A 72,089-nucleotide genomic window follows, 5' to 3' on the forward strand; every position below is an offset into this window, starting at 1 on the left:
GGTCTCCTCACATGATGGGTGATATTGAGGCTTTGGAAAGGGTACAGGGGAGAGACATTCGACTAATTCCCAGTATAAGACATCTTGGTTATCAAGTTAGACTAAAAGAGTTGGGACCCTACACTTTCGAGAAACCTAGACTGAGGGGTGATCCGATTGAGGTTCATAAACAATGAAGGGTCCAATTTGGCATGGGAGAGGAGTCAAAACTTTATATTGGAAAAGGCCAAATGGCACCCGGATCACATTAAATTTCATTTTCAGTGGTGGGTTAATGTACCAGGATGGCCGAGTGGTTAAGGCGTTGGACTTAGTGTCTGCGTGGGTTCAAACCCCACTCCTGCTATCTGTGCTTACAAAATGTTACTTATTCTTTCCCTGACTTTTGATTTGCACCATCATCTCTTCTGTCATTTCATCACTCTTGCCTTCCAACTGATCACAGCTTCCTCTTATTTGATCTGCCTCAGCACCGTTCCTTGGCTCTGCACTTGCTTATAAACTGGTAAATCTTTAACTTAATCTCCTCTGTACCCTGACAATGACCTTCTCATCCTTCCTGGATTGTGGTTCCTCACAGGATCCGTTGCCTCTCCGACTCCCCTCCAGGTAACTGAAGGCCCTGAGCCTTGGTCTCGCTTTATACGCTAGCTGGTAGTTGATTCCTTGCAGGTCTGCCACCGCTCAGGAGAAGCTCAAGACCCCGATCAAGCAAAGTATCAAGAGGAATGTGAACAATGGCTCCCTGGTGCAGAGCAAGGGACAGGGAGCCTCCACCTCCTTCAAAATCAGCAAGAAGGAAAACCCAGGAAAAAGTGGGAAAGAAGGTGAAGAAACCAGCAGACAAGAAATCTTTAGTGAAGAAACCAGCAGACAAGAAATCTTTAGTGAAGAAACCAGCAGACAAGAAAGTGACAACAAAGAAAGTAACAGCCAAGAAAACGAGCAGCAAGGCGGCGGCAATGCCAAATAAGGCGGTGAAGAAAGCAACGCTTCAGAAAACGTCTCCTGCGAAGAAGGTCAAAAAAGGCAAGAATGCGGCGGGCGGAAAGGCGCTGAAGAAAGTGCAGACATGGAAGAGCAAGGTCAAGCCGAAAGCAGTGAAGGCTCAGAAAGCAGGGTCTGGAAAGAAGTGAAAGAGCGCGGGAAACTTGTAAACATCTGAACACAAAGGCTCTTCTCAGAGCCACCCACATCTCTCAGGAAAGAGCTGATCCCCTGATCAAATGATCCCTGTCCCGGCCCCGTCTGCAGATTCCACATGGAAATGATTTGGAGTAAATCGAGGATCCCTGGTGACTCCCTGACATCCCCTCCACCCAGCCCTTTCCCCACTCTCTGTAATAAAACAGAAGGATGTCCGGCCCTCACTCTAACTGGAGATGTGTTCGGTGCAGTCTCAGTTCACAAATTCAGGGGGTGAGTTTGTGAGACAGTAACACTGGCGGAGAAACTCCACCTCACAACTCAAACCCCAACACCTGAGTTTCTCCAATTCAGATGGAGTCGGGTGACAACAGGAGCTGGGATAGGCTGTGATCGGGAATGTTAGGAATGGATTTGTTCAGGGAGGAATGTACCTGGAATCTCCGAATATAATAGTTCCTTATTTCCCCAGATGACACATTCTGCAGTGAGAGTGAAAAGTCTCTTCACTGCTTCACATTTACTAATTGTTTGGTTCCTGATGAATAATGAGTCAGAGAGTAATGACAGGATCTGAAGCTTCTCTCACACCAGCCCTTGTGATGTGTGAAGTGTCCAATGTGTGAAGCTGCTGCCAGGGTTTGTCAATCTGAACAGTTTCAGCTCAGTTACTGGGAGCCTGGAATCCCCGCAGTTTGACTCTGTCTCTGATTGGTCATCCTGTTCTCAATCCAATTCTTAACCAATCGGAGTGTCACATAAATTAAATAGAAGTTCTCATTGGCTGAAATTTTCCAATTGGAAAAAGCCCGGCAATTCCAGAGCAGGAAGGAATTGAAGTGATGGAAAATTTCAATTTTCAGGCAACAATTTTGTGATCTCTCATTTTATGTTCTGTTTTACTGTATTTTCCATCATAAAATCCTGGTGCTATTTTAGGAATGATTTTCATTTGTCAATCTGTTAACTGTAAGCGGCGGGAGGAAGGTCCGGTTCAGCAATTTAAAACGGGACAAATATCAGCTTCCACTCTGTAAAAGGAACGAATACAGAGCGAAGTTGGGTGTGACAAGATCGCAGGAAAGTTGTGCCCTGAGACAAGGTGTGTGTTGACAGGAAAGCTGCTTTCTTTTGCACAAAATGTATTTTATTCATAAAATTTGTGCAATTACATTGCAAAGCAGTTCAAATTTAATATTACATAATGTACAATACTGATCAGTTTCATTCAATAATGTACATGAGGTATCTCACTATCCCTGCCTGCACAGGTTATATTTACAGTATTTACATTACACATCAAACATTCTCTGGTGCAAACAGCCTGAGGGGTTTTACACGGGTTCCAGCCCCTCACTGGACTATGGCCTGAGACTGTAGCCTTTCCCATTGAGACGCCATGGTGGCTTCCCCAAGCTTTAATGTGTCCCACAGCACACAGTCTTTTTTTTTCACTGAACTGGAGGCATTTGCGAGCAGCGGTGAAGAGCCAAGAGAGAGAAAAATTGACATAAAAACAAAATACTGCGGATGCTGGAAATCTGAAATAAAAACAAGAAATGCTGGAAATGCTCAGCAGGTCTAGTGGCATCTGTGGAGAGAGAAACAGATTTAATGTTTCTGGTCAGTGACCCTTGGACATAATCAAGAAGTTTGCAGATGACATGAAAATTGGCCGGTTGGTTGATAGTGAGGAGAATAACTGTATACTGCAAGAAGATATCAATAGACTGGTCGAGACTGGTCAGGTGGGCAGAAAAGTGGCAAATGGAATTCAAATTGGACACTTAAAAGGTTAAAAAAAGAAAAGGAACACATGATTAATGGGAGGACACTGAACGGTGTGGAGTAATTGAGGGACATTGGAGTGAATGTCCACAGATCTCTGAAGGTAGCAGGACAGGTCAATAAGGTGGATCAGCAGGTATATGGAATCCTTTCCTTTTATTAGCTGAGGTATAGAATATAAGGGTGACCTGGATGTCCTTTTCAATAAGTCACTGAAATCTAGCATGCAATTAAGAAGGCTAATAGTTTGTTAGCCTTTATCGCAAGAGGATTTGAGCACAGGAGCAGTGAATTCTTTCTTCAGTTTTATAGAACCGTGGTTAGACTGCACTTGCTTCCCTTACCTCAGGAAGAATATTATTGCCATAGAAGGAGTTCATCGAAGGTTCATCAGACTTGTTCCCAGCTTAGTGGAACTATCCGAGGAAGAGAGACTGGGGCTGTATTCTCTAGAGTTTCAGAGAATGAGAAGTGATCTCATTGAAACCAACAAAATACTTAAAGGATAGACAGGGTAGATGCAGCCAAGATGTTTCCCCTGGTTGGGGAGTCTAGATCCATGTGACACCATTTCAAAATAAGGGGGAAGCCACACTGGATAGAGGTGAGGAGAAATTTCTTTACTCAGAGATTGTGAATCTTTGGAATTCTCTATGCCAGAGGGCTGTGGAAGCTCAGTCATTAAGTATGTTTAAAGCAGAGACTGACAGATTTCTAAATACAAATGACATAAGGGAATATGAGGAAAGTGTGGGGAAAAGTATATTGAAGTGGATGATCAGCCATGATTACATTAAATGGCGGGGCAGGCTCAATGGGCTGAATGGCCGACTCCTGCTCCTATGTTGCTATGTTCCTAACTCCACATGATCAGCGAGGCACAGCCTCAGGAAGACTTGGCGTGTAGTGAAAACAGATATCACTGCTTCTGATCTTCACCAGAACACAGAGTGAGATGCAACATTGATCATCAAACAGACTGTGAGAGAATACAACAGAATAAAACACATGGAGAGACACTGTGGAATAACAGATAGATTTGATTGGAATGTTGAATTTTGATTGGAATGGATAAAGCACCAGAAACAGCAGATTAAATTGGGATTCTCATCATTATATTGATCTGGGACAGAAAAGAGAAACTGGAAGAAGGAAGAAAAGAACGGATGGAACTGTTCACTTTTTTTCAGCTTTTTCACTCGCCCATCAAAGCTGGATAAAAAAAGTTGCAAATAACAGAGAATTTCACCAAAAAGGGAGATTAAATGCTGTCGAAACCTTGGATCGAAGGAGACCCCAACAGATCACCTGTTTAACTGTCTCCTCACTGGGGGATTTCAATCAGTGAGCAATATTATTCTCTATTTCTTTTTGGTAAATGAAACTAGAACTGCCACTCAGAGTTAATATCTGTGTTCTGACTCCTGAATAATAAAATTGTGAGTTTCTCGATATGTTTTGCTGAAAGAACTAAGAACTCTTTTCTAATTTACACACTACTATATACACACTCATCAAGCCTCCTAAGCTGGCATCCTTGGTGCTGCTCTCTCTTCTCCCAAACCTCATCTCATGTTACATCATCACTCTGACAGTGGGAGGGGTTGATTCCCCCATCATAGTAATTAGTCCTTTACATCCTTATACTACACTGTCAGTCAAAAAAAATGGTTGGAGGGAACTTCATTTATCGAAATGCCAACAGCTGCCAGTTGTCAATCAACTCAACCCATCACAGAGAGAGAGAGACTGTCAGAGAACTTCCTGCTTACAGTCCTGAATCTGTCACACTCAGCAGCTGCTCACCCAGACCCCACTCTCATCAACACTGAACATTGTTACCGAGACCCTTCAAATACTGTTTCTAAAAGGCAGAAAAGGTCAAAGTTCATCACAGCTGTATTGAATAGAACAAAATTTAATATTGTCAGGCAAATCCCCCACCTGCCAAGAATGCGGCACACATTATTTTGTCATATGAACATTAAAAGTTTAAAAATTGCAATCTCTTACTGGAAATATATTTCCATGGTAACAGACAATGTTGAACTAATGGGGGATCCAGCAGTGGTCTTCCAATACACAAATGTTTTAGTCACATGGCTAGCTGGCTGGTGCAGAGAGATTTGAGCCTCCAACAAGGGATGCAAAGAGACTGTTCCATATAAGGTTCTGAATCTAATTCTGAACTATTTACTATGATGGGGGATCAGTTCTGAAGAAGGGTCATTGACCTGAAATGTTAACTCTGCTTCTCTCTCCACAGATGCTGCCAAAAGAGATGCAGCGGTTTTTGTCGAGATTCATGCCAAGCAGCTCTGTAACACAGGAGTCTGTGCTCTACGGGCTGTTCGCAGGGACGCACACCAAGACAAACATCAACTGCTGCTGGAGGACTATCAGTTTGGTGAAAGACGCCCTTTGGTCTGCCCGAAACATGCTGGTCTTCCAGCGCAAAGAGTTGTCCACGACCGAAAGTTGCAGACTGGCTCATTCCAAGGTCCAGGACTACGTGCTGAGGGACGCACTAAAGCTTGGGGCAGCCACAGCAAAGGCTCAATGGGGAAAGACCACTGTGTAAGGTCCCCCCACCAAGCTGAACTGAGGAGCTTGATCCATGGGAAACCCCTCTAACTGTATCGGGAAAATGTTGTCTGCTGTAAAATGTAAAAATGTATCTAGCACGACAAATATGAAACGGAAGGATTGTGAGGCAACTCATGATTGTACTGAAGCAAACGGACCTCCTTTGCACTGTTTGTAATTTTTGACATGGTGCTGTTTGAAACTGTTTTGTAATGTATTGTGGCTAAGATCAAGTGCAGTATCTGTTCTTATCAGTGCTTATTTGATTGAGAAGTGACCATGATCATTGCCTTTTGATCCTGGGGAAGCTTTGAGTAAAATGGCTATAACCAATGTTCGAGCTTCGGGCCAGGGAGTGCGGAACACCGTTCGGGTGGTCGTGAAGGACAAGGAAGGAGATGCACCGGTCGACCGCACCTTCTTCATCAAGAAAATTCTCTTCGATTGCTGCGGATTTCAAGCGACGGACGTCTTCTGCCTGCAGGATTTCCCCAGCAGTGGATACTTCGATGTGACGTTCCGGAACGTGGCGGGATGCATCAAGTTCCTGAAGGCGTTCAAGGAGAAAGGGGACCGGGCTCCACTGTCGATCCTCACAGCGGAGCCGCTCTTCACGCTTCCATCTCAACGGGACCGGGTGGTGACGATTCACCTCTACAACCCCCATGTTCCGGTGGTGGATGTACTCACCTTTCTCGCCAGGTACGTCGAGGTGGCCGGCAGCAGCACTGATGTCAAGGACCCCTTTGGGATCTGGACCAGCAAGCGGCAGGTCAAGGTGACCTTGAAGGTAGATCCCAGTGGAGCCATCATCCACCCTCCCTCCAGCTTCGCTATCGGGGGAAGTCGAGGCTTCTTGGTCTACGCTGGGCAGCTCAGAGTTTGCCGCACCTGTGGCAAATCTGGTCACATGGCAGCCAACTCCAGCACGGTTGTTTGCAAGAACTGCAAGGAGGAAGGCCATCAGAGCAAGGACTGTAAGCAGACTAAGCGTTGCAACTTGTGCGGTGCGGCAGGCCATCTCTACAAGACCTGCCCCAAACGTTGTCTCAGCTATGCTCAGGCGGCAAGGTCCAAGGAATGGCCGGGCGAAGGTTCGACGAAGGCGTCCGCTGTTCGAAAGGAGACGAGCAACCTTCTCCGCAGTGAGGCACTTCAACCTGAGAAGGAAGGGGAGGCGCCTACCCAGCGCCCGGAAACCCCTCCTCCACAGACAGAATCGATGGAGGAGGAGGCAGCAGATGGACAAACAGTTCAGTGGCAAGTGGTCCAGAGGAAAACCACAAAGAAAAAACATCCCAAAGCCACCACCCAAACCAGTGGCAAGAGGAGGCTCTCTTCTGAATCAGACTGCAACAACTCCTCTTCACTGGACGGGGAAATGCTGGAACGACAGCCCTTTCAAAAGAGGCGGCAGAACTCCGAGATGGATGATAAAGCATCCCAGCCCCCGGGCACTGGAAGCTGTGATGGGCCCGGCGTGCCCCAACCCCAATTCCCCTCACGTAACGACGTGGCCAACGCATCTCAGCTCCGGGACACCGGGAGCAAAGACACGTCTGGCGCACCTGAGCTCCGGGAGACCGGGAGCTGTGATGTTTTCGAGGAGGAACAGATGGAAGCAGCTGAGGACAACCCAATGCTCCCTGCCTACAAGACCCCCCAGATGTCACCCGAGCGGCACAAACCCTGCATGAAAAATCAGGAGGGGTTTCTGAGCCCAACCAACGTGAAACTGCTTGCGCACACGATGGGTATGCAGGAACATACCGAAGGACTGGGACTAGCGAGGACAAATGGTATGGGAAGCAACAACTAATTTTTAGTAAAAAATGGGTATAAGAATTGCTTCCATTAATGTGCGTAGCATTAAATCGACTACGTGATGTGTTTCAACCTTGGATTACCTTGCCAAGGTCAAAGCTGACAGACTGTTTCTGCAGGAGTGTGGAATACCACACCTCAGCACCTACAGGCAGTGGTCGCGATGGTGGTCCCACGGGCCATCGATCTGTTCGGGGGGTAATGACTGCCGTTCCTCCGGCCTGGGTATTCTGCTGCGGGGAGGTAACTTCACCATCTCCGAAGTTAAGGAGGTGGTGGGCGACCGCCTCCTCGTAGCAGACATGATGTACAACAGCGCTCCACTCCAGTTGATCAACGTGTATGCCCCGGTACAACGCAGCGAGCGGCTGACCGTCTTCCAGCAGCTCCCACTGCTGCTGGCGACGTCCAGGCCGGTCATCCTAGGCGGTGACTTCAACTGCATCATCGATGCGGCTGGACGATCCGGCAGTGACGACAGCAAACTGGACGCTACGTCCAGATTCCTAATAGAAACAGTTCAGGATGCCAAACTGCACGACGTCTTCAACAAACCTGCAGACGGAGCGCAGCGCAGATACACATGGTCAAGATCGAACGGGTCTGCCCGTTCCAGGATTGACTTCCTGTTTGTGTCCCGTGCTGTCACGGTCGGATCCACCGACGTCAAGCCGGCGTTCTTCTCCGACCACTGCCTCTTACTGGCCGACTGTCACTTACAGGACGACCAGCGGGTTGGCAGAGGGACGTGGAAGCTCAATGCGACACTGCTGACCCCAGAGAACGTTGAGGAATTCAAAAGGGATTACAATGGTTGGAGAACCGTGAAACCCCTCTTTGAGTCTCCAGTTCACTGGTGGGAAGCGATTAAGGAGAAGATCAAGAGGTTCTTCATCCACAAAGGTGTTCAGAAGGCGAGAGAGAGACAGAGGGAACTGTCCCGACTCCAGAAAATTATGCAAAATCTACTCCGGTTGCAGTCAATGGGGGTCGAGGTCAAGGAGGACCTCCAAGAGGTGAAGAGCCAGCAAGCCTCGCTCTTCGCCAAGGAGGCCTCCAAGATCATCTTCCGGTCCAGAGTCCGCTCCATCGAGCAGGATGAGACGTGCTCGCGTTACTTCTTCCAAAAGGTACACAGAGAGAGCTCTGTTATCAGCAGCCTGAAGGAAGAAGATGGCTCGGTAACATCTTCGCAGCCCGACATACTCAGGATCAGCAAATCCTTTTATGCTGGGCTGCATGACGCGAAGCCCACAGACAGCAGAGCCTCCCAGTCCTTCCTGTCATCTATCACAGAGGTCTTAGATGACAGCAGGAGGGAGGGACTGGACAAGCCGCTAACTCTGGACGAGCTGACAAAGGCCGTCGAGTCTTTCGAGACGAGTAAAACTCCCGGGAGCGACGGCTTACCGGTCGAGTTGTACTCGGCCCTGTGGGACTGGGTCAGCCCAGACCTGCTGGAAGTATACGAGAGTATGCTCCTGGCCGGCAGCAAGTCAGAATCCATGAGAAAAGGCATCATCACCCTCATTTACAAGCAGAAGGGGGAGAGGGCAGAAATCAGAAATTGGCGGCCCATCTCACTGCTTAATGTTGACTACAAGATTCTGTCCAAAGTCATAGCCAGTCGAGTCAAGTCTGCTCTGGAGTTGGTGATTCACCCCGATCAGACCTGTACTGTACACGGCAGGAAGATCTCTGATAGTCTCGCGCTACTCAGGGATACGATCGCCTACGTACGGGACAGGAGGGTGGACACCTGCCTCATCAGCCTGGACCAGGAGAAGGCTTTTGACAGGATATCGCACACCTACATGATGGACGTGCTTTCCAAAATAGGGTTTGGGGAGGGAATCTGCAATTGGATCCAACTGCTCTGCACAAACATCAGTAGCGCAGTGTCAATCAACGGGTGGGAATCTGAAAGTTTCCCGATCAAATCTGGAGTCAGACAGGGCTGTCCTCTGTCCCCGGTCTTGTTTGTTTGCTGTACTGAACCCTTTGCTGAGTCGATTAGGAAGGATGCGAGCATAAGAGGGGTGACAATCCCAGGCAGTGGAGGCACTCAGGTCAAAACCTCCCTGTACATGGATGACGTCGCCGTCTTCTGCTCGGATCCGCTGTCCGTGCGCAGACTGATGAGCATCTGCGACCAGTTCGAACTGGCCTCGGGAGCCAAAGTTAACCACGGCAAGAGCGAGGCCATGTTCTTTGGGAATTGGGCTGACCGATCCTTTGTCCCCTTCACCGTCAGGTCAGATTACCTGAAGGTGCTGGGGATATGGTTCGGAAGGGCCGGGGCGTGCACCAAAACATGGGAGGAGCGAGTAGCCAAGGTACGACAAACGTTGGGGATGTGGGGGCAGCGATCTCTCTCCATTGTGGGTAAGAACCTGGTCATCAGGTGCGAGGCGCTCACGTTGTTGCTCGACGTGGAGCAGGTCTGGCCCATACCCTACTCCTGCGCCGTGGCAGTCACCCGAGCCATTTTCCGCTTCGTCTGGGGATCTAAAATGGACCGGGTCCGGAGGGACACGATGTTCAAATCTCTGGACATGGGCGGGAAAAATGTACCCAACGTGGCCCTCATCCTGATGACCACCTTCGTGTGTGGCTGCATCAAGCTATGTGTAGATCCCCAGTACGCAAACTCCAAGTGTCACTACGTGCTGAGGTTCTATCTGTCCCCGGTGTTGCGAAGGATGGGCCTGGTCACATTGCCGCGGAAAGCACTATGCAGTTGGGCGGCGCCGTACCACCTATCCTTCGTGGAGCAGTTTCTGCGGAAAAACACCTTTGACCACCGGTCCATCAGGCAGTGGTCTGCACGGAATGTCCTCAATGCCCTACGGGAAAAGGAAACGGTGGATCCTGTCGGATGGTTCCCCGAGCAGACCGTCAAAGTCATTTGGCGGAATGCCTCATCACAAGAACTTTCAAACAAGCACCAAGACGTAGCTTGGCTGGTGGTGAGAAGGGCCCTCCCCGTCAGATCCTTCATGCACACCCGAAGTCTCGCCCCCTCCGCACAGTGCCCCCGCGTTGGCTGTGGTGGGGAAGAGACGGTCGCCCACCTCCTCCTGGAATGTGCCTTTGCAAAGCATGTGTGGAAAGAGATGCAGTGGTTTTTGTCAAGGTTCATCCCAAGCAGCTCTGTAACACAGGAGTCTGTGCTCTACGGGCTGTTCCCAGGGACGCACACCGAGACAAACATCAACTGCTGCTGGAGGACTATCAATTCGGTGAAAGACGCCCTTTGGTCTGCCCGAAACTTGCTGGTCTTCCAGCGCAATGAGTTGTCCACCACCGAATGTTGCAGACTGGCACGTTCCAAGGTCCAGGACTACGTGCTGAGGGACGCACTAAAGCTTGGGGCAGCCACAGCAAAGGCTCAATGGGGAAAGACCACAGTGTAAGGTTCCCCCACCAAGCTGGACTGAGGGGCTGGATCAATGGGAAACCCCTCGAACTGTATCGTTAATATTCTCAATTGCTGTAAATGTAAAACTGTAATTGACATGACAATTGTGAAACGGAAGGGTTGGGAAGAAACAGATGACAGTATTGAAGGAAACTGATCTCCCTTGCAATGTTTGTATTTTTTGGTGCTGTTTGGAAACTGTTTGGCAATGTAATTTTTAAAGATTTTTAAGAATACAGTATATTTTGGAAAAAAAAAGTAATGTATTTTTTACAGATTTTTATGAATAAAGTATATTTTGGAAAAAAAAATCTCCAGCATTTCTTGTGTTTATTTTTGTTCCATGTAAGGAACTAGTCACATGATTAACCTGCCGTGCACCCTGGGAGCTTTTTGACTTTGTGTAACCAAACGATACTTGGTTGAAATTGATGGAAAAGTGAGAAATGTCCATGTAGATCACATGATCTCAGCAAGGGCTGAACCAAAACATGAGCACGATCTGCTTGATCACGAGCTCATGCCAGGATTTGAACCAGTTCAGGCTCAGTGACTGAAATTTCGATTTCTGAGAAAGAAACAATGTCTTCTTTAAATACTGAACCAAAACCAAGCAATCCAAAACCTGACTCAACACCGAAACCCGTAAGATCAGAAAGACGTTGTAAACCAGTTATTAAACTTGATTTGTCGATAAAGTTCATTGAAGAGAAACAAAAAGAAAAATACTTTTCTTTTGAAGTGGGAAGTACTGTAATGTATTTATATATTATGTTGATGAGGTGATGATGCAAAGACATAAATAAACACTTGCTTGAACTGGCCATGCTTGGTGCCCATTTTCTCTGAGTGTGCCACCAGAATATATTACAACAAACAGCTTTCTGATCTGAAGTCTGATGTGCTCCTGCTGTGACACGAGATGATGGTCCTTCCTTGATCTGGAGTATTTGAGACACTGATTCAAAAATTCTAACTTGGTGACACATGAAGGTTTTCAACTCCCCCAAGTCTCACCCCCTCCACACCACCCCATGAGAGAGCTATGAGAAGCAGCATTCCCTGTCAGTGCCCAGATCACACTCACTTCTGCTTCCTGCTGCCAGTGATTTACAACAAACCCAATTACAGAGATCGGGCACAAAGAATCATCATGGAAAGAGACATGGGCTTCAAATCCAAAGCTGAAAGGACAGGATCAGAGGAACAGCTGTTGTTCTGCGATGTGGACTTTGGTCAGAGCTGGAAACAAGCAGTTCCACAAGAAAGGGGAGAACCAGTAAATTAGAGTTGGGCCTTTCAGGAATTCTGCCAGGAAACACTCTTTCCCGCAAAGGACAGTGTGAGTCTGGAACTCTCCCACTTAATAGCGGATAAACCTGAGGGTCAATTGACAACTTCAAACCTGAAATTGAGAGATTTTCAATGCAGAGAGGTTATGAGGGTTTGTGGAATCAGAGCAGAGAGCTGGAGTTAAGATACAGCTGAGTCAGGATCTACTTGAAAGGCGCAACAGGCTTGAGGAGCTGAATGGCCAAGCCCCATTTCAATGTTCCTGTGACTGCAACGGGACAGAAACAGAAAGAGCTGCAAACATACGTCGCATTTTACTCATATTTCACAGCAAACATATCTGCAGCCAGGAGCTGAAAGGGGAGAGATGACCCCTCGATGACCTGAGAATAAGTACAGAATGGCCTCCTTCAATACTGGTGATTTTATCAGGATAAGACGCTGAACATTAGAAATTAATCCAATGGGAATCGCCACTCTCCGCCTCCATGAATTGGCCATTCTAATGCTGGGATAGGGGATGTGGGTGTCTGGTTTGGGCAGAGGGTTGGCTGTGGTACCACGAACGCTCCCTCTCCACCTCCTCGCTCCATGACCCCACACCGTTTCCCATCCCCTTCCCCTCTGCACGGGCCCCCGGCAGCATCTGATCCACAGACGCTTTCCAGCAGACATCACAGAAGAGTGATCGGAATCTTGGTACTCTCTTTCCATTTTCCCTGTCCCACCCATGGCCAATGAGGCTCCTCTCCTCCCACCCACCCTGAGAGCAATTAACCCACCTTTTACATAAATTTAAACTGGAAAAGTGTCTTGTAAAGAGAAATAGCAGAGGGGATGCTGTACCCCATCAGAGAGGATTGTGTTCCTGAATCCCCAACTATTTTTGTCATGTTTCCATTCAATGTACACATCCTCTCCTTGGTCTGTCCCTGGAGACCTGTCATATCACATTTCTCTCCAGAAAATTTCTAAAGATGTTTTCCCCATCCCTCCAGGATAGGCCTGGAGTCCCCAGCACTCCCTCCATTCTAGTACTTTCTGAAATACTACCCATGCTATTTGATAGTTAAGAGAGACAGAGGGGAACGAGGCAAATCAAGCATGGCTGAGCCTTTAGTGTTGACAAACAGGGCTCCATTTCCTGAACCAGTGCCACAGCTTTCAGAATAGAAGGAGCCTATACAAACCTGATGGGTTCCACTTAAACAAAAGAGCTGGAGATGCTGACAGTCAGAACAGATAAAATGTGGAGGAGTGTTTGAAGCAGATGCTGTGTTGTTACTGTAGTTCTACTATGGAATTATTTGAAGGAGATGATTCTGAATGTAATGGATCAACGTGGACCCGTCCAAGGCAAAGGTTCCAAACTTCCTTGTGGTCCAGCCTGGTTGAATGAAACTGAAGAAAACAAATCACTCAGAAGTGGAAAAGAAATGTAAGGCCATGAAAGCACAGAATTCAGATGGATGCAATACCAGATGGTATGGCAAGAGTGTAAAACAGCAACAGACTGGTGAATAAAACTTTCCCATTGAATGAGACAAGAGAAGAGAAAGGTAATAATCGAGTCAGGTGAGTTGTGAAACTATTCACATTCCACCTTGATCTGAATAGGACTGTTGAAGGGAGTGATTGAGAAGAATAGAGGAGAAATGAAAAGAAAGGAGAAATAAACACAAGGTCTTTTTATTTTAGATTGACAGACTGTAAAGTACGGGTGTCGGAAGATATAGCGTGAAGTTGGTTGTGACAAGATCACAGGCAAGTTGTGCTTACAGCTGTGCCCTGAGACAAGGTGTGTGTTGACAGGAAAGCTGCTTTCTTTTGCACAAAATGTATTTTATTCATAAAATTTGTGGAAGTACATTGCAAAGCAGGCCAAATTTGACATTACATAAGATGCAATACAGATCAATTTCTTTCACTACAGTACATGAGGTATCTCACTATATCTGTCTGCACAGGTTATATTTACAGTAATTACATTATACATCAAACATTCTCTGGTGCATACAGCCCAAGGGGTTTTACATGGGTTCCAGTCCCTCACTGCACAATGGCCTTCTTTGGCCTCCTTGTCTCGAGAGGCAATCGGTAAGCGCCTGGAAGTGGTCAGTGGTTTTTGAAACAGCACCTGGAGTGGCTTTAAAGGCCAATTCTAGAGTGACAGACTCTTCCACAGGTGCTGCAGATAAAATTGGTTGTCGGGGCTGTTACACAGTTGGTTCGCTCCTTGCGCTTCTGTCTTTTTTCCTGCCAACAGCTAAGTCTCTTCAACTCACCAAACTTCAGCCCCGCCTTTATGGCTGTCCGTCAGCTCAGGCGAACACTGGTAACTGATTCCCACGACTTGTGGTCAATGTCACAGGACTTCATGTCGCGTTTGCAGACGTCTTTAAAGCAGAGACATGGACGGCCGGTGGGTCTGATACCAGTGGCGAGCTCATTGCACAATGTGTCCTTGGGGATCCTGCCATCTTCCATGCAGCTCACATGGCCAATCCATCTCAAGCGCCGTTGGCTCAGTAGGGTGTATATGCTGGGGATGTTGGCCTCCTTGAGGACTTCTGCAATGGAGATACAGTCCTGCCACATGATGCCAAGGATTCTCCGGAGGCAGCAAAGATGGAATGACTTGAGACGTCGCTCTTGGCTGACATACATTGTCTTAGACTTCAGCCTTTCCCCGTTGAGACTCCATGCTGGCTTCCCCAAGCTTTAATGCGTCCAGCACATAGTCTTGGATGTTGCAATGTGCCAGTCTGCAACACTCGGTCATGGACAGCTCTTTGCACTGGAATACCTGTCCCACGGCCGGGCTCGTTCTCAATAGAGATCATTTCAAATGAACATTTCCTAAATCCACACATTCTCTCTCACAATAAAGAGAACAGGATGTCTGGCAGATTCAGTGTGAGACGGTAACACTGCCAGGTAAAGGCCGCTTTCCAACTCCAATCTTAACACAGGAGATTCCCCAAACAGCTGCAATAAGATGTTTGTAAACTGCTGGAAGCGGATGTGTATGGAAATGGTGATGTTACTGAGGAGGTTTCTTGTTATAGAATGGACTGCCTTTAGGTGGGAATATTACTGAGTGTTAATTGTAGCAGGATCATATTTAAAAGCTCCGGCTTTCTGGAAAGCTTTGACTGTGAAGGCCGAGTCTGGAAGGGTTTGTGTGGAGAGCTGGGTTTCGGTTCTACTGTTAATAAAGGGTTTGAAATTGGCAGCCCGGAGCAAACTGGAGGTGGAGCTGAAAGATGAGGGGCCGTTCTCTCTCTGTCTGTCACTCTGGGTGTCTCCTCCCCTCCCGCTCTCTGTTTAATCTTCACTCTGTCTCCTCCCCTCACTGCACCTCTCAGCCAGGTCCGGGCGGCCACTATAAAAAGGAGCCTGAAGGATTCTGTTTCTCATATCCAGCAGTGAACTGAGTGAAGAATTATCATGTCAGGCAGAGGCTCGGATCCGCTGTCCGTGCGCAGACTGATGAGCATCTGCGACCAGTTCGAACTGGCCTCGGGAGCCAAAGTTAACCACGGCAAGAGCGAGGCCATGTTCTTTGGGAACTGGGCTGACCGATCCTTTGTCCCCTTCACCGTCTGGTCAGATTACCTGAAGGTGCTGGGGATATGGTTCGGAAGGGCAGTTCCGTGCACCAAAATCTGGGAGGAGTGAGTAGCCAAGGTACAACAAAAGTTGAGCATGTGGGGGCAGCGATCTCTCTCCATTGTGGGTAAGAATCTGGTTATCAGGTGCGAGGCGATCACGTTGTTTAGTTTTAGTTTAGTTTAGTTCAGACATACAGCACTGAAACAGGCCCTTTGGCCCACCGAGTCTGTGCCGACCATCAACCACCCATTTTATACTAATCCTACACTAATTCCATATTCCTACCACTTCCCCACCTGTCCCTATATTTCCCTTCCACCTACCTACACTTCTTCTCTTTTGGGCCTCCTTATCTCGAGAGACAATGGATACGCGCCTGGAGGTGGTCAGTGGTTTGTGAAGCAGCGCCTGGAGTGGCTATAAAGGCCAATTCTGGAGTGACAGGCTCTTCCACAGGTGCTGCAGAGAAATTTGTTTGTCGGGGCTGTTGCACAGTTGGCTCTCCCCTTGCGCCTCTGTCTTTTTTCCTGCCAACTACTAAGTCTCTTCGACTCGCCACAATTTAGCCCTGTCTTTATGGCTGCCCGCCAGCTCTGGCGAATGCTGGCAACTGACTCCCACGACTTGTGATCAATGTCACACGATTTCATGTCGCGTTTGCAGACGTCTTTATAGCGGAGACATGGACGGCCGGTGGGTCTGATACCAGTGGCAAGCTCGCTGTACAATGTGTCTTTGGGGATCCTGCCATCTTCCATGCGGCTCACATGGCCAAGCCATCTCAAGTGCCGCTGACTCAGTAGTGTGTATAAGCTGGGGGTGTTGGCCGCTTCAAGGACTTCTGTGTTGGAGATATAGTCCTGCCACCTGATGCCAAGTATTCTCCGAAGGCAGCGAAGATGGAATGAATTGAGACGTCGCTCTTGGCTGGCATACGTTGTCCAGGCCTCGCTGCCGTAGAGCAAGGTACTGAGGACACAGGCCTGATACATTCGGACTTTTGTGTTCCGTGTCAGTGCGCCATTTTCCCACACTCTCTTGGCCAGTCTGGACATAGCAGTGGAAGCTTGTTGATTTCTGCATCGAGAGACAGGTTACTGGTGATAGTTGAGCCTAGGTAGGTGAACTCTTGAACCACTTCCAGAGCGTGGTCGCCAATATTGATGGATGGAGCATTTCTGACGTCCTGCCCCATGATGTTCGTTTTCTTGAGGCTGATGGTTAGGCCAAATTCATTGCAGGCAGCCGCAAACCTGTCGATGAGACTCTGCAGGCACTCTTCAGTGTGAGATATTAATGCAGCATCGTCAGCAAAGAGGAGTTCTCAGATGAGGACTTTCCGTACTTTGGACTTCGCTCTTCGACGGGCAAGGTTGAACAACCTGCCCCCTGATCTTGTGTGGAGGAAAATTCCTGCTTCAGAGGATTTGAACGCATGTGAAAGCAGCAGGGAGAAGAAAATCCCAAAAAGTGTGGGTGCGAGAACACAGCCCTGTTTCACACCACTCAGGATAGGAAAGGACTCTTACCTACACTAGGGGCAATTTATAATGGCCAATTTACCTATCAACCTGCAAGTCTCTGGCATGTGGGAGGAAACCGGAGCACCCGGAGGAAACCCACGCAGACACAGCTAGAACTTGCAAACTCCACACAGGCAGTACCCTGAATTGAACCCGGGTTGCTGGAGTTGTGAAGCTGCAGTGCTAACCACTGCGCCACTGTGCCGCCCTGTGCTGCTCTACGTGGCGAAGGTCTGGCCCATACCCCAGTCCTGCGCTGTGGCAGTCACCCGAGCCATTTTCCGCTTCATCCGGGGATCGAAAATGTACCGGATCCGAAGGGACACGATGTTCAAATCTCTGGACAAGGGCGGGAAAAATGTACCCACCGTGGCCCTCATCCTGATGACCACCTTCGTGTGCGGCTGCATCAAGCTGTATGTAGATCTCCAGTACGCAAACTCCAAGTGTCACTACGTGCTGAGGTTCTATCTGTCCCTGGTGTTGCGAAGGATGGACCTGGTCACATTGCCGCAGAACGCTCCATCAAGTTGGACTGTGCCGTACCACCTATCCTTCGTGGAGCAGTTTCTGCGGGAAAACACCTTTGACCACCGATCCATCAGGCAGTGGTCTGCACGGAATGTCCTCAAGGCCCTACGGGAAAAGGAGACGGGGGATCCTGTCGGATGGTTCCCCGAGCAGACCGCCAAAGTCATTTGGCAGAATGCCTCATCACCAGAACTTTCAAACAAGCACCAAGACGTAACTTGGCTCGTGGTGAGAAGAGCCTTCCCCGTCAGATCCTTCATGCACACCCGAAGTCTCGCCCCCTCTGCACAATGCCCCCACGGTGGCTGTGGTGGGGAAGAGACGGTTGCCCACCTCCTCCTGGAATGTGTCTTTGCAAAGCAGATGTGGAAAGAGATGCAGTGGTTTTTGTCAAGGTTCATCCCAAGCAGCTCTGTAACACAGGGGTCTGTGCTCTCCGGGCTATTCCCAGGGACGCACACCGAGACAAACATCAACTGCTGCTGGAACACTATCAACTCGGTGAAAGACGTCCTTTGGTCTGCCCGAAACTTGCTGGTCTTCCAGCGCAAAGAGTTGTCCACGACCGAATGTTGCAGACTGGCACATTCCAAGGTCCAGGACTACGTGCTGAGGGACGCACTAAAGCTTGGGGCAGCCGCAGCAAAGGCTCAATGTGGAAAGACCACTGTGTAAGGTCCCCCCACCAAGCTGAACGGAGGGGCTGGATCCATGGGAAACCCCTCGAACTGTATCGGGAAAACTTTTTGTGCTGTAAATGTAAAAATGTATATGGCATGACAATGAAATGGAAGGGTTGTGAGGCAACTCAAAATTGTATAGAAGGAAACGGATCACCTTTGCACTGTTGGTATTTTTTGACTTGATGCTGTTTTAAACTGTTTAGGAATGTAATTTTTACAGATTTTTAAGAATAAAGTATATTTTGGAAATAAAAAAAATGTCAGGCAGAGGTAAAGGAGGCAAAGGACTGGGCAAAGGGGGAGCAAAGCCGCACCGCAAAGTGCTTCATGAGAATATCCAGGGCATCACCAAACCAGCAATCCGCCGCCTGGCTCGCTGTGGCGGGGCCAAGCGGATCTCGGGTTTGATCTATGAGGAGACTCGCGGGGTGTTGAAGGTTTTCCTGGAGAATGTGATCAGGGATGCGGTCACCTACGCTGAGCACGCCAAGCGCAAGACGGTCACTGCCATGGATGTGGTGTACGCTCTGAAATGGCAGGGCCGCACTCTCTACGGATTCGGCGGTTGAACAACTCGACCCTTTCCTGCAAACACACAACAAAGGCTCTTCTAAGAGCCACCCACCGCCTCACAGAGAGAGCAGTGACCTGGAAACGGGAGATCGGATAGGCTGTTCAGAACTGTCTGGAATAAATCTGCGCTGTGTTCGGGTAGAAACTTGGAATCGCAGAGTTTGACATTTCAATTGCAGCAAGGATGTGCAGTGGATTTGACTTTCTAAACGGGCTGTGTAAACAGCGCCTGAGGCTCCACATTTAGTTATTTCCCCAGTCCACACATGCCCTCAGTGAAAAGCCACATCACTCTGGAATTCCCGGTTTGAGCCCGCGCTCACTTCTGATTGGTCACCCTCTTCCCATTCGCATGTCTTAACCAATCGCAGAGCCTCGAATTCGAAAACACAGCAAATCATTGGCTTAAATTGTCGTCCTAACACAGTTTGAATTCGAAAAAGGCGCCAATTTCAGTGTCGAAAAGAAGCGATTACTGGAAAATCTATTTAAATTTGTTGGTAAAATATTTCCCCATAACCTTGACCATTTTTTATTCCGCTTTTATCGCCACAAATTCCTGGCGCTATTTTACGCACAGTTTTAACCTGACATTTATTTCCCACTCCATGGGAAAAGACTCCATTCAGCAATCCTTAAGGGACCAATAACTCAAACTCGGTGTGGAAGTGATAAGTTACAGACGATGGGTAATTCCCCTTCACACAGGATTCAGGGGGACACACTGAGAAGTCACTGAAATAGTTACTTAAACATTTTAAACAGTTCCTATTCTGTTCTGTTACTGACATGCTGGAATTAGACAATAATCAGCCCTTTCACAGAGACTGTGGGTGGCTCTGAAAAGAGCCTTTGGGTTATTAGATGACATTTTGGCCGCTTTACTTTTTCTGGGAGCTCTGAACGCTGGCTTTCTTGGGCAGCAGCACGACCTGGATATTAGGCAGCACCCCGCCCTGAGCGATGGTCACTCCTCCCAGCAGCTTGTTGAGCTCCTCGTCGTTGCGCACGGCCAGCTGCAGGTGTCTGGGGATGATGCGGCTCTTCTTGTTGTCCCGGGCCGCATTACCGGCCAGCTCGAGGATTTCAGCGGTCAGATACTCGAGCACAGCAGCCAGATAGACCGGGACTCCGGCACCCACACGCTCACCATAGTTGCCCTTTCTCAGGAGTCTGTGAACACGGCCCACCGGGAACTGCAGTCCAGACCGGGAGGAGCGAGACTTGGCCTTGGCCCGAGCTTTCCCGCCGGTCTTTCCTCTTCCAGACATTTCCACAATCTCACAAATGCTTTCTCAAAGAATGGTTAATTTATGCAGCATTTACTTTACTTATAGATTGAGAATTTTCCTCATTGGTCGGTACCTAATTCACTTCATTTGCCTATATTCACCAATAATCAGGTCACTGACAAACAGAAGAGGGCGGGATTTACCCGCCACGACATCAGAAGCAGAGAATTGTTCAATTTCAAAAAGCCCGCCAATTTCATTGCCGGAAAGGAGCGGATGAAAATAAATGTAATTCTTCGTCAAAAATTTAAAATCCCTTCTCTGTATTTTCTTTTATTCAACTTGTAAAATGTTGTTTAAATTGTGGCTCATTCTCCAATCGCTTTCAAACTGGCCCTGTTGGGAATAAATCCCTGTTCATTGCATTGGCCTGAAGCGAAACATTGTTTAGTTTTCAATCAGAGCTCAGTGTCCTTCTGTGAAAAGAGGGAGCCGGAACGAGTTCTGGAACTGCCCTTAACCTGCTCTGTAATAATCCCATCCCAGGCTGTTGCACTGCAGAGAGTTGCTGTTAATAAAATCATTAAGGGATTAAGGTCTAACCCTCAACACTGAAAGCAGCTGTTAATGCGGTCATTCAGGGGCTGTGAAAAAAAAACAGTACAATAACAGTTTTAAGCAAAAAAGTGAAGATGGGTGATCAGATTATGAGTTCTTGTAAGGTTGATGGGACAGCAAACACAGCAGTAAGATCCTTATTATATTATACATTGTCTTTAAGTGATTTAATAGAGATGTTCGGATGCAGCTTTTTCAGAGAGATTGTGGGTGGCTCTTAAAAGAGCCGTTGTGTTTGGGATGTTTTTCAGTCCATTGTGCAGTTTTACTTGGAGCTGGTGTACTTGGTCACCGCCTTTGTCCCTTCCGACACGGCGTGCTTGGCCAGCTCCCCGGGCAGCAGCAGGCGCACGGCGGTCTGGATCTCCCGGGAGCTGATGGTGCTGCGCTTGTTGTAATGGGCCAGGCGGGAAGCCTCACCCGCGATGAGCTCGAAAATATCGTTCACAAACGAGTTCATGATGCTCATGGCCTTGGAGGAGATACCGGTGTCGGGGTGAACCTGCTTCATCACTTTGTAGATGTAGATGGAGGAACTCTCCTTCCTCGACTTTCTCTGCCTCTTGCCGCCCTTTGCTGACGGTTTGCTCTCAGTTTTCTTGGCGCCCTTCTTAGCAGCTGCTTTCTTCTTCTCCTCAACCATCTTCAGTTTCAATTTCAGACACAGAAATAAACCAAACCCCTTCCGAGTGCGGATTAAATAGACAATCCCACAGCTCTATGCTAATGAGGGATGGGGGAAAGTAAAGATTGTGATTGGGAGTGATGTCACAATGGTTTGATATTGTAATACTCTAATTGGTCTCTTTCGCCATCCAATCAGATTTAACATCTGCAACCAATCACAAACTCTCTCACTTCATTCAGGAATTACATTTCCCAAAGACTCTCTCCAGCCCCAGTTTCTATTGAAAAATCCACTGGGAAATGTCACCTGGCTGTGAGGATCCCTTATTTTCAGCAACTACTCACATTCCGGCCTCTCTAAATTGAGCGCTTTGTTGGGCGGAAATATTTATTCAGGCAGTTTCAACAGCTCAGAGCCGACACTGGGTTAGAAACCAGAAATGGGAATACGGGTCACAAACAAGGAGTTTATGCTGAACTTTTATAAATTAAATCACTCGTTATCGGCCTCAGCTGGAGCATTTCTAATTCTAGGTTCCACACTTCAGCAGGGATATCAAGGCCTGAGAGAGAGTGCAGAGGAGATTGACCAGAATGGTTCAAGAGATGCGGGAAAGAATAGCAAAGCTGGATTAATTCTTCTTGGAGCAGAGATGTTAATGTAATATTTAATAGTTGTGTTCGACATTGTAATGGGTTTAAGAGGAACTGTTCCCACTGGCAGAAGGGTCTGTAACCAGTGGACACAGAATTGTTAAAAGAATCAGAGGGGGAGACGAGGTGATATTTTAACACGCGTTCTGATGATCAGAAATGTACTGCTTGAAAAGGGAGGTGAAAACAGATTCAATAATAACTTTCCTGAGGGAATTGAATCATTACTTGATGGGGAACTTACAGGGCAATGTGAAAATGACAGGGAGGTGGAACTGATTAGATAATTCGTTCAAAGAGCGGCCACGGGCACAATTGTTCAAATGAACTCTTACTGTGCTGTAAAATTGTGATTTATTGCTGTTCAGAAACACCCTGATAAACAGCCAAACTCTGTTTGAGATCTGTAACAGTAACTAGGCTGAAACAGGTCTTTAATCAAATTTTGGTCTTAGACTTACAGTATCAGTGAATAGTTACAACACAATAGGAGGCCATTCAGCCCATTGATTCCATGCCAGCTTATTGGCCTTTCTTCCGCCCTGCATATTTTTCATTTCAATTACTTATCCAATTCCCTTTTGAAAGCTATGATTGAATCTGCCTTCTTCAGCCTATCAGGCATCCCCGATCCTAATCATTCACTCCATGAAAAAGTTTTTCTTCATGTCACCTTTCAGTTCACCAGTTTTAAACACCTGCAACTGAGCTGAGTATTTTATTGGCTGTGATTATAGCATCAGCGACCAAAGGACAGCGGCACAGTCCCAAAATCCACAGAAAGACTCAATGTATTGCTCCATGTGAGCGATGCTGTTAGAGCAGTGAGCATAGCTGCCTTCCAAACAGCTGGAATAAAAACAGAAAATGCTGGAAATACTCAGCAGGTCAGGGAGCATCTGTGGAGAGAGAACAGAGTTAATGTTTCAGGTCAATGACCTTCCAAGCAGCTGTGCCCGGGTTTGTTTCCCAGCCATTACAGTTTGGCGTTCCTTAAATTCCTCAGATGAGAAACTGAAAGATAGGAACTGAGTTAGGTACTGTCTCAAAGGAATTTTGTTTCCCAAACCAAGAAGTGTATAATTTGAATAAACATATTTCCAACACTGATTTCCTTCAAATTAAAGTTCAATTGAACTCTGATTTTACTCCTTTTTTATTGATAATTATTATTTGACCTGAATCATACAGTGGACTCAGAATAGAATGACTCAGATTCATTTTCCCACAGCTATTCCCATTGCTTATTAAAATAACAATTCCTGGATTCTGGAAGCTGTGGATTGGAGGGTAACAAACATATCCACACTATTCAAGAAAGGAAGGAGAGAGAAAGCAAGGAACTAGAGGCCAGTTTGCCTGACATCAGCAATGGGGAATATGCTACAATCTATTACTACAGACGTGGTAAAGGGTGATGTGGAATATCAGAATATGGTTGGGCAGAGTCAACATGGATTTATTAAAAGGAAATCGTCAATGATAAATTATTAGAATATGTAGAGGTTGTAACTGCCAGGGCAGATAAGGGGAACCAGTGGATGTAGTCTGTTTGGATTTTCAAAAAGCATTCAATAAGTTATCAAACAAGTAGTTATTACACCAATGTAGGTCCCATGCAATTTGGGGATAATATATTAGTATAGATTGAGTAGTAGTTAACAGACAAAAAACAGAGAGTAGGAATAACCGAGTCATTTTCGGCAGGAAAGCTGTAAGTAATTGGATACTGCAAGGATTGGTGCTCGGGACTCAGTTAGTTCCATTCTGTATCAATGACTTAGATGAGGTGACCGAATGTAATGTTATACATGTTTGCCGATGATATAAAGTGAGGTGGCAAAGTAAACTGTGAGGAGGATGCAAAGGGGGAAAAAAGGGATTTAGACAGACTAAGTATGTGGGCAGGAATGTGAGAGATGGAATATAATGGGGAGAAGTGTACAGTTACACACTTTGGCAGGGCGGCGCAGTGGTTAGCACCGCAGCCTCACAGCTCCAAGGACCCGGGTTCGATTCCGGGTACTGCCTGTGTGGAGTTTGCAAGTTCTCCCTGTGTCTGCGTGGGTTTTCTCCGGGTGCTCCGGTTTCCTCCCACAAGCCAAAAGACTTGCAGGTTGATTGGTAAATTGGCCATTATAAATTGTCACTAGCATAGGCAGGTGGTAGGGAAATATAGGGACAGGTGGGGATGTTTGGTCGGAATATGGGATTAGTGTAGGATTAGTATAAATGGGTGGTTGATGTTCGGCACAGACTCGGTGGGCCGAAGGGCCTGTTTCAGTGCTGTATCTCTAATCTAAAACAGCAATACAGAACATTTTTGAAATTAGTGAGAGAATGGGAAATGTTTACATTCAGAGGGACCCGAGTGTCCTTGTCCAGGGATCACAGAAAGTTAACGTGCAGGTACTCAACCAATTAGGAAAGCAAATGATATGTTTGTCTTTATTGCAAAGAGATTAGAGTATGAGTATTTATTGCAATTATACAGCGTGAGATCACACTTGGAGTGCTGTGCAGTTTTGGTCCCCTTATCTAAGGAAGGATATACTTTCCTTAGAGGGAGTACAGAGACGTGCCACTAGGCTGCTTCCTAGGATGAGGGGATTGTCCTATGAGAAGAGATTGAATAGACTAGGCCTCTGTTCCCCAGAACTCAGTAGAGTGAGAGGTAATCTCACTGGCAGATAAAATGCTCAGTGGCTTGACATGGTAAATGCTGGGAGGATGTTTCCTCTAGCTGGGCAATCTAGAATGAAGGGTTACAGTCTCAGTATAAAGGGCTTGGTCATATTTGACTGAGAAGAGGAGATTTTCTTTTCAGTCAAAGGGTTATGAATCTTTGGAATTCTGTATCCCAGAGAGCTCTGGATGCTCAATCATTGTGCATATTCAAGAGAAATCGATAGGTTTTTGGATACTAAGGGAATCAAGGGGGCTGTGCCAGTGTGGAAAGATGGAGTTGAGGTAGGAGAACAGCTGTTATATTATTGAATGGTGGAACTATTTCAATGGGCAGAGTGGCCACACCTGCTCTTATTTCTTATGTAAACTTTCATTCCCTCCCAGGGATTGTTTTATTCTTCAAAAAGAGAAATACTGCAGCCGCTAGAAATCTGAATAACAGAAGATGCTGGAAACACTCAGCAGTTCCAGCAGTATTTGTGGAGAGAGGAAGGGAGGAGCAATGTTTCAGGTCTATAGAAGGATCACAGAACTGGACCATTAACCCGAGCTTCTCTTCTCCACAGTTGTTTCCGGACTGGCTGAGTGTTTTCAGCATTTTAGCTTTTTTTCTTTCTATATGTTATCTCTTTCCCTTTTGACTGTTTGCTGTGAAACTTTCAGCATTGTGCTCAGTTCTTTGTGTAGTTATGTTTTCTTTATTTGAAGTAATGCAAATAGTATCCTGAAAAATCAGACAGAAATACTGCTCAATGTAGTGTAATATATAACAGGGCACATTTACAAATATCAGATCAATGTAGTAAACATTTTTATTAAGAATTGATTACTTTTATTTTCAGTATAAAAATGTGAAGCAATATGAGTTTATTACAAAGTTTATTACCTCACATTACCTGTTTATTAACCCTGACAGGCTGTGCCAATTTCTGCTTCTATGTTGCAGTTCTCACTTTCAGCTAGCAAATGTCAGCAATCTGTGATACAGTGCAGTTTACAGATCAGACAGTCAACACGACATGCAATAATTGTTCAGATTATGGAGGACAGGTGGGATTTAGAAATACTGGGAATGGAGACAAGTTGTTATTACACTGAGTTTGCCCAAAGATTAGAGACACCATTGTGGCAAATCAGTCAGTTGTCCTGTACATGAGAATGAGAATCATTCTGTATTTGTGGCTGTCAGTCTCTATTACTGAGTGGGAGTGTGGGATTCATGCTGCATTGGTCAGTCTCTGGTACAAAGTGTGATATTCACTCTGAATGTATAAGGCTCTGGAACTGTTTGTGTGTGTGGAATTCATTCTGTATCTGTCAATCTCTGGTACTATATATGAATGTGGCATATATGTTATAGCTCTCAGTGTCACTGTATGTGTGTGTGGGTTTCATTTGCTATCTGTCAGCCTCTGTTTCTGTACACGACTGTCAGATTCATACTGTGCCAAAATGTCCCTGTTGCTGTATGTGACTGTGTGATTCATTCTGTATCTGTCATTCCCTGGTACTATGTGTCAGTATAGACTCATTCTGTATCCCATTCACATGCACTATATTTGAGAGTGCGATTAATTCTGTACCTTTAAGTCACTGGTATTATATGTAAGTGTTGGATTTCTGTTGGATCTCTCAGTTATTTTTTCTGTTGTGCATTTGGGATGGACATAACATCTGTCAGTCTCTGGTACTGCCTGTGAGTGTGTGTTTTGTTCAGTACCTGTCAGTCTCAGGTACTGTCCGCGTGTGTACTTTTTGTTCAATATTTTCAGTTTCTGGTACTGCCTGTGAGTGTAGGTTATGTTCAATGTCTGTCAGTCTCTGGCACTGCCTGTGAGTGTTAGGTTATGTTCAGTATCTGTCAGTCTCTGGTACTGCCTGTGAGTGTGGGTTTTGTTCAGTATCTGTCAGTCTCTGGTACTTCCTGTGAGTGTGGGTTTCGTTCAGTATCTGTCAGTCTCTGGTACTGCCTGTGAGTTTAGGTTATGTTCAATGTCTGTCAGTCTCTGGCACTGCCTGTGACTGTAGGTTATGTTCAGTAGCTGTCAGTCTCTGGTACTGCCTGTGAGTGTGGGTTTTGTTCAGTATCTGTCAGTCTCTGGTACTTCCTGTGAGTGTGGGTTTTGTTCAGTATCTGTCAGTCTCTGGTACTGCCTGTGAGTGTGGGTTTTGTTCAGTATCTGTCAGTCTCTGCTACTGCCTGTGAGTGTAGGTTATGTTCAGTATCTGTCAGTCTCTGGTACTGCCTGTGAGTGTGGGTTTTGTTCAGCATCTGTCAGTCTCTGGTACTTCCTGTGAGTGTGAGTTTTGTTCAGCATCTGTCAGTCTCTGGTACTGCCTGTGAGTGTGGGTTTTGTTCAGTATCTGTCAGTCTCTGGTACTGCCTGTGTGTGGGATGCATTCAGTAGCCATTAATCTCTGGGTTAGTTTGTCATTCTGGATTCACTCTACACAAAATTACATAGTATTTACAGCACAGAGACAGGCTTTTCTGCCCAAGTGCTGGTAGTTCCAATGAGGTTACTCCAACCCTACTTCATCTAATCCTATCAGCAAATCTCTCAAATTGTTTTTGCCTCATTTAATCATTTAGCTTGATGTTAAATGTAACAATGTTCAGCAGCTCAAGTGCTGTCAAAGCAGCGTAAAGAAGATTCCCCTGAGTTATTTATTTAACTTATTACTGACTATTTCATATCGATAGCTTTGGACTCCACCACAAGTGGGAAACATCTCTACCTCTACCCTAACGAAACCCTTCATATTATTCAATGCTTCTATTAGGTGACCACTTAGAGAAAAGAGCCCAGGCTTGTTCAATAGTATGAACTCCTGTGGAACATATAGTTCGGTTTGCATTTATGGAATAAATACTGTATCTCAGTCTGAAACTGTATGTGATTTTAGATTGGCATATAATGTGTAGCTCAGGCTGCAATAAATAACTGAGACAATATCTTTCACTCGAACACTATAGTTTTGTGGAGTGCTATGTTATTTGTCATTCATTCTGTTCTGATAGAATATATAATGTTGCCTTTAAGTCTGAGGCAATGGGGGGTCAGGTACAGGTCCGGGGGTGCCCAATGGGAGCGGTTGGAGCTTTGAGGGTGGCCCTCCATGGGGAACAGGGTGCCTAATCAGGAGGACCCCCCCGCAGCCCGCAAGAAAGATGCCTGGTTTTATCAGGCAGGGTTCTTGGTGCCTTTGCCACACTGCCTCCCCGCCCCCAACCCAACCGAGGATAAAATACCTGCAGCAGAGAGAGGAGGCCCAGAAGTGGCTGTTAATTGGCCAATTAAGGGCCTTGATTGGCCTGGGGCAGACAGGCTGTTTCTCCCCTCCCCCGTTCCCTGTAATATTGCAGTGGGTGTGGGAGGGGGTCAGAAAATTTCCATCAGATTGGAAGTTGGCAAATGTTACACTGCCTTTCAGGAAAGGAGGGAGAGAGAAAACTGTGAACTACAGGCCAGTTAGCCTAATATCAGTCCTTGGGAAAATGCAGGAAGTCTGAACAATGCATTGAGAAAAGCATTCAAACAAGTCAGCATGGTTTTCCTGAAGGGAAATCTTGTTTGACAAATTTATGAGAGTTTTTTGAGGATGTAACTAGCAGGGTAAAGGGAAACTAGTCATATTCCTGGATTTCCAAAAGGCATTCAATAAGGTGCTACATAAAAGGTTAATAGAGAAGATGAGGGACTCATGGAATTGTGGGTCATATATTAGCATGGATAGAGGATTGGTTAACGGACAGGAAGCAAAGAGTGGGTAGAAACAGATTGTCAGGCAGTGAAAAATGGAGTGTCGCAAGGATAAGTGCTGGGGTCTCAGCTATTTACAATCTAAATTAATGACTTAGATGAAGAGACAGAGAGTAATGTATCTAGGTTTGCTGATGATACAAAGGTAGGTGGAAAGGGAAGCTGTGGGAGGACATAGAGAGGCTGCAAAGAGATATAGACAAGTTCAGTGAGTGGGCAAGAAGATGGAGTATAATGTAGGGAAGTGTGAAGTTCTTCACTTTGGTCATAAGAATAGAAAAGTAGAATATTTGATAAAAGGTGTGAAAATTGTAACTGTTGGTGTTCAAAGGGAATTGAGTGTTCTTGTACAAGGAATACAGAAAGTTAGCATGCAGGTACAACAAGCAATTAGGAAGGCAAATGGCGTGTTGGCCTTTATTGCGAGGGGATTAGAATACAGCAATAAAGAAGTGAGTTACAATTGCACAGGATTTCGGTGAGACCACATCTGGAATACAGTGTGACGTTTTGGTCTGCACACTTAAGAAAGGATATATGTGCATTGGAGGCGGTGCAGCAAATGTTCACTAAATTAGTCCCTGGGATGAGGGGATTGTCCTATCATGAGAGGCTGAGTAAATTGGGCCTATACTCTGGAGTTTAGAAGAATGAGAGGTGATCTCATTGAAACATACAAAATTCCGAAGGGGCTGGATAGGGGAGACACTGAGATTGTTTCTGCTGGTCAGTGAATCTAAAACATGGGGACACAGTCCCACGATAAGGGGCTGATCATTTAGGACTGAGATGAGGAGAAATTACTTCACTCAAAGGGTTGTGAATCTTTGGAATTTTCTACTCCAGAGTATTGTGGATGCTCCATCATTGAATACATGTAAAGCTGCGATAGACAGATTTTTGATCTCTCAGAGAATCAGGGGATAAGGCGAGCAGGCGGGAAAGTGGAATTGAAGCCTAAGATCATCCATAATGGTACTGAATGGCGGAGCAGGCTCCACGGGCCATATGATCTACTCCTGCTCCTATTGTGTGTGTTTTTGTGTTCTGACTACTTCTGCTGTCGGTGATTGTGGAATTGATGTCTCTGCTCTCTGTGAGCGATACTGTACTTACTGTGTGAGAGCAGCTGGCTGCACTTCCCCTTGTGTCGAGGAATCACTACATTTATTCAGCTTCCTCAAGTATTGCCTGTAGAAATAAAAAGTATTTATTATAATTCAGGAAGAGATGTGGTGGAAGTTACAAGAGAGACCAAAACAATTTTTCAATGAATAATCATTGTGAACAATCACAAAGGAAACCCAGCAATACAAACAGAGTCAGTGTCTGATTCCACTGCAGTCCTGCAGCCCCCAGCTACTGCATACCAGAGGCTTTGGCCATTTTACAACAATTAGATAACATCCAGAAACAATCCACTGGGCCATGAATGGGACTGACCGACGGAGCAGGGAGTTTTACACAGGTCAGATTTCCTGATCCCGCTCTCATGGTCTAACCGTTCAAATGAAACCAAACAGCCGCTGTTTAAAATGTGTCCTTCACACTTCTCACCTGGTGCTTATAATAGATTCTCTTTGTGTAACTCCCCACATCCTGACTGTCCGTTTCTGTTTCCACAGTTCACTGTCCAATAACAACAAACTGTGGGAACAGGCTATATCCCTCTCATTCCGCTGGCGCGGACACGATGGGCCGAATGGACTCATTCTGTGCCGGAAGTTTTCCACGTTTCTGGCTGAAGTGCTGCAGAAATCTGCGCCTGCGCTCCCCTCCCCCAGCACTGCCTGTGAGCGGAAGAAGATGGTATAAAACAGCCGCGAATGGAGAGATCCCGGTCCCGGGGCAAGGCAGCAAACAGCAGCCTCCTTCCAGCAGCACATCGCTTTGGGAGCATGTCCGCAGATAGACTCAGAGATCAGCATCGAGTCCGGGGCAAGTTCAGGGGCAGACGAGGGCTGTTTGTAAGAGGCGGAGTGGATCTGGAACTGGTCTCAGAACATGGAGTGAGTGGAGAGGCCATTCTCGGGTTGTGTGTGGACAAGGGGATGGAGACAGAATGGGAAGAAACTTACTGTAGTGGAGTGAAACAGTGACAATACTTGTGTTGCGGTGGTTCTTTTGCGGGTATCCATAATGATTATTATTTGAGAGATTAAATTCATTAAAACTCTATATCTTTGATCTCACCTGTATTTTAGTTACAAACATACTTTTGTTCAAACAGGCAAATGATTGAATGAACCAGAATAAATGGGCTATTTCCTCCACCCAAGTTACAAGGAAGAGTGCCACCAGCTCCTTCTCACACACAATACGTACATTATCACTCACAGAGCGCAGAGACACAGACAGGTCATCAGTTCCACAGTCTCAGACAGCAGAAATAGTTCCAGAGACACATTTGCAATCCATCAATCAAATAGAGCAGGAAAGACAGACGTTGTTTCTATGTCACCCCAACTCATTACCACTGACAGGTAGATACATAAATCCCAGTCCAACATCTCACCCACAATCAAATTATCAGTGTGTCAATCCCACAATAGTGCAACCTCAGCTACAAATTAAACACACAGAGAACTGACACGTGGTTCCTGTTTCAAAGTTACAGAATTAACCTCAATAATGTACTCTGAGATTTAAGTTAAATACCAGCCCAATATTTACACAGGTTATGAGTTTATTATCAGTATTAATTCCCATCATGTTTCCAGACATAAACATTAGACTCAAGTCCATAATCAGATTGAGAGATTCTGAAATATCATATAACCTGAGATCCAAACTCAGATTCCAGTTTAAAACTCATCCGGATTGTGAAACTAAAAGATACATTATAAATTTGATTCGTATAGTTTGAGCTATAAATTACATACCAGTCCTGAAACCTCATTTCGTGTCAGATGGAAGATACTGTACAATTCCAGACTGAGCTCATTTTACATGCAAATCCAAGATACTCACTCAGACTGAATGGCACTGATCAAATTGATTAGTACAGCCTGAATTACACTTGCACACCAATCCTGTATCAGATTGTAGGATACATTATCTTTCACTATTGTGTTCACAGTGACAGATATTTAATACTAAGCAAAACCTCAAATATATTGTCTGCTTAAAACCTACCACATCAGTGGCCTGTTGCTGTGCTGACATTTTATAGAGAATAAATCCAGACTTGCCATCAGTCCCAGGGACGGAGGATTATATAATGAATCCCACACTCACACAGAGTACCAGATACTGACAGATGGAGAGTGATGCTGAAACACATGCTCAGTGCCAGATGCTGAAAGATATAGGTTGATTACTGCACTCACTCACAGTACTTCAGCCTGAGTCATCTAAAGCAACCTAACACACAAAAAATAGCAGTGAGAGAGTAAGAAAGAGTCCAAAACTCACATAGAGTACCAGACACTGATAGATACAAACTGAAAATTACACACACATGGATATAAGATTGGCTAACTCACAGGAAACAGAGAGTGGGGACAAATGGGGCATTTTCAGATTGGAAAACTGTAACTAATGGAATGTCACAGGGATCAGTGCTGGTGCCTCAACTATTTATGGTCTATATTAATAATTGCATGAAGGCACTGAGTGTCCTGTTGCCAAATTTATGGATGGTACAAAGATAGGTAGGAAAGAAAGTCGTGAGGAGAACATAAAGTGTCTGCAAAGAGATATAGATAGGTTAAGTCAGTTGGCAAAAGTTTGGCAGATGGAGTATAATATAGGAAAATGTGAGATTGTCTACTTTGGCAGGAAGAATAGAAAAACAGAATATTACTTACATAGAGACAGTCTGCAGAATGCTGCTGTACTGAGGGATCTGGGTGCCAGGTACATGAATTACAGAAAAGTTAGCATGAAGGTATAGCAAGTAATTAGGAATGCAAATGGAATGTTGGAATTTTTCGCAAGGGGAATGGAGTATAAAAGTAGGGAAGTTTTGCTGTAACTGTCCAGGGCATTAGTGGCATCCCAACTAAAGTACACCATACAGTTTTGGTCTCCTTACTGAAGGAGGGATATACTTGTATTGGAATCAGTTCAAAGAATGTTCACTAGGCTGATTCCTGGGATGAAGGGTTGACTTGTGAGAATAAGTTGAGCAGATTGGGCCTCTACTCACTGGAGTTTAGAAGATTGAGAGGTGATCTTATTGAAACCTATAAGATTCTCAGTGGGCTGGACAGGTAGATGCTGGGAAGATGTTTCTCCTTGTGGGGGAATGTAGAATTATGGGCCACAGTTTCAAGATAAGTGGTCTCCCATTCAAGAAAGAGATGAGGAGGAATTTCTTCTGTCAGAGGGTTGCTCATCTTTGGAATTCTGTTCTCCAGAGGACTGTGGAGGCTGGGTCATTGAATATATTCAAGGCTGTGATAGACAGATTTTTTGATGTACAAGGGAGTCATTGGTCAATGGGCACAGGCAGGAAAGTGGAATTAAGGCCTCAATCAGAACAGGCATGATCTTATTGAATGGCAGAGCAGGATTTATGGGCCACATGGCCTTCTGGAAGCGACCCTGATTGTCATTGTCGATATCTGCCCTTGGTGACAGGAGGTTCCCAAGGTATGAGCAGTGATCCACATTGTCCAGTGATTAGCCGTGTGTCTTAATAGTCGGGGGCAGTGTCGGGGAGCAGGCTGGCAGAGGACCTTAGCTTTCCGGATGTTTTGCTTCAAGCCAATTCTTTCATACGCCTCCATGAATGCATCGATGAGGGTTTGAAGCTTGGCCTCTGAGTGTGCGCATATGCAAGCATTGTCAGCATACTGCAGCTCGATGACAGATGTTGGAATGGCCTTGCTTCAGGACCGCAGGCAATGTAGTTTCAATAGTTTCCCACTCGTCCTGTCGAGTAGTTCTGCTTACATGAACTAAAGAACAGCTGATGGGCTGAAAGAGTGCAGGGAATACAGCAACTTGCTGACAGCCACGACATGTGTGGATTCTTCAGCACCGTCAAGACCATTTATGGCCCAAATTACCAAGGACCTACCCTACTGAGAGTAAAGAATGGAGTGACACTGATCAAGGTCAGAGAGGCAGTCAGCACTCGTTGGAAGTAGCACTTTGAAGATCTTCTCAATCGCAACTCAGTCCTTGATGCAAGTGCCACATTCCACAGCATGTTACCCACCATGACGTCAGCACAATCCCAGCCCAACAGAAATTGAAAAGGCAATCTAACAGGTAAAAAAAAAATGAAGGCCACCGGCATAGATGGAATTCCCTCTGAAAATCTAAAATACGACAGAGAAGAACACTTAACAAAAATACATGGTCTCATTTCCCTCAGCTGGAAGGACGAGAGCATGCCAGGGATCTCTGAGATGCTGTCATTGTGATCATCACCAAAAATGGTGACATGACCGACTGTGGTAATGACAGAGGGGTATCCCAGCTGTTCACTACAGGGAAGGTCATCACAAGAGTCCTTCTCAACTGTCTCCTCCCCGTGGCTGAAGATCACCCACTGGAATCACAATGTGGATTCTGTCCATCAAGAGACACAGTGGACATGATCTTCACAGCAAGACAATGCCAAGAAAATGTAGGGAGCAGCAGCAACCTTTCTACCTGGTCTTCTCTGACCTGACAGAGGCCTTCGACTCTACCAACCAGGAGGGATTATGGAACGTCTTCCTCAAATTTGGCTGCCGGAAAAATTCGTCACCAACCTCCAACGACTGCATGATGACATGCAAGCTGAAATCCTTCCCAACGGACCTACCACTGAGCCAATCCCAATGCAAACTGGGGTCAACTAAGTCTGTGTTATCGCACCAACGCTCTTTTCCATCTTCCTCGCACCAACACTCCGCCTCAACTCCTCACACTCAAACACAGCAACAGAGACTGACAGATACAGAATGGATGTCATACTCAAACACAGTACCAGAGTCTGACAGATACAGTGGTGCAGTGGTTCGCACTGCAGCCTCACAGCTCCTGGGACCCGGGTTCGATTCTGGGTACTGCCTGTGCGGAGTTTGCAAGTTCTCCCTGTGACCGCGTGGGTTTTTGCCAAGTGCTCCGGTTTCCTCCCAGCGCCAAAGACCTGCAGGCTGATAGGTAAATTGGTCATTGTAAATTGCCCCTAGTGTAGGTTGGGATTACTGCAGGGTTAGTATAAATAAGTGATTGTTGGTGGGCCGAAGGGCCTGTTTCAGTGCTATATCTCGAAATAAATAAATACGGAATAAATCCATGCAGCACCAGAGACTGAGAACTGCTGAATGACAGAACACATTCAAACACAGGAGCAGAGAATAAAAGAAATGGAATTGATTGCACACTCACATGCAATAGCAACGACACAGAATCATCAATAAGCGTCCTTTCAACAACATGCAGAACATTTCCAGAGAGCTTGACACAGGGAGCGGAACTTTCAATGTAAACTGCAGCTGGAGAGAGTCTTTGTGAAACATACTTCCCGATTGCAGTACGAATGTTTGTGATTGGCTGCAAAGTTTGAATGTGATTGGATGGTGAAGGACACCAATTATAGTATTACAATATAAACCCATTGTGACATCACTCCCAATCACCCAATCACAATCTTTACTTTCCCCCATCCCTTATTAGCATAGAGCTGTGGGATTGTCTATTTAATCCGCACTCGGAAGGGGTTTGGTTTATTTCTGAGTCTGAAATTGAAACTGAAGATGGTTGAGGAGAAGAAGAAAGCATCTGCTAAGAAGGGCGCCAAGAAAACTGTGAGTAAACCATCAGCAAAGGGCGGTAAGAGGCGGAGAAAGTCGAGGAAGGAGAGTTACTCCATCTACATCTACAAAGTGATGAAGCAGGTTCACCCCGACACCGGCATCTCCTCCAAGGCCATGAGCATCATGAACTCGTTTGTGAACGATATTTTCGGGCGCATCGCGGGTGAGGCTTCCCGCCTGGCCCATTACAACAAACGCAGCACCATCAGCTCCCGGGAGATCCAGACCGCCGTGCGCCTGCTGCTGCCCGGGGAGCTGGCCAAGCACGCCGTGTCGGAAGGGACAAAGGCGGTGACCAAGTACACCAGCTCCAAGTAAAACTGCACAATGGACTGAAAAACAGATCAAACACAACGGCTCTTTTAAGAGCCACCCACAATCTCTCTGAAAAAGCTACAACATCATCTCTCTGGTTTTGATTTGTTTTGTTTTTTGATACGAAGAGTCTGGAACTTTCTAATTGCCTTTCTGATCTCTTTTAACCCCATGGATTCTGTGTGATTTCATCAGATCTTTGTGTCTCTACTTAATAATGCCGCATAAATTAATTACTGATCACTGACCCCATGTACGCTTTGATCTCGGACTATTCTCCGTCCTTTTTGAAACAGTCTGGAAGCGGCGGCAGAAAGTCTCATTCACAGCATTCTGGAAGCGGGCACATTTCAGGTCAATCTTTGTCAAGATACCGCATCACTGATTCTAGATTGAACCTATTTGTGGGAGACAAAAGCGGAGAGAAAGTGTTTTATTGTCAGGAGTTGAAATGTGAGACTGAGGTTTCCTACAACAGAGGGGTTTCTAGAAAATGTACTTATTAATTATTGAGGCCGAGCTTGAACAAGGGAAACAAGTGACTGATCTGTCAGCTTATTGACGAAATAGTACAACAGCGAAAATGAACGCGCGTCCGAGATCAAAGCGAACATGGGGTCAGTGATCAGCAATTAATTTACACGACATTATTAAGTAGAGACACAAAGATCTCAACAGTGAAAGTGAATCACCCAGAATCCATGGGGTTAAAACAGAGATCACAAAGGCAATTGGAAAGTTCCAGACTCTTCATGAAAAAAACAAATTGATACCATGGAGATGATGTAGCTTTTTCAGAGAGATTGTGGGTGGCTCTTAAAAGAGCCGTAGTATTTGGGATGTTGTTCAGTCCATTGTGCAGTTTTACTTGGAGCTGGTGTACTTGGTCACCGCCTTTGTCCCTTCCGACACGGCGTGCTTGGCCAGCTCCCCGGGCAGCAGCAGGCGCACGGCGGTCTGGATCTCCCGGGAGCTGATGGTGCTGCGATTGTTGTAATGGGCCAGGCAGGAAGCCTCACCCGCGATGCGCTCGAAAATATCGTTCACAAACGAGTTCATGATGCTCATGGCCTTGGAGGAGATGCCGGTGTCGGGGTGAACCTGCTTCATCACTTTGTAGATGTAGATGGAGTAACTCTCCTTCCTCGACTTTCTCCGCCTTTTGCCTCCCTTTGCTGACGGTTTCCTCACAGTTTTCTTGGCGCCCTTCTTAGCAGCTGCTTTCGTCTTCTCCTCAACCATCTTCAGATCCAATTACAGACACAGAAATAAACCAAACCCCTTCCGAGTGCGGATTAAATAGACAATCCCACAGCTCTATGCTAATGAGGGATGGGTAAAGTAAAGATTGTGATTGGGTGATTGGGAGTGATGTCCAAACGGTTTCATATTGAAATTGCCTAATTGGTGTATTCCGCCATCCAATCAGAATAAATATTTGCAACCAATCACAAACACCCTTACTGCAATCCGTAAGTATATTTCACAAAGACTCTCTCCAGTCCCAGTTGATAGTAAAACAGCCGCTCCTTGTGTAAAGCTCCCTGGAAATGTCCTGGCTGTTGTTGGGAGGACACTTTTTGACTGATTCTGTGTCGTTGTGTCTCTGCTATTGCATGTGAGTGTGCAATTAATTCCGTTTATTTTACTCTCTGCTCCTGTGTTTGAGTGTTTTATGTAATTTGGTAGCTCTCAGTCTCTGGTTCCGTGTCAGTGCGCCATTTTCCCACACTCTCTTGGCCAGTCTGGACATACCAGTGGAAGCCTTTCCCATGTGCTTGTTGACTTCTGCATCGGGAGACAGGTTACTGGTGATAGTTGAGCCTGGCTAGGTGAACTCTTGAACCACTTCCAGAGCGTGTTCGCCCATATTGATGGATGGAGTATTTATAATGTCCTGTCCCATGATGTTCGTTTTCTTGAGGCTGATGGTTCGGCCAAATTCGTTGTAGGCAGCCGCAATGCTGTCAATGAGTCTCTGCAGACACTCTTCAGTGTGGGATGTTAATGCAGCATCGTCAGCAAAGAGGAGTTCCCTGATGTGGACTTTCTGTACTTTGGTCTTCGCTCTTAGACGGGCAAGGTTGAACAAACTGCCATCTGATCTTGGAGGAAAATTCCTTCTTCTGAAGACTTGAACGCATGTAAGAGCAGCAGGGAGAAGAAGATCCCAAACAGTGTAGGTGCGAGAACACTGCTATGCCCAGACTGGCCAAGTAAGTGTGGGGAAATGGCACACTGACACGGAACACAAAAGTCCAAGTATATCAAGCCTGTGTCCTCAGTACTTTGCTCTACGGCAGCGAGGCCTGGACAACGTATGTCAGCCAAGAGCGACGTCTCAATACATTCCATCTTTGCTGCCTCTGGAGAATCCTTGGCATCAGGTGGCCGGACCGTATCTCTAACACAGAAGTCCTTGAGGCGGTCAACATCCCCAGCATATACACCCTACGGAGCCAGCGGCCCTTGAGATGGCTTGGCCATGTGAGCCGCATGAAAGATGGCAGGATCCCCAAGGACACATTGTACAGTAACCTCGTCACTGGTATCAGAACCACCGACCATCCATGTCTCCACTTTAAAGTCGTTTGCAAACACGACATGAAGTCCTGTGACATTGATCACAAGTCGTGGGAGTCAGTTGCCAGTGATCGCCAGAGCTGGCGGACAGCCATAAATGCGGAGCTAAAGTGTGGTGAGTCGAAGAAACCTAGCAGTTGGCAGGAAAAAAGACAGAGGCTCAAGGGGAGAGACAACTGTGTAACAGCCCCGACAACCAATTTTACCTGCAGCACCTGTGGAAGAGTGTCGCTCTAGAATTTGCCTTTATAGCCACTCTAGGTGCTGCTTCACAAACCACTGACAAGCTCCAGGCGATTACCCATTGTCTCTCGAGACAAGGAGGCCAAAGAAGAAGAAAAGAAGTCTCCGGTGCTGTGTGGATTCATTTTGTATCTATCAGACTTCGGTACTGTGAGTGTGACATCCATTCTGTACCTGTCAGACTCTGGTACTGTGAGTGTGACATCCATTCTGTATCTGTCAGTCTCTGGTACTGTGAGTGTGACATCCATTCTGTATCTGTCAGTCTCTGTTACTGTGAGTATGAGGAGATGAGGTGGAGTGTTGTGGCAAGGATGATGGAAAAGAGCATTGGTGCGATGACACAGCCTTGCTCGACCCCAGATTGCATTGGGATTGGGTCAGTGGTAGGTCCGTTGGGAAGGATTACAGCTTGCATGTCATCATGCAGTCATCAGAGGATGATGATGAATTTCTCTGGGCAGCCAAATTTGAGGACGTTCCATAATCCCTCCTGGTTGGTAGAGTCGAAGGCCTTTGTCAGGTCAGAGAAAACCAGGTATAAAGGTTGCTGCTGCTCCCTACATTTTCTTGGAGTTGTCTTGCTGTGAAGATCATGTCCATTGTGCGACTTGATGGACAGAATCCACATTGTGATTCCAGTAGGAGCTCTTCAGCCACGGGGAGGAGGCAGTTGAGAAGGAATCTTGTGATGACCTTCCCTGTGGTGGACAGCAGGGATACCCCTCTGTAGTTACCACAGTCAGTCTTGTCACCTTCTTTAAAGATGATCACTATTACAGTGTCTCGGAGATCCCCTGTCATACTCTCCTCCTTCCAAATGAGGGAAATGAGACCGCGTATTTGCGTCAAGAGTGCTTCTCTGCCAGATTTTAGAATTTTGATGGGAATTCCATCTATGCCAACGGCCTTATTGTTTTTTAGCTGTCAGATGTCCTTTTCAATCTCTGTCAGCCTGGGATTGTGCTGACAGCACGGTGGGTAGCATGCTGTGGAATGCGGTCAAGGGCACTTGCATCAAGTACTGAGTTGCGATTGAGGAGATCTTCAAAGTGCTACTTCCAACGAGTGCTGATTGCCTCTCTGACCTTGATCAGTGTCACTCCATTCTTTACTCTCAGTAGGGTAGGTCCTTGGTAATTTGGGCCATAAATGGTCTTGACTGTGCTGAAGAATCCTCACATGTCGTGGCTGTCAGCACGTTTTTGTTGTTCCAGTGTTCTTTCAGCCCATCAGCTGTTCTTTAGGTCGTATGTGTAGATCTACTCTACAGGACGAGAGGGAAACTATTTAACCTATGTTGCCTCCAGTCCAGATGTAAGGCCACTCCAACCTCTGTCATCAAGCTGCAGTATGCTGACGATGCCTGCGTATGCGCACACTCAGAGGCCAAGCGTCAAACCCTGATCAATGCATTCACGGAGGTGTATGAAATAATTGGCCTTAAGCAAAACATCCAGAAGGCAAAGGTCCTCTACCAACCTGCTCCCCGACACTGCCCCTCAACTATCAAGATCCACAGCGAACCACTGGGCAATGTGGATGACTGCTCATACCTTGGGAACCTCCTGTCACCAAGGGCAGATATCGACAATGACACTCAGCATCATGTCCAGTGTGTCAGCATAGCCTTCAGTCCTCTGAGGAAAAGAATGTTTGATGACAAAGAACTTAAATCAGACACCAAGCTCTTGGTTGACATGGCTGCAGTGTTACCTGCCCTCCTGTATGTCTCAGAAACATGGATACTGTACAGCAGACATCTCAAAGCCCTGGAGAGATATCACCGGTGGTGATTCCACAAGATCCTGCAAATTCAGTTGCAGGACAGGCGCTGCAATATCAGTGTCCTCTCTCAGGCCAACATCCCCAGTATCCAGACACTGGTCATGGCTAGTCAGTTATGTTGGACGGGCCACATCATCCCCATGCCTGACGCCAGAGTCCCAAAACAAGCTTTCTACTCTGAACTCCATCAGGGCAAGAAGCTACCAGGAGGGCAGAGGAAACATTACAAGAATTTCCTTCAAGACATCCTGAAAAGCCCTGACATCTGCACTGATTCATGGGCATCTCTTGCCTGAGACCACCCAAAATGGAGAAGAAGCATCCGCGAAGGTGCCAGCCAGTTTGAAATTCGTCGACATGCCCAGGAAGCAACCAAATGCAAAGAGTGGAAGGAGTATTTGGAAATTGGAGAATCCCATTCACCCACCTCACCAAGCACCATCTGCCCCACCTGTGGCCGAGTGTGTGGATCAAGAATTGGACTATTCACTTGCCTAATGAACCACAACCCTGGAGTGGAAGAAAGTCATCCTCATTCCTGAGGGAGTTCCGAAGAAGAAGTTTAGTGTGACATCCATTCTGCATCTGTCAGTCTCTGGTATTGAATATGAGTGTGGGATTCATTCAGTATCTGTCGGTCCCTTGCACTGTGTTTGAGTGCAGTTTTCAGGCTGTATCTATGAGTATCTTGTGTGTGAGTTTTGTATTCATCTGCATCTTTCAACCTCGAACACATTATTTGAGTTTTGCAGTCATTCTGAACTGACCCTTGGTAATGTATGTGTGTTTGAGGGTGATTGTTTACCTGTTAATCTGTTGTCCTGTACATGAGCGTGAGATTCATTCTGTATAACTCTATCTCTGTTCTTGTTGTGTGTGTGTGTGTGATTCATTCTGTATAACTCTATCTCTGTTCTTGTTGTGTGTGTGTGTGTGATTCATTCTGTATAACTCTATCTCTGTTCTTGTTGTGTGTGTGTGTGATTCATTCTGTATAACTCTATCTCTGTTCTTGTTGTGTGTGTGTGTGATTCATTCTGTATAACTCTATCTCTGTTCTTGTTGTGTGTGTGTGTGATTCATTCTGTATAACTCTATCTCTGTTCTTGTTGTGTGTGTGTGTGTGATTCATTCTGTATAACTCTATCTCTGTTCTTGTGTGTGTGTGTGAGATTCATTCTTTATGCTCCATCTCTGTTCTTGTTGTGTGTGTGTGTGATTCATTCTGTATAACTCTATCTCTGTTCTTGTTGTGTGTGTGTGTGATTCATTCTGTATAACTCTATCTCTGTTCTTGTTGTGTGTGTGTGTGATTCATTCTTTATGCTCCATCTCTGGTATCACATTTATGTGTGGTATCAATTCCATTTCTGTCATTTCTGGTACTGTATGTGAGTGTTTACTTCATTCTGTAACTGTCAGTCTCTGGCACTGTCTGCATGTTCTGGATCCATTTTGTAACTATCAGTCTCTCGCAGAGTGTGAATGTGGAATTAATTCTCTCCATCTCTAGTGTCATGTGTAAATTTGGAGTTCATTCTGAATGGGTCATTGGTACTGGATCTGCCATTCTCTAGTACAGTTTGTGAATGTGGGATTCGTTCTGTATCTGTCACTCACTGGAACTTTGTGAAAGTGTGCAATACATTCTGTATCTGTCGGCCTCTGGTAGTGTGTGTGATTGTGGGATGAATTAATTAGCAGTCAGTGGTGCTCGATGTGAATGTGGAAATCATTCTGCAACTCAGTCTGATATTGTTCTGTGAGGGTGGGAATCACATGTATCTTTCAATCCCTGGTGCTGTGTGTGAGCATGGGATTCATTCTGGACCTGTCAGTCATACTGTATGTATCTGTGGGATTTATTCTGTACCTTTCAGTCTCTGGTATTTTGTACGAAAGTGGGATTAATTCTGGATCCACTGCCACACACTGGTTGAGTGTGTGTGTGTGTGTGTGTGTGTGTGTGTGTGTGTGTGTGTGTGTGTGTGTGTGTGTGTGTGTAAGAAGATAAAAAGATACAAAATAGGAGCAGGAGATGGCCATTTGGCCCATCGAGCCTGCTCCGCCATTCAGTAAGATCGGGGTTGTTCTGATTGTGGCCTTGACTCCACTTTCCTGCCTGCGCCCATGACCATTGACTCCCTTGTCGATCAAAAATATGTCTATCACAGCCTTGAATATATTCAATGACCCAGCCTCCACAGTCCTCTGGAGAACAGAATTCCAAAGATGAACAACCCTCTGAGCGAAGAAATTCCTCCTCATCTCCTTCTTGAATGGGAGGCCACTTATCTTGAAACTGTGGTCCCTAATTCTACATTCCCCCACAAGGAGAAACATCCTCTCAGCATCTACCTGTCCAGCCCACTGAGAATCTTATAGGCTTCAATAAGATCACCTCTCAATCTTCTAAACTCCAGTGAGTATAGGCCCAACCTGCTCAACTTTTTCTCATAAGACAATCCAACTTCCCAAGTATCAGCCGAGTGAACCTTCTCTGAACTGATTCCAATGCAAGTATAGCCCTCCTTAAGTAAGGAGACCACAACTGTGTGGAGTACTTTAGTTGGGATGTCACTAATGCCCTGTACAGTTACAGCAAATCTTCCCTACTTTTAAACTCCATTCCCCTCTCTAAAAATGCCAACATTCCAGTTGGCTTCCTAATTACTTGCTATAGCTGCATGCTAACTTTTTTGTAATTCATGTACCTGGACACACAGATTCCTTGGTAATATTCTGTTTTTCTATTCTTCCTGCCAAAGTAGACAATCTTACATTTTCCCATATTATACTCCATCTGCCAAACTTTTGCCCACTGATTTAACCTAGCTATATCTCTTTGCAGACACTTTGTGTCCTTCTCACAACTTGCTTTCCTACCTATCGTTGTACCATCCATAAATTTGGATTTACACTCGGTCCCTTCATGCAAGTTATTAATAAAGACCATAAAGATTGAGGCACCAGCACTGATCTCTGTGGCACTCCATCAGTTACAGTTTGCCAATTTGAAAATTCCCCAATTATCCCCACTCTGTTTCTTGTGAGTTAGCCAATACTATACCCATGTGCGTGCAGTTTTCAGATTGTGTCTATCAGTGTCTGTTACTCTGAGTTTTGGACTCTTTCTCAATCTCTCAGTGCTACTATTTGTGTGTTAGGTTGCTTGAGATGACTCAGGCTGAGGTACTGTCAGTGAGTGCAGTAATCAACCTATACCTTTCAGCATCTGGCACCTAGCATGGGTTTCAAAATCACTCTCTATCTGTTAGTGTCTGGTACTCTGTGAGAGTGTGGGATTCATTATATCACCTTCCGTCACTGGGACTGGTGCAAGTCTGGATTTATTCTACATAAAAATTCAGCACAGCAACAGGCCACTGATGTGGTAGGTTTTAAGCAGACAGGTAGATACATAAATACTGTTTGAGGTTTTGCCCAGTATTAAACAGTATCTGTCACTGTGAACACAATAGTGAAATATAATGTATCCTGCAATCTGATCCAGGATTGGTGTGCAAGTGTAACTCAGGCTGTACTCATCAATTTGATCAGTGCCATTCAGTCTAACTCTGAGTGAGAATCTTGGAGTTGCATGTAAAATGAGCTCAGTCTGGAATTGTACAGTATCTTCCATCTGACACTATATGAGGTTTTAGGACTGGTACGTAATTTATAGCTCAAACTATACTAATCAAATTTATATTGTATCTTTTAGTTTCACAATCCGGATGAGTTTTAAAGTGGAATCTGAGTTTGGACCTCTGCAATCTGATTATGCACTTGAGATTTGTATCTAATGTATATGTCTGGACACATTATGGGAATTAATACTGATAATAAAGTCAAAACCCGTGTAAATATTAGGCTGGTATTTAACTTGAATCTCGGAGCACTTCATTGAGGTTATTTCTGTAACTTTGAAACAGCAACCATGTGTCAGGTCCATGTGCATTTAATTTGTAGCTGAGGTTGCTCTATTGTGGGATTGACACACTGATAATTTGATAGTGGGTGAGAATTTGGACTGGGATTTGTGAATCTACCTGTCAGTGGTACTGAGTTGGGGTGACATGAAAACAACGTGCGTCTCTCCTGCTCCATTTGATTGATGGATTGAAAATGTGTCTCTGGATCTGTTTCTGCTGTCTGAGACTGTGGAACTGATGACCTGTCTGTGTCTCTGCACTCTGTGAGTTATAATGTACGGACTGTGTGTGAGAAGGAGCTGGTGACACTCTTCCATGTAACTTGGTGGAGGAAACATCACATTTATTTTGGTTCATTCAATTATTTGTCTGTTTGAACAAAAGAATGTTGATAATTCAAATACTGGTGAGGTAGAAGATACAGGATTTTAATGAATTTAATCTCTCATAATAATTATAAACGCCCACAAAGGAAGCCCAGCCATACAAATATTATCATTGTTTGACTGCACTGCAGTAACAGGTTCTTCCCATTCTGTCTCCATCCCCTTATCCACACACAACCCGCGAATGGCCTCTCCCTTCCCCCACTCACTCCATGTTCCGGGACCAGTTCCTGCTCCACTCCGCCTCAAACAAACAGCCCCCGCCTGCCCCTGAACTTGCCCCGGACTCGATGTTGATCTCTGAGTCTATCTGCGGACACGCTCCCAAAGCGATGTGCTGCTGGAAGGAGGCTGCTGTTTGCACCCTTCCACCGGGACCGGGATCTCTCCATTGGCGGCTGTTTTAAACCATCATCTTCCGCTCACAGGCAGTGCTGGGGGAGGGGAGCGCAGGCGCAGATTTCTGCAACAATTCCGCAAACAGAAACATGGAAAAATTCCGGCGCAGAATGAGGCCATTCGGCCCATCATGTCCGTGCCAGCGCAAAGAGAGCGATCCCGCCTCATCCCACAGTTTGTTGTTATTGGACAGTGAAGTGTGGAAACAGAAGCGGACAGTCAGGATGTGGGGAGTTACACAAAGAGAATCTATTATCGGCACCAGGTGAGAAGTGTGAAGGACACATTTTAAACAGCGGCTGTTTGGTTTCACTTGAACAGTTGGACCATGGGAGCGGGAACTGGAAATCTGACCTGTGTAAAAGTCCCTGTTCCGTCGGTCAGTCCCATTCATGGCCCAGTGGATTGTTTCTGGATGTCATTTCATTGTTGTAAAATGGCCAAAGCCCCTGGTATGCAGTAGCTGGGGGCTGCAGGACTGCAGTGGAATCAGACACTGACTCGGTTTGTGTTGCTGGGTTTCCTTTGTGATTGTTCACAATGATTATTAATTGAAAAATTGTTTTGGTCACTTTTGTATCTTCTACCACATTCTTCCTGAATTATAATAAATACATTTCCTTTCCACAGGCAAATACTTGATGGAAGCAGAATAAATGTCGTGATTCCTCGACACGAGGAAGTGCAGCCAGCTCCTCACACACAGTAAGTACAGTATCACTCACAGAGAGCAGAGACATCAGTTCCACAATCACCGCCAGCAGAAGTAGTCAGACCAGCACTGATCCCAAGTTCCAGAGACCAACAGTCAATGCAACAGTCACACAGAGCAGGAAAGATTGAACTTGTTTCCATTTCACCACAACTCAGTCCCACTGACACGTAGGTACATCAATCCCAGTCCAAAATCACACCCACTATCAGATTGCAAGGCACTGTGTCACTCTCACAAGAGAGCAGCCTGAACTACAAATTCAATGTCAGATGGAACAGACAAACAGTACCTGATTGTAAAGTACAGAATTAATCTCAATAATGTACCCAGACTGCAGACTGAGCTACATGTTACACACCACTCCACAAATCTCACAAATAGTCAGAGTGGAAGACACATTATTAATTCCATTACTGCAAACTGAATGAACCTGACCATTACATACCAGGACATTAAACATATTGTAAGATGAAAGGACACAGACCTGAAATGTTAATTCTGTTTCTCTCTCCACATATGCTGCCTGAACTGTTGAGTATTTTGAGCATTTTTGTTTTTTTAAATTTCATATTTCCAGAATCTGCAGAATTTTGCTTTTATTTTAGAGTTAAAGAAACATTGCATTGTGAGGTGAGAGTGACTGCCCTTGACATCAAGGCAACCTTTGACCATTAATGGCACCAAGGAGCCCCAGCAAAACTAGTGTAAATGGGAATCATGGCAAAACTCTCTGCTGTTTGGAGTCATACCTAGCACTAAGGAAGATGGCTGTGGTTGTTCAGGTCAATCATCTCAGTCTCAGGACATTACAGCTGGAATTCCTTAGGCTCGTGTTCTACGCCCAACCATCTTCAGCTGCTTCATCAATGACCTTCCCTCCATCACAAGGCCGAAAGTGGGGATGTTCACTGATGATTGCGCAATGTTCAGCACCATTCATGACTCCTCAGCTACTGAAGCAGCCCGTGCCCAGATGCAGCAAGACCTGGACAACATCCAGGCTTAGGCTGATAAGTGGCAAGTAACATTCGCGTCAGATAAGTGCCAGGCAATGACCATCTCAAACAAGAGAGAATCTAATCATCTCCTCTTGATGTTCAGTGGCATTACCATCACTGAATCCCCCACCATCAACATTTGGGGGCGGGGGGTGTGGGGGGGAGGGGGTTACCATTGACCATAAACTGAACTGGACCAGCCACATAAATGCCGTGGCTACAAGAGTAGGTCAGAAGCTAGGAACTCTGTGGTGAGTAACTTACCTCCTGTCTCCCCAAACCTATCCACCATTCACAAGACACAATGCAGGAGTATGATGGAATACTCTCCACTTGCCTGGATGAGTGCAGATCCAACACTCAAGTAGCCTGCTTGATTGCCCCCAAGCACCACCTTCAACAATCACCCCATTCACCACTGATGCACAGTGGCAGCAGTGCGTACCATCTACAAGGTGCACTGCAGCAACACACGAAAGCTCCTTTGACAGTACCTTCCAAACCTGGAACTTCGACTACTGAGGAGGACAAGGGCAGCAGTTGCAAGGGAACACTACCACTTGCAAATTCCCCTCCAATTCACAGATCATCCTGACTTGGAACTATATCGCCATTCCTTCATTGTCGCTGGGTAAAAATCCTGGAACTCCCTTCCAAACAGCACTGTTGGTGTTCCTACATCTCAAGAACTGCAGCGGCTCAAGAAGGCAGCTCACCACCACTTTGTCAAGGGCAATTTGGAATAGGCAATAAATGCTGGCATAGCCAGTGATGCCGACATCACACTAACAAATGAAAAAAGTGAGGAAATAGTGAAGGGCTTTTATAGAATACATGGAGACATGCTTCCATTTGTGGTGGCATCTGAAACAGGAGCCAAAATATAAAATCGTCATTCATAAAACCAATGAGGAATTCATGAAAAATGTATTTACGCAGTGAATGGTTCGAATCTGGAATTTGTTATCACAGGGAGAGGTTGGGGTGAATAGTATCAATGCACTGAAGGGGAGGTGGAACAAATGAACAAATGTATGTGGAGAAAGGAATCGAGGGATATACATATCGGGCTTCATTTAAAAAAAATGTTTGCATGTGAAGCAGGATGGCTGGAAATATATGCAGAGCAGAGAGCAGTTGGGACGATCCCAGTGCAGTGTTTTGTCTGGATGGATCTGCCCAGAGCACTTGCGATGCAGGAGCTGGGAGCTTCAGTACTTCAGTGGAGGCAGATAATGACACCGGTTTTTATTTGTGGATGTTCTTAATGATTATTGATTGAGAAATTAAATTGACCTCTTTGATATTATGCACCGCATCTTTTCTTGAGTTATCAGATATATTTTTTTCTTCATACAGGAAAATACTTGAAGATATTGTGATGAATGTGATGGTTGCCGCACTCGAGGCACAAGGAACAGTGCAGCCAGCTCCACTCACACACAGTAGGTACATTATCACTCAGAGTACAGATAGTTCATCAGTTCCCTGGTCTCAGATTGCAGAAATAGTCAGGCTCACATTGATCCCAAGTTCCAGAAACAAATTTTCAATCCAACAACCAAACAAAGCAGGAGAGAAAGAAGTTTTTTCCATTTCACCCCGATTGAGTCCCACTGACAGTCAGATACTTCAATCCCACGTCAAAATCACACCCACCAGCAGATTGAAATGCAATGTGTCAATCTAACAAAGAACAAAGAACAGTACAGCACAGGAACAGGCCATTCGGCCCTCCAAGCCTGCGCCGATCTTGATGACTGCCTAAACTAAAACCTTCTGCACTTCCGGGGTCCGTATCCCTCTATTCCCATCCTATTCATGTATTTGTCAAGATGCCTCTTAAACGTCGCTATCGTACCTGCTTCCACCACTTCCCCCGGCTGCAAGTTCCAGGCACTCACCACCCTCTGTGTAAAGAACTTGCCTCGCACATCCCTCTAAACCTTGCCCCTCGCACCTTAAACCTATGCCCCCTAGTAACTGACTCTTCCACCCAGGGAGAAAGATTCTGACTATCCACTCTGTCCATGCCGCTCATATCTTTGTCAACCTCTATCATGTCGCCCCTCCACCTCCGTCGTTCCAGTGAAAACAATCCGAGTTTATCCAACCTCTCCTCATAGCTAATGCCCTCCAGACCAGGCAACATCCTGGTAAACCTCTTCTGTACCCTCTCCAAAGCCTCCACGTCCTTCTGGTTGTGTCGCGACCAGAATTGCATGCAATATTCTAAGTGTGGCCTCACTAAAGTTCTGTACAGCTGCAGCATGACTTGCCTATTTTTTATACTCTATGCCCCGACCGATGAAGGAAAGCATGCCATATGTTCTTGACTACCTTATCCACCTGCGTTGCCACTTTCAGTGACATGTGGACCTGTACGCCCAGATCTCTCTGCCTGTCAAATTTAATGCAGACTGAGCTAGCAATTAAATATCAGATAGAATTGGCACACGCTACTGATTGAATGGCACAGAATCTAACCTAGTGATGTACCCTGAGATTTAAATTAAATATCATACCGAAAGCTCACACCCATTCATTATAAAGGATGTTTAAACATCCCCATCGTGTACCCTGAGATACAAGTTGCATACAAGTACAACATTCATTGCAGTGAAGGTTTCAAAGGTGCTGAAAGATATTGTAAGCTGAGACACAAATTAGGTACCAGTTCAGACCTCGCCCACACTGTGAAATTGAAAGAGACAGAATCAATTCCATCAGTGTAGATTGATATAAACATTACATACCATTTAAAAAGTGATGCAATACGAAACTAAAATACAGTATCAATTCCACCAGACCCCCACCACCCTCTGGCTAAAAAGTATTTTCCTCATCTCCCCTGTGATCTTTCTGCCAATCACTTTGAATCTATTCCCCTAGTCACTGATCTCTTTGCTAAGGTAAACAGGCCCTTCACTTCAATTCTATCCAGACTCCACAAATTTTGTACATGCCAGTCAGATCTCCCCTCAGTCTTCTCTGTGCCAAGGAGAATAGCCCCAGCCTATCCAATCTTTCCTCAAAGCTGCATTTTTCCAGTCCCGGCAACATCCTCGTAAATCTCCTCTGTACCCTCTCTAGTGCAATTACATCCTTTCTGTAATGAGGTGATCAGAACTGCACACAGTACTCAAGTTGTGGCCTGACTAATGATTTATACAGTTCCAGCATAACCTCCCTGCTCTTATATTCTATACCTCAGCTAATAAAGGAAAGGATTCCATATTGTCTTCTTACCATCTTATCGACCTGTCCTGCGACCTTCAGGGATCTGTGGACATTTACTCCAAGGTACCTCACTTTCTCTACACCTCTCAACATTTTCCTCTTAATCGTGTATTCCTTTGCCTTGTTTGACCTCCCCAAATGCATCACCTCACACTTCTCTGGATTGAATTCCATTTGTAATTTTTCTGTGCATCTGACCAGACCATGAAGATCTCCCTGCAGCCTGCAGCTATCCTCCTTGCTATTTATCAAACAGCCAATCTTTGTGTCATCTGCAAACTTCTTGATCATGCCCCCTACATTTACATCCATGTAGACTACATCAACTGCACTACCCTCATCTATTATTCTTGTTAATTCTTCAAAATTTCAATCAAGTTGGGCAGACAAGATCTTCCCTTAACAAATCCATGCTGACTATCCTTGATTAATCTGTGCCTTTCTAAGTGACATTTTATCCTGTCACTCAGAATAGATTCCAATAATTTGCCCACTACTGAGGTTAGACTGACTGTCCTGTAATTATTCGGTCTATCCCTCACTCCCTTTTTAAACAGAGGTACAATGTTCGCAGTCTTCCAATCCTCCAGCATCACACCTGTATCCAGTGAGGTCTGGAAAACGATGGTCAAACCTTCCGCTGTTTCCTCTCTTGCTTCTTTTAACAGCGTGGGGTACATTGCATCCATCCCTAGTGATTTATCAACTTACAAATATGCTATTTGTATGTCCTGTCACTAATATGTCCTCTCTCCCTCTATTGATCACATCCAATACTTCATACCCTTCTTCCTTAACTCCAATATCTGCATCATCACCCTCTTTTGTGAAGACAGATGCAAAGTATTTATTAAGAACAGTGCCAACATCTTCTGCCCCTGCACATAGGTTACCTTCATGATCTTTTCTGTGCCCTACTCTTTCCATAGTTATCATTTTTCTGTTGATGTATTGATAAAACATCTTTGTGCGAACCTTGATTTTGATTGCCAATATTCTTTCATGCCCTCTCTTAGCTTTCCTAATTTCAATGTTGATTTCCCCCCTCCACATTCGATACACCTCTCGGCTTTCAGTGGTATTGAGTTCTCTGAGTCGGGCATAAGCTTTCCGTTACTGCCTTATAATACTACCTTATAAAATCCATGGGGCTCTAGATTTGGCCTTCCCACCCTTTTTCTTTGTGGGAACATATTGACTCTGAACCCCTGGAATCTCCCCTTTGAGTGCTTCCCACTGCTCTGACATTGATTTACCTTCAAGTTGCTGTTTCCAGTCCACTTTTGCTAACTCACTCCTCAGCTTAGTAAAGTTGTCCTTGCCCCAACTGAGAACTTTAACACCTGTTCTATCCTTGTCCTTTACATAATTATGTTAAAACTGACTGAATTATGATCACTACCACCAAAATGCTCTCCCACTGCCACTCCTTCCACCTGCCTATCTTCATTTCCTAAAACTACATCTAAAACTGCACCCTCTCTTGTTGGACTTGCTACATATTGGCTAAATAAGTTCTCCTGAATGCACCTCAAGAATTCTGCTCCCTCAATTTCTTTCACACTAAAAGTATCCCAGTTCATGTTGGGGTGGTTAAAATCCCCTACTATTACTGCTCTATTGTTCTTGCACTTCTCAGAGATTTGCCTACATATCTGCTCTTCTATCTCCTGTTTGGGGGTCTATAGCACACTCTCAGCAGTGTGATTGCCCCCTTTTTGTTCCTCAGCTCAATCTATACGGCCTCATTTGATAAAACTTCCAACATATCATCCGTCTTCACAGCTGTAATAGTTACTTTGAGCAAAACTGCCACCCCCCCCCTCCTTTCTTATCCCCCTCCCTATCACATCTGCAAACCCTGTAACCAGGAATGTTGAGCTGCTATTCCTGTCCCTCCTTAAGCCATGTTTCTGTAATAGCTGTGATATCATACTGCCACATGTCGATTTGTGCCCTCAGCTCATCTGCTTTATTTTCTATGCTCCTTGCATTGAAAAAGATATGCTTGAGCACTGCCAAACTCTTTTTAAATTTTCTAACCTTTGTTTCCTCTTTCTTCCAGACTCATCCATTAATTTTCTGCCTTCCATGCCTTCTGGTTCCCATCCCCCTGCTAAATGAGTTTAAACCCTCGCCAACAGCACGAGCAAAATGTCCCGCAAGGAACTCTGTCCAGGCTCTGTTCAACTGCAATCCGTGTGACCTGTCCCAAGAATCTAAAGCCCTCCCTCCTGCACCATCTTTCCAAACACACGTTCATCTGTCTTATCCTTTTATTCCTGTACTCACTTGCGCGTGGCACTGGGAATAATCCGGAGATTACTACTTTTGATGCCCTGCTTGCTAATTTCTTACCTAGCTTCATAAATTCTGACTGCAGGACAACATCCTTATTTCTACCCATGTTGTTGGTTCCGATGTGGACCACAAATGCTGGCTGTTCACCCTCCCCCTTCAGGATGCTCTGTAACTGCTCAATGACATCCTTGACCCTGGCAACAGGGAGGCAACACACCATTCCTGGATTGGCCATTATAAATTGTCACTAGTTTAGGTAGGTGGTAGGGAATGTAGGGACAGGTGGGGATGTTTGGTAGGAATATGGGATTCGTGTAGGATTAGTATAAATGGGTGGTTGATGTTTGGCACAGAGTCGGTGGGCCGAAGGGCCTGTTTCAGTGCTGTATCTCTAATCTCTCTCTAATCATGAACATGCTTTCCATGTAACTCTCCTCATGAATGCACAGCAGTGTCTCCAGCTGCTGCTCAAGTTCCAAACCCAGAGCTCAAGCAGCCGCAATTGACAACACTTACTTGCAGAAATGTTTTTTTTTATTTCCAAAATATACTTTATTCATAAAGATCTGGAAAAAATACATTACAAAACAGTTCCAAACAGCACCAAGTCAAAAAATACAAACAGTGCAAAGGAGGTCAGTTTCCTTCAATGCAGGAGTGAGTTGCCTCACAACCCTTCCATTTCATTTTTCATGCCATATACATTTTATGGCAAACGAACATTTTCCCGCTACAGTTTGTGGGGTTTTCCATGGATCCAGCCCCTCAGTTCAGCTTGGTGGGGGGAGCTTACATGGTGGTCATTCCCCATTGAGCCTTTGCTGTGGCTGCCCCAAGCTTTAGTGCGTCCCTCAACACGTAGTCCTGGACCTTCGAGTGTGCCAGTCTGCAACATTCGGTGGTGGACAACTCTTTGCGCTGGAAGACCACTAAGTTTTGGGCAGACCAAAGAGTGTCTTTCACCGAATTGATAGTCCTCCAGCAGCAGTTGTGGTTATCTCGGTGTGTGTCCCTTGGAACAGCCCGTGAGCACAGACTCCTGTGTTACAGAGCTGCTTGGGATGAACCTCGACAAAAACCAATGTATCTCTTTCCACACCTGCTTTGCAAAGACACATTCCAGAAGAAGCTGGGCAACCATCTCATCCCCACCACAGCCACTTCAAGGGCATTGTGCGGAGGGGGTGAGGCTTCGGGCGTACAGGAAGGATCTGACGGGGAGGGCTCTTCTCACCACCAGCCAAGCTACACCTTGGTGCTTGTTGGAAAGTTCTGGTGATGAGGCATTCCGCCAAATGATTTGGCAGTCTGCTCGGGTAACCATCCGACAGCATCCACCATCTCCTTTTCCCGTAGGGCCTTGAGGAAATTCCGTGCAGACCACTGCCTGATGGATTGGTGGTCAAAGGTGTTTTCCGCAGAAACTGTTCCACGAAGGATTGGTGGTACGGCACAGTCCAACGAGATGGAGCGTTCCACGGCAATGCGACCAGGTCCTTCCTTCACAACACTGGGGACAGAGAGAATCTCAGCACGGAGTGACACTTGGTGTTGGCGTATTGGGGATCTGCACACAGCTTGATGCAGCCGCACACGAAGGTAGTCATCAGGATGAGGGTGATATTGGGAACATTATGCCCACCCTTATCCAGAGGTTTGAACATCATGTCCCTTTGGACCCGCTCCATTTTGGATCCAGAGATGAAGCGGAAAATGACTCGGGTGATTGCCACAGCGCAGGAATGGGGTATGGGCCAGACCTGTGCCACTTACAGCAACAACGTGAGCGCCTCGCACCTGAGGACCAGGTTCTTACCCATAATGGAGAGAGTTGCTGCTCCCACATGCTCAGCTTGTGTTGTACCCTGGCTACTCGCTCCTTCCAGGTTTTGGTGCATGCCGCGGCCCTTCAGAACCATATCCCCAGCACCTTCAGATAGTCTGACCTGACGGTGAAGGGGACAAAGGATCGGTCAGCCCAGTTCCCAAAGAACATGGCCTCTCTCTTGCCGTGGTTAACGTTGGCTCCCAAGGCCAGTGCGAACTTGTCGCAGATGCTCATCAGTCTGCGCAGAGACAGCGGGTTCGAGCAGAAGGCTGCGACGTCATCCATGTCCAGGGAGGTTTTAACCTGAGTGCCTCCACTGTCTGGGATTGTCACCCCTCTGATGCTCGCATCCTTCCTAATAGACTCAGCAAAGGGTTCAATACAGCAAATAAACAAGCCAGGGGAGAGAGGAAACCCTGTCTGACTCCAGATTGGATCGGGAAACTTTCTGATTCCCACCCATTGATTGAGACTGTGCTACTGATGTTTGTGTAGAGCAGTTTGATCCAATTGCAGATTCCCTCCCCAAACCCCATTTTCGAAAGTACGTCCATCATGTAGGTGTGCGATATCCTGTCAAAAGCCTTCTCCTGGTCCAGGCTGATGAGGCAGGTGTCCACCCTCCTGTCCCGAATGTGGGTGATCATGTCCCTGAGTGGGTAAAGTACAGGTCTGATCAGGGTGGATCACCAACTCCAGAGCAGACTTGATTCGACTGGCTATGACTTTTGACAGTATCTTGTAGTCTACATTAAGCAGTGAGATGGGCCGCCAATTTCTGATTTCTGCCCTCTCCCCCTTCCCCTTGTAGATGAGGGTGATGATGCCTTTCCTCATGGATTCTGACATGCTGCCGGCTAGGAGCATACTGTCGTATACTTCCAGCAGGTCCGGGCCGACCCAGTCCCACAGGGCCAAATACAGCTCAACCGGTAAGCCGTCGCTTCCGGGAGTTTTATTTATCTCGAAGGATTTGATGGCCTTAGTCAGCTCATCCAGAATTAGCGGTTTGTCCAGTCTCTCCCTCCTGCTGTCATCTAAGACCTCTGTGATAGATGACAGTAAGGACTGGGAGGCTCTGCTGTCTGTGGGCTTCGCGTCATACAGCCCAGCATAAAAGGATTTGCTGATCCTTAGTATGTCGGACTGCGAAGATGTTACCGAGCCATCTTCTTCCTTCAGGCTGCTGATAACAGAGCTCTCCCTGTGGATCTCTTGGAAGAAGTAACATGAGCACATCTCATCCTGCTCAATGGAGCGGACTCTGGACTGGAAGATGATCTTGTAGGCCTCCGTGGCAAAGAGCGAGGCCTGCTGGCTCTTCACCTCATGAAGGTCCTCCTTGACCTTGACCCCCATCGACTGAAGCCAGAGCAGATTTTGCATACTTTTCTGGAGTCGTGACATTTCCATCTGTCTATCTCTCTCGCCCTCTGAACCCCTTTGAAGATAAAGAACCTCTTGATGTTCTCCTTGATCGCTTCCCAACAGTGAACTGGAGACTCAAAGGTGGGGTTTCACGGTCCTCCAACCATTGTAATCCCTTTTGAGTTCCTCAACATTCTCTGGGGTTAGCAGTGTCGCACTGAGCCTCCATGTCCCCCTGCCAACCCGCTGGTCATCCTGTAAGTGAAAATCAGCCAGTAAAAGGCAATGCTTGGAGAAAAACACCGGCTTGACGTCGGTGGATCTGACCGTGAAAACACGGGACACAAATAGGAAGTCAATCCTGGAATGGGCAGACCCGTCCGTTCATGACCATGTGTATCTATGCTGCGCTCTGTCTGCAGGTTTGCTGAAGACGTCGTGCAGTTTGGCATCTTTTACTGTTTCCATTAAGGATCTGGACATAGCATCCAGTTTGCTGTCGTCTCTGCCGGATCATCCAGGTGCATCGATGATGCCTTTGAAGTCACCGCCTAGGATGACCGGCCTGGATGTCGCCAGCAGCAGTGGGAGATGCTGGAAGACTATCAGCTGCTCGCTGCATTGAACCGGGGCGCAGACGTCAATCAACGAGAGCGGAGTATTGTTGTACATTACATCTGCTACGAGGTGATGACCGCCAAATGGTTCTCCAGGACACGGGAAGCATCCAGGAGCTCCCACATAGCACAGGAGGTGGACTCTCGAGGTTGAAGCCCCCCTGCCATTCCTTTACGTTCACTGTTTTTTGGCTGCCGCATACGATGATGGGCCAAGTGGTCTCTTTCTCTGCCTTAAACCTTCTATGATTCTATGATGCTCACTAACATTATCCCCTTTTCATATACAGCACCACAGAGAGAGAGAGAATCAGTCCGACCATTCGTAACAGTGTGTCCATATCACACTGTATTACACATTCTCATGTATCATCAGAGACAGTATTAGTAACACAATAAAGTGCATACATATCATCCTAAATAATGGTATCCCAAACATATGTACAGCATTAGAGAGGGAGTGTCAATAGTGCATTTTCTATTCGTGTGTCCATATCACACCCAATAACTGGATCCCACGTTTTTATAGAGCACTAGAGACAGAGCTGAAAGTGAATAAGTGGGAGAGAGAGAGAGATCCCCATCAGCAGTTACAGGCTGACCTGGAAGCCTCATTTTATCTTGAAAGATCCGTGGGAGACAGACGGTGCAGTCTCATCTCTAACTGACATTGTATCAGAAACAGACACATTATTATTCCTAGACTCTGGGTAATAGTTAGAGAGTGAGGTGAACAATGTTCCAAATTTAACGCTCTTGGCCCTGTTGATCTCTGTAATCTCTCAGCTCACACCGTTCGATATGACTGTCAGTGAAGGACAGTTTCAATGTGATGACATTAATCTGGGACTGTTACTGTCAGATATTAACTCCTGCGTGATCGCAGCAAACACAACGACTCCCTTGGAGGATTGCTTTGAGAAGACGGGTGAATGAAGAGCAAACACACTGCAGGGAATGATCTCAAACTGAGCTTCAGAAAGGGGGAATCCCCCAGCTTGAAACGTTCTCTGACCTTTCCCCACAGCCCCAGTTCCTTTGCTCAAACTCGGAGAAAACTGAACTGGGGAAAGTTCCAGTTTATTTTTGTCAGTTCCGATGAAGGGTCACTGACCCGAAACGTTAACTCTGCTTCACTTTTCACAGATACTGCCAGACCTGCTGAGTGGTTCCAGCATTTCTTGTTTTTATTTCAGATTTCCAGCATCCGCAGTATTTTGCTTTTATTCCAATTTATTTTTTTTGTAAATGAGTGGGGAAAGAAGCGCATGCGCGATGCGCCTCCTCCAGCCGTGTCCTTCTGCGTCATTTAATTAGTGAGCGGAAGAAGTTTGTTTGAAACAGACGGGAATGGAGACTTAGAGCCCCGGGGTAAGTGAGTAAACAGCAGTCTCCTTCCAGCAGCACATTGCTTTGAGAGCCTGTCCGCAGAGGGGCTCAGAGATCAGCATTGACTACGGAGCAAGTTCAGGGGGAGTTGGGGGCTGTTTGTAAGAGGCGGAGTGGAGCAGGAACATGGAGTGAGCGCGGAAGGAGAAGCCTTTCTCAGGCTGTTTGTGGACAAGGTAACGGAGACAGAGCAGGAAGAAGCTGCTGTTGAAAATCATTGTTGTTTTCTCTCCTCAAACCTGTAATGCATGTTCATGGTTTAGCTCCAGTTTCACACTGTGTTGTTATTGAGCAGTGAATAGAGGGAACAGAGCCAGACAGTAGGGATGGGGACAGTTATGCAAACAACACCTATTGCTGGCGCCAGGTGAGTAGTGTCAAGGAAACATTTTAAACAGCAGCTGTCGGTTTCCGTTGAACGATTGATCCAAGAGAAGCAAGGAAATGGCAGATACTCTGAACAAGAATTTTTCATCTGTCTTCACAGAAGTAGACACAAAAAACATCCCAAGAATAGTAGAAAATCAAGGGGAGTAAGGAGGGGGGATCTTAAAACATCACCATCGCGAGAAAAACATGTTTTTGGAAAACTAATGGGACTAAAGGTTGACAAGTCCACTGGATCTGATGGCCTACATTCTAAGGTTTAAAAGACGTGTCTGCATGGATAGTGGTTGCATTGGTTGTAATCTTCTTAAATTCCCTAGATCCTGCAATAGTTCCAGTGGATATTAAACTGCAAATGTAATGTCCCTGTTCAAGAAAGCAGTAAAGAGAAAGCAGGCAACGATAGGCCTGTTAGCCTAATGTCTGCCATTGAGAAGATGCTGGAACCAATGATTAAGTCAGTCATCGCAGAAAACATCGAAAAATTGGAGCAGGAGTAGGCCATTCGGCCCTGCTCTGCCATTCAAAAATGATCAAGTCTGATCATGTAATTCAGTACCCTCTTCCCGCTTTCTCCCCATATCCCTTGATCCCTTTTGTATTAAGAAATATATCTATCTCCTTCTTGAATATATTTAATGACTTGGCCTCCACTGCCTTCTGCAGTACAAAATCATGAGAGGTATAGACAGGGTGGATAGCAGGAAGCTTTTTCCCAGAGTGGGGGATTCAATTATTAGGGGTCATGAGTTCAAAGTGAGAGGGGAAAAGTTTCGGGGGGGATATGCGTGGAAAGTTCTTTACGCAGAGGGTGGTGGGTGCCTGGAACACGTTGCCAGCGGAGGTGGTAGACGTGGACACGATAGCGTCTTTTAAGATGTATCGAGACAGATACATGAATGGGCAGGAAGCAAAGAGATACAGACCCTTAGAAAATAGGCGACATGTTTAGATAGAGGATCTGGATCGGCGCAGGCTTGGAGGGCCGAAGTGCCTGTTCCTGTGCTGTAATTTTCTTTGTAGAGAATTCCACAAGTTCATCACCCTCTGAGTGAAGAAATTTCTCCTCATCTCGGTTCTAAATGGCATACCTATATACTGAGACCGTGACCCCTGATTCTGGACTCCCCAGCCATCAGGAACATCCTCCCTGCATATAGCCTGACTAGTGCTGTTAGAATTTTATAGGTTTCTATGAGATTCCCTCTCATTGTTCTAAACTCTAGTGAATATAGGCCTAGTCAACCCAATCTCTCCTCATTGTCAATCCTGCCATCCCAGGAATCAGCCTGGTAAATCTTCTTTGCACTCCCTCCATGGCAAGAACATCCTTCCTCAGATAAGGAGACCAAAACTGCACACAATACTCCAGATGTGCTCTCACCAAAGCCCTGTATAACTGTAGTAAGACTTCCTTGCTCCTGTACTCAAATCCGCTTGCAATGAAGGCCAACATACCATTTGCCTTCCTAACTGCTTGCTGCACCTGAATATTTGCTTTCAGCGACTGGTGTACAAGGACACCCAGGTCTCTTTGCACCTCCCCCTTTCCCAATCTGTCACCATTCAGATAATAATCTGCCTTTCTGTTTTTACAACCGAAGTGAATAACCTCACATTTATCCAAGTTATACTGCATCTGCCATGCATTTGCCCACTCACCCAACTTGTCCAAATCACATTGGAGCCTCTTTGCATACTCCTCACAACTCAGTTTCCTCCCCAGCTTTGTGTCGTCTCCAAACCTGGAAATGTTCCCTCACCCAAGTCATTAATATATATTGTGAATAGCTGGGGCCCAGGCACTGATCCCTGTAGTACGCCACTCGTCACTGCCTGCCACCTGGCAAAAGGCCCGTTTATTCCTACTCTCTGTTTCCTGTCTGTCAAGCAATTCTCAATCAATGCCAGTATATTACCCCCAATCCCATCTGCTTTAATTTTGCACACGAACCTCTTATGTGGGACCTTATCAAAAGCCTTCTTAAAATCCAGATACAACACATCCCCTGGTTCTCCTTTATCTATTCTACTAGTTCCATCCTCAAAAAGCTCCAGCAGATTTGTTAAGCAAGATTTCCCTTTCGTTAACCCATGCTGTCTTTGTCCAAACCCGTTTATGCTTTCCAGGTGTTCTGCTACCACATCCTTGAGAATAGACTCTCGCACTTTCCCCACTACTGATGTAAGGCTAACTGGTCCGTAATTCCCTGTTTTTTCTCTCTCTCCTTTTTTAAATAATGAGGTTACATTTGCCACCCTCCAATCTGTGGAACATTTTGAAAATTATAATACAATCATGCAGAGTCAACATGGATTTATGAAAAGGAAATCAAGTTTGCAAACATTATTAGCGTTCTTTGAGGATGTAAGAAGCAGGGTAACTGAAGGGGAAGCAGTAGATGTAGTGCATTTGTATTTTGAAAAGGCATTCGCTAAAGTGCCATGCAAAATGTTACGACACAAGGTAAGAGCTTGTGGTGTTAACGGGTAATATATTGTTTATTTTATTTATTTAGAGATACAGTACTGAAACAGGCCCTTCAGCCACCGAGTCTGTGCTGACCATCAACCACCCATTTATACTAATCCTACATTAATCCCATTACCCTCTCACATCCCCAACTTCCCTCAATTCCCCTACCACCTACCTATACTAGGGGCAATTTATAATGGCCAATTTACGTATCAACCTGCAAGTCTTTGGCTGTGGGAGGAAACTGGAGCACCCGGCGAAAACCCACGCGGTCACAGGGAAAACTTGCAAACTCTGCACAGGTAGTACCCAGAATCGAACCCAGGTCGCTGGTACATGCTTACAAACAAGAAACAGAGAATTAGGATAAATGTGTCATTTTCAGGTTTGCAAACTGGAACTCTTGGAGTGCCACAGGGATCAGTGCTGGGGCCTCAACTACTTCCAGTCTATATTAATGATTTGGATGAAGGGATCGAGTGTATTGTAACTAAATTTGCTGTTGATACAAAGAAAGGTGTGAAAGCAAGTTGTGCGGAGGACACAATGAGTCTGCAAAGAGATAAAGACAAGTTAAGTGTGTGGGAAAAATTTGGCATTTTAAGTATAATGTGGGAAAATGTGAGGTTATCCACTTTGGTATGATGTCGAGAAAAGAAGAATATTATTTAAATAAGGAGAGACTGCAGAATGCTGTGGTATAGAGGGATCTGGGTGTCCTCTTATATGAATCACAAAAAGTTAGCATGGAAGTACAGCAAGTAATTAGGAAGGCTATTGGAATTTTGGCCTTTATTGCAATGGGGATGGAGTAGAAATGTAGGGAAGTCTTGCTACAACTGTACAGCGTGTTGGTGAGACCACACCTTGAATGTGTATACAGTTTTGGTCTCCTTATTTAAGGAGGAAAATACTTGCATTGAAGGTAGTTCAGGCAAACATCACTGGCTTGATTCCAGGGATGAAGATGTTGTCTTATGAGGAACGTTTGACCTGGTTGTGCTACACTCATTGGAGTTTAGAAGAATGAGAGGTGATCTGATGAAACATATAAGATACTGAAGGGGCTTGACAGGGTATTTACTGAGATGATGTTTCCCCTCATGAGGGAATCAAGAACTAGGGGGAACAGTTTCAACATAAGGGGGCACCCATTTTCGATGGAATTGAAGAGGAATTTCTTCTCTCAAAGGGTTGTTGTTCTTTGGAATTCTCTACCCAAGAGGATGGTGGAAGCTGGTCATTGAATATATTCAAGGCTGAGTTAGACTGACTTTTGATTTACAAGGGAGTGAAGTGTTATTGGGACAGGCAGGATAGTGGAGTTGAGACTATGATCAGATCTGCCATGATCTTATTAAATGTTGGAACAGACTCGAGTGGCGGAATGGCCTAATCCTGCTCCTAGTTATTATGTTCTTGCATTATAATGCCAGGTGGAATTAAAAACTTGACTTGTGCAAATATCCCTGCTCCAGCAGGTATTCCCATTCATGGAGCAGTGCAGATGTTGGGTTGTTCCTGGCTGCCACTAAATTGTTATAAAACTACCAAAGAAAACCTGATCAGCAGAAGCTGAGTGCTGCAGTGGAATCAGACACTGACACTCTTTGTATTACTGATCATCCTTTGTGGTTGATCATAATGATTATTAATTGAAATAGTATATTCATGTCTTTTCAAGCTTCCACCTCAATTGATCTTGAGTTACAAGAGATATTTTTCTTTCTTTCTGTCAGCAAATACTTGAAGGAACCAGAAGGATTGTGATGATTCCCCGGCACAAGGATATGTACAGTCCACTCCTTCTAACACAGAGTAGGTACATTATCACTCCCAGAGCTCAGAGACACAGACAGGCCATGAGTTCCACAGTCACAGAGAGCAGAAGCAGTCAGGCTCACACTGATCCCAAGTTCCAGAGACACATTTTCAATCCAGCAGACAATCAAACAAAGCAGGAGAGGCAGAAGTTGTTTCCAATTCACCCCAACTCAGTACTGCTGAAAGCTAGGTACATCAATCTTAGTTCAAAATCACACCCACTATCATATTGAAAAGCACCGGATCAATCCCACAAGAGTGCATCCTAAGCTACAAGTTAAATATGAGGTAGAGCAGCTGATGGAAAGGTACAGAATGAATCCGAATAATGTAGCCCAGACTGCCGACTGAGTGACAGATTACAATGCAGTACAAACATCTGATACAGTATCAAAAGGAAAGTTACAGTATTATGTCAATTAGTGCACACTGCACTACACATTACATACCAATCCAATAATCTCTCCAAGAGCTGTACTGAATGATATCTTATCAATTGAATGATTCTGATTATACTGAGCATGCCATGTGTGAGTTTGAAATATATGTTGTCATTCACAAATGTGTTCATACAGTTACAGACTAAATACTAGTCCAAAAAGCTCAGAGCACAACTCAGTAGTACACACAGTTAAAATGTGCAGTGATCTATATTTTAAAATACTAGTGAGACAAGCAAATAGTGATACATTATGGCATTAAACAAATAGTTCTCAATACCATCCCGTAGATACATATTAAGTACAGGTACAGAAGAATTCCACACTCATACAGCACCAGCGTCACATAGATACAGAATGTACACTTGCAGACATAACCAGCAGCTGAGAGGTACAAAATTAATCCCACTGTAATGGACTGTCCAAGAGACAGACACATAAAAAATGAATTGTAACGCATATTTCGTACCAGAGACTGCCAAATGCAAAATGAGCCGTGGATATGCGCACGCAGACTGTACCAGAAACTGACTGATACAGAATGAGACCCATACTCATACGCGGTACCAGAGGCTAACAAGTAAAGAATAAATACAATATACACTTCCAGTACCAGAAAATAATATATGCATAACAGATATCACTCACGTACATTAGCAGAGATTGACAGACAACAGAATGAATCCCACAATCTCATTCAGTACCAGATACTGACAGGTACAGAATGAATCCCATACACACTGTACTAGGCACTGAAAGACATAGGAGGAATTGCACATTCACATACAATAGAAAACACTGACAGATACTGTAGGAGTCACATGCTCACAGTCAGTACCAGATACTGTTGAAAAGAGAGTTAATCCCACACTTGCATTCATTGCGAGAGACTGACAGATACATAAAGGATATCGACACTCACATGGAGTAACAGAGACTGACATGCAGAACTTGCACCACACATATGCATAGTACCAAAGTCTGAAAGGTATTGAGTCAATCCCATAATCAGATACAGTGTCAAAGACTGACAGGCACATTCGAGTTCACGTGGCTAGAATACCAGAGATTTTCACGTACAGAATGAACCTTATTTCTCATTCAGTCTGGATACTGATAGATGCACAATGAATTCTACAATCATACTCGATACCAAGTTCAGACAGACACCATATATATTCCCCTCTTATTCACAGTATCATAGACTGACAGGCACAGAGTAAGTCACAAAATCAATTAATTTCAGAGACCATCAGATAGAGAATTAATCTCACTCTCACAGAAAGAACCAGAGATTGACAGATATACAGTGAGACCATAAAATGACTCACATACAATGACAGACACATAATTAAAACCACTGGCATATATAGTACCTTAGACTGACGCATAGAGAATGAACCATACAGTCACATTCTGACTGTAAGATTGATGCATACACAATGAATCTCACACTCACATTTAGTTCTGGACACTGACAGATACCGAATGATATCCATATTCACCCACAGTAGCAGATAGATACAGAAGCTGCCACACATTCACATACAATACTCATGATTGACATACAGAATGAATCAAACAATCACATTTAGTTTCATAGACTGACACTGAAATAATCTCACACTCAGACACAGTACCACAGACAGATAGATGTAGAATTATACTCGCTGTCACATAATGTACCAGAAAGTGTGTCAAAATTAATCTCATACAGTACAAAAGATGGATTGAATTTGTCCCACACTCAATGTAATAGGTTTTAAGCAAGTGAAGCGGGGGTGGGGGGAGGTGGGGAAGAGAAGAAAAGGGAAGGTGTGTAATAGGGCAGAGGGCAGGAGAGATTAACTGACAAGGAGGTCATGGGGCAAAGGCAAAGGGAGTGTGCTAATGGTGTCGTGAAAGACAAAATATTAGTGCAGAGAGAGTGCTAATGACAGAATAATCAATAGTTCTGTCCAAAAGCACATACTTGAAAAACCAAGTTTAAGGCAGGCACATGGTTAAAAAAAAAAGATAAAATAAAATAATAAAAAGGGTTGAGAGCCCTGTCAACCACAGTGAGGGGGAAATCGGAAACGAAGTTGATGAAATTTTCCAGTTCGGAGCGGGAGCAGGAAATGACACTGATCCATTCATCATTGTACCGGAAAAAGAGCTGGGGGTGGGGTCCTGAGTAGGACTGGAAAAAAGAATGTTTGACATACCCCACAAAAAGACAGGCATAACCATTTACAGAGATAGGGCACAAAGAATCATCATGGAAAGAGGCATGAGCTTCAAATCCAAAGCTGAAGTGACAGGATCAGAGGAACAGCTGTTTGTTCTGCAGTGTGGACTTCGGTCAGATCTGTAAACAAGCAGTTCCACAACAAAGGGAGAGAACTCAAAAATTAGAGTTCTGCCTTTCAGGAATATTGCCGGGAAGCACTTTTTCACACAAAGGGGAGCGGGAACCTGGAATTCTCTCCGAAAAATAAGATAAACCAGAGGGTCAATTGACAATTTCCAACCTGAGATTGAGAGATGTTTATCCAGTGACGGTCTGAGGGTTTATGAAATCACAGCAGGCAGCTGGAGTTAAGAGACAGGTGAGCCAGGATCTAATTGACAGGTGCAGCAGGCTCGAGGGGCTGAATGGCCGACCCCCATTTCTATGTTCCTATGGCTGCAACAGGGCAGAAACAGCTGCGAACATACGTTGCATTTCACATTTAACAGCAAAAATACCAGCAGTCAGGAGCTGAAAATGGAAAGATGACCCCTCGATGACCTGAGAATAAGTACAGAATGGCCTCCTTCAGAACTGGTGATTTTATCAGGACAAGATGGCGAACATTAGAAATTAATCCAACGGGAATCGCCATCCTCCGCCTCCAGGAATTGGACGATATAATGCTGGGATGTGGGAGTTTGGTTTGGGCAGGGGGTTGGCTGTGACACCATGAACACTCCCTCTCCACCTCCTCACTCCATCACCCCACCCCCTTCCCCTCTCCATGGGACCCCGGCATCATCCGATCCACAGATACGTTCCAGCAGACATCGCTGGGGAGTGACCAGAGTCCTGGTTCTCTGTCTCCATTTTCCCTGTCCCACCCATGGCCACTGAGGCTCCTCTCCCCCCACCCACCCTGAGAGCAAGTAACCCACCTTGTCCATAAATTTAAACTGGAAAAGTGTCTCGGAAAGAGCAGGAGCAGAGGGGAGGCTGTAACCTATCAGAGAGGATTGTGTTCCTGAATCCCCAACTCTTTTTGCCATGTTTCCATTCAATGTCCACACTCTTGGTCTGTCCCTGGAGACCTGTCATATCACGATTCTCTCCAGGGAATTTCTGAAGATATTTCCCCCATCCCTCCAGGATTGGCCTGGAGTCTCCAGCACTCCCTCCATTGCAGTACTTTCTGAAATACTACCCGTGCCATGTAATAGTCAAGAGAGACAGAGGGGAACGAGACAGATCAACAGGATGTCTGGCAGATTCAGTGTGAGACGGTAACACTGCCGGGTAAAGGCCGCTTTCCAACTCCAATCTTAACACAGGAGATTCCCCAAACAGCTGCAATAAGGTGTTTGTAAACTGCTGGAAGAGGATGTGTGTGCAAATGGTGATGTTACTGAGTAGGTTATTTGTTATAGAATGGACTGTGTTTAGGTGGGAATATTACTGAGTGTTAATTGTAGCGGAACCATATTTAAAAGCTCCGGCTTTCTGGAAAGCCTTGACTATGAAGGCCGAGTCTGGAAGGGTTTGTGTGGAGAGCTGGGTTTCGGTTCCACTGTTAATAAAGGGTTTGAAATTGGCGAACCAGAGGAAACTGGAGGTGGAGCTGAAAGATGAGGGGCCGTTCTCTCTCCGTCTGTCACTCTGGGTGTCTCCTCCCCATCTGCTCTCTGTTCAATCTTCACTCTGTCTCCTCCCCTTCCTGCTCTCTCTCTGCCATTCTCAGGCAGGTCCGGGCGGTCTGTGTAAAGTAGAGCCTGCAAGAGTCTGCTTCTTATATTGTGTAGTGACCTGAGTGAAGAATCATCATGTCTGGCAGAGGTAAAGGAGGCAAAGGACTGGGCAAAGGCGGAGCAAAGCGGCACCGCAAAGTGCTCCGTGATAATATCCAAGGCATCACCAAACCAGCAATCCACCGCCTGGCTCGCCGTGGCGGGGTCAAGCGGATCTCGGGTTTGATCTATGAGGAGACTCGCGGGGTGTTGAAGGTTTTCCTGGAGAATGTGATCAGGGATGCGGTCACCTACACTGAGCACGCCAAGCGCAAGACGGTCACTGCCATGGATGTGGTGTACGCTCTGAAACGGCAGGGCCGCACTCTCTACGGATTCGGCGGTTGAACAATTTGACCATTTCCAGCAAACACAAAACAAAGGCTCTTCTAAGAGCCACCCACCGCCTCACAGAGAGAGCATTGACCAAGAAATGGGAGCTGGGATAGGCTGTTCAGAACAGTTCAATCAATCTGAAATATTTCAGATTTCCAGCATTCGCAGTATTTTACTTTTAATTGTTTGTTCAATCAATCTGCTGTGTTCGGGATGAAAAAAACTGGAATCCCCGAATTTGACATTTCATTTGCAGCAAGGATGTGCAGTGGATTTGATTTTCTAAACGGGCTGTGTAAACAGTGCCCGAGGCTCTACAGTTAGTTATTTCCCCAGTCGACACATGCCCTCAGTGAAAAGCCACATCACTCCTCCAGAATCACTCCTTGTTTTCATAGAATTTCAAAATGATTTCGCTGCAATGAGGGAATCCGGGAGTTTTGCAGCAGCCGTTAAATCGTTCACTGGAACCAGACCCACTTGTGATGTTATTTCCCCCGAGACGGTGTTTCCTGCACAGAAACTGACAGGGTTTGTGAAACTGATCAGTTTCAGCTCAATCATTCAGGGACCTGGAATTTCCACAATTTGAGCCCGCGCTGTCCAGAGCCCACTTCTGATTGGTCACCCACGTCTCATTCACATGTCTTAACCAATTGCCGAGCCTCGAATTAGAAAATACAGCAAATCACTGGCTTAAATTGGCAGAAAGTTTGAATTCGAAAAAGCCGTCAATTTCAGTGTCGGAAAGAAGTGAATTAATGGTAAATCTGGCGTCAGTTTAAAGCTGTTCGTCAAATCGGGCCAGGACTTTGTGCTGATAAAAGCGGAATAAAAAAAGCTTTTGATGGATTATATATATTACGAAGTTTTAATCTGTAATTTTTTTATCTACTTCCCTGTACATGGCGGTAAGACTCGATTCAGCAATCTGTAACGGGACAAATAACTCACTCTGTGGAAGTAATAAATTTGACAGGCTTTGGGGTGACAGTGAGAAATCACTGAAACAGATGCTTAAACATTTGAAATAGTTCTCATTCGGTCCTGTTACTGGCATTCTGCAATCAGACAGTAACCAGCCCTTTCACAGAGACTGTGGGTGGCTCTGAAAAGAGCCTTTGGTTCATTAGGTGACATTTTGGCCGCTTTACTTTTTCTGGGAGCTCTGAGCGCTGGTTTTCTTAGGCAGCAGCACTGCCTGGATATTAGGCAGCACCCCACCCTGAGCGATGGTCACTCCCCCCAGCAACTTGTTGAGCTCCTCATCGTTGCGGACGGCCAACTGCAGGTGTCTGGGGATGATGCGGCTCTTCTTGTTGTCCCGGGCCGCGTTGCCAGCCAGCTCGAGGATTTCAGCGGTCAGATACTCGAGCACAGCAGCCAGATAGACCGGGGCTCCGGCGCCCACACGCTCAGCATAGTTGCCCTTTCTCAAGAGCCTGTGAACACGGCCCACCGGGAACTGCAGTCCAGCAAGGGAGGAGCGAGACTTGGCCTTGGCCCGAGCTTTGCCGCTGGTCTTTCCTCTTCCAGACATTTCCACAATCTCGCAAATACTTTCACAAAGAATGGATAATTTCCGCCGCATTTACTTTACTTACAGACTGAAAACTCTCCCCATTGGCCGGTACTTAATTCACCTCATTTTCTTCACCAATCAGGTCACTGACAACAGAAGAGGGCGGGGTTTACCGCCAAAACATCAGAAGCAGAAAATTTGTCAATTTCAAAAAGACCGCCAATTTCATTGTCAGAAAGGAGCAGATTAAAATAAATGTCATCCTTCGTCAAATATTTAAAATCCCTTCTCTTTATTTTGTTTTATTCAACTTTTTCCGTTACGAATTACAGACGCGGGTTTAAAATGTTATTTAAATTGTGGATCTTTCTACAATTGCTTTCAAACTGTCCCGGGAGGTACTAAACCCCTGTTCACAGCATTTCCCTGAAGGGAAACATTCAGTTTATCTTCAATCAGTGTCCTTCTCTGAAAAGAGGAAGCAGGATCGAGTCCTCAAACTGCCCTTAGTCTGCTGTGTAATAATCCCATTCCGGGCAGTAACACTGCGGAGAGTTACTGTTAATAAAATGATGAATCAGTTCACATTTCAGGAATAGAGTGAAGGGACTGAGGTCTGACCCTTCCCGCTGAAAGCAGCTGTTAATGCGGTCATTCAGGGGCTGTGTAAAACAACAATAACAGCTTTAAGCAAAAAAGTAAAGGCGGATGAGCGGATTATGGGTTTGAGTTCGGTTTATGGGACAGCAGATAAAATCACAGCAGTGGGACATTTATTATGTTACACATTGTCTAAAAATGATTTCATAGCGATGTTCGGATGCAGCTTTTTCAGAGAGATTGTGGGTGGCTCTTAAAAGAACCGTTGTGTTTGGGATGTTTTTCAGTCCATTGTGCAGTTTTACTTGGAGCTGGTGTACTTGGTCACCGCCTTTGTCCCTTCCGACACGGCGTGCTTGGCCAGCTCCCCGGGCAGCAGCAGGCACACGGCGGTCTGGATCTCCCGGGAGCTGATGGTGCTGCGCTTGTTGTCATGGGCCAGGCGGGAAGCCTCACCCGCGATGCGCTCGAAAATATCGTTCACAAACGAGTTCATGATGCTCATGGCCTTGGAGGAGATGCCGGTGTCGGGGTGAACCTGCTTCATCACTTTGTAGATGTAGATGGAGTAACTCTCCTTCCTCGACTTTCTCCGCTTCTTGCCGCCCTTTGCTGACGGTTTACTCACAGTTTTCTTGGCGCCCTTCTTCGGAGCTGCTTTCTTTTTCTCCTCAACCATCTTCAGTCTCAATTTCAGACACAGAAATAAACCAAACCCCTTCTGAGTGCGGATTAAATAGACAATCCCACAGCTCTATGCTAATGAGGGATGGGGGAAAGTAAAGATTGTGATTGGGTGATTTGGAATGATGTCCCAACGATTTAATATTGTAATTCGACATTTGGTCTCCTTCGCCATCCAATCAGATTAAATATTTGCAACCAATCACAAATCCCCGTTCTGCAATTAGGAAGTATATTGCACAAAGACTCTCTCCAGCCCCAGTTTATATTGAAAGAGCTGCTCCCTGTGTGGAGCTTCCTGGAAATGCCCTGGCTGTTGTTAGGAGGACACTTATTGACTGATTCTGTGTCGATGTGTCTCTGCTATTGCATGTGAGTGTGCAATTAATTTCATTTTTAGTCCAGGCTACTGTGTTTGAGTGTTTTATGTAATTTGGTAACTCAGTCTCTGGTGCTGTATGGATTCATTCTGTCTCTGTCAGGTACTGTGTTTGTGTGTGAGGAGATGAGGTGGAGTGTTGCAGCATGGAAGATGGAAAAGAGCATTGGTGCCGATGACACAGCCTTACTTGACCCCAGTTTTCACTCGGATTGGGTCAGTGATAGATCCGTTGGCAAGGATTACAGCTTGCATGTCGTAGTGCAGTATGTTTGAGGAGGACATTCCATAATCCCTCTCGGTTGGTAGAGTCGAAGGCCTTTGTCATGTCAGAGAAGGCCATGTATAAAAGTTGCTGCTGCTCCCTACATTTTCTTGAAGTTGTCTTGCTGTGAAGATTATGTTCACTGTGCCTGTTGATGGACAGAATCCACATTGTGATTCCAGTAGGAGCTCTTCAGCCACGGGGAGGAGGCAGTTGAGAAGGACTCTTGTGATGACCTTCCCTGTGGTGGACAGCAGGGATACCCCTCTATAGTTAACACAGTCGGTCATGTCAACTTTTTAAAAAGATGATCACAATTACCGCATCGCGGAGGTCCCCTGACATGCTCTCCTGCTCCTAGATGAGGGAAATGAGACATGTATTTGTGTCGAGTGTTTCTCTGCCATATTTTAGAATTTTGATGTGAATTCTATCTATTCTGGCAGTCTTATTGTTTTTTGGCTGTCCATCTCTAACGTCATGTGTGAATGTAGGATTCATTCTGCACCTGTCACTCACTGGTACTTTGTGTAAGTGTGAGATACATTCTGTATCTGGCAGTCTTCGGTATTGTATGTGAGTGTGGAATACATTCTGTCAGTGGCACTGTGTGTGAGTATTTGATTCATTCTGTCAGTCTCTGGAATGTTATGTGATTTGGGACTTAGTCTGAATCTGTCAGTGGTTCTGTATGTGTGGAATTCAAGGTATATCTGTCAGTATCTCAGTGTGTGTGTGAGTTCATTCTTTATCTGTCAGTCTCTGGTGATTTATGTGAGTTTGGCAGTCACTGAATCTGCCAGGTACTGTAGGAGTATTTGAGAATGATTTTGTATGTGTCAGTCTTTGCTACTACATAGGAGTGTGGGATTAATTCTGTATCTGTCAGCCTTTGGTAGTGTGTGTGATTGTGGGATGAATTAATTCGCAGTCATTGGTGCCCAGTATGAATGTGGAAATCATTCTGTAACTCAGTCTGATATTGTTATGTGAGGGTGGGAATCACGTGTATCTTTCTATCCCGGGTGCTGACTGTGAGCATGGGATTCATTCTGTACCTGTCGGTGGTACTGTATCTATCTGTGGGATTAATTCTGTACCTTTCAGTCACTGGTATTGTGTATGAAAGTGGGATTAATTCTAGATCCGCCACACATTGGTTGTGTGTGTGTGTGTGTGTGTGTGTGTGTGTGTGTGTGTGTGTGTAAGAACATAAGAAGATACGAAATAGGACAGGAGTAGACCATTTGGCCCATCAAGCCTGCTCTGCCACTCAATAAGATCATGGCTGTTCTGATTGTGGCCATAACTTCACTTTCCTGCCTGCCCCCATAACCATTGACTCTGTTGTCGATCAAAAACCTGTCTATCGCTGCGTTGAATATATTCAATGACACAGCCTCCACAGTCCTCTGGAGAGCAGAATTCCAAAGATTAACAACCCTCTCAGAGAAGAAATTCCTCCTCATCTCCTTCTTGAAAGAGAGACTGCTTATCTTAAACTCTGGCCCCTAATTCTATAATCCCCCACAAGGAGAAACACCCTCTCAGCATCTACCTGTCCAGCCCACTGAGAATCTTACAGGTTTCAATAAGATCACCACTCAATCTTCTAAACTCCAGTGAGTATAGGCCCAACCTGCTCAACTTTTTCTCATAAGACAATCCAACATCCCAGCAATCAGTCGAGTGAACCTTCTTTGAACTGATTCCAATGCAAGTATATTCCTCCTCATGTAAGGAGACCA

At 45.6% G+C, this 72,089-nt stretch overlaps 2 protein-coding genes across 2 annotated transcripts; both read left to right on the forward strand.

Moving 5' to 3' along the window:
• Nucleotides 1-18,667: 18,667 nt before the first annotated feature.
• LOC137359697 (histone H4-like) lies at nt 18,668-18,979 on the forward strand. The gene has a single exon (XM_068025477.1). It carries the CDS (start codon nt 18,668-18,670, stop codon nt 18,977-18,979), a length of 312 nt encoding a protein of 103 aa, XP_067881578.1.
• A 47,612-nt stretch (nt 18,980-66,591) lies between these two features.
• LOC137359679 (histone H4-like) lies at nt 66,592-66,903 on the forward strand. The gene has a single exon (XM_068025460.1). It carries the CDS (start codon nt 66,592-66,594, stop codon nt 66,901-66,903), a length of 312 nt encoding a protein of 103 aa, XP_067881561.1.
• Nucleotides 66,904-72,089: the final 5,186 nt, after the last annotated feature.

Source organism: Heterodontus francisci, unplaced genomic scaffold (genome assembly GCF_036365525.1).
Source record: "Heterodontus francisci isolate sHetFra1 unplaced genomic scaffold, sHetFra1.hap1 HAP1_SCAFFOLD_121, whole genome shotgun sequence".
Lineage (NCBI taxonomy): Eukaryota > Metazoa > Chordata > Chondrichthyes > Heterodontiformes > Heterodontidae > Heterodontus > Heterodontus francisci.

What these genes read in the sequence shown, in the direction of transcription:
- LOC137359697 (XM_068025477.1), top strand. Translation starts at nt 18,668, where the DNA reads ATGTCAGGCAGAGGTAAAGGAGGCAAAGGACTGGGCAAAGGGGGAGCA.
- LOC137359679 (XM_068025460.1), top strand. Translation starts at nt 66,592, where the DNA reads ATGTCTGGCAGAGGTAAAGGAGGCAAAGGACTGGGCAAAGGCGGAGCA.